Consider the following 72,089-nt stretch of genomic DNA (forward strand, 5'->3'; position numbering starts at 1 on the left):
AAAACATTCTGAGAAACAAGGACAAAGTATTGGAGTTAAAGCACTAACTTGTTTAGAGAATTAAAAGCCATCTGTGAATAGATTTTGTCATTTCATAAAATTCACATCGTTAAATGGAGCGTGTTAAAATAATTCTCGTTTGGTTTAAAGGCATGTTATAGCCATTTGTGATGTACTGAATCAAAGAGTTACTCTGTGATGCCTGGAGTATTTGATACATGGAGTATTGTATATGCATTGTTGTTCAGTATTATTCATTGCACAGAAGATAATTAAACCTTCCTGTTAGATGCTAAAGGAATCTCAACGTGTGTCTCATCTTTTCTATGTCGCAGCGTCAAACATTGAAAAACGAAATTTACACTTTAACCTGGTGGGTAACAAAGCTAAACCGTATGCTTCGAATTTCTAATTTGCAATCCATGACTTCTTTTATGCTTGGGATACAAAAATGCTTGTAAAGTACGACTGAGGGTCTGCTGTGCTTTGGGCATGTTTTTCTTCCAAAGGACCTTGAAACCTTGTTGAAATGGATTCTAACACTCAGGTAGATTCTGTCTGAAAACTAAAAGCTAGTAGTCATATTGATTTTTAATATGTTGTCAAATCTGTGCAGAAATGCTTCAAAAAGACACAAGATTAATCTTTTCTCATGGGAATTTCAGTTCCCAGAACTAAAGAAAGCTGAGTAGAGCTGAAGAAATCATGAGAAAGGACGCAAGGTTCTGAACAATCAAGAGATTCTCCAAAGAAGAATGTCAAAGGTTCTGTTTCCTACATGCTCCAACAATGTGGAAGGTTATGAGAGGACTGAGTGCTTCTACTGTCAGAAGGGTGTCAATAATTGTATCTACAGCGATTGTTTAAATACTATTATTACTTGTATGGATTTTTTTTCCTCATTGATTTAGTTCACTCAATTTAAAAATTAGATCATTCTACAATTTTCAGTGGAAGATTTACTACTGCAATACAGCCTTTATTTTTTATTTTTTTTTACCAGGGATGATACAAATGTAGTTGGCTCTGTACACATTCACCATGTGACAAGGTGTCAGAGGAAAATACTGCTTCAAATGAAAAACACAAAACCAAAAGTTGGTTGACTCACACATAAAAGGTGGTAACAACCTTGCATATTGTATATTTGCTGCGTTTTAAGCATGTTTCACCACAGAACTGATTTGCATGTATAATCTTCCATCAAAAGATTTTGTTCCCCATACAGATCTGGGTAAATCATAAACAGTCATTTATGAGCCCCAGTCTGATACTTCTTTAAATCATTCTCATATATGCTTGAAACCTCCGCAGCTTTAAAATGCAATGAAGCAACACACCGCATTTCATCAGTGTTGCATGCTCTGCATCATTATTGTGATTGTGTCCCATTTAGTTTACTCACCGCCACTGACGTCCCAGTTGCTGCAGTGTTTCTTGTCCATTTTTATTGACAGCTAGAGACATGTTGTCCCACTGGGAGTTTCTGCAGGACAGCTTTGATTTGCTGCTCCATTGCAAGACAGGTTACGTTCAGAAAGGTAAGATATTGTTCTTCTTACAACATCTTCTAAAATATGGATTGCTTCATCATTTGTTTCTAAAGATGAAACTACTCCAGAAGCTTCATGTTTACCTGCTTCATCCAGTTCAAAACAAGTTTTGATGTGTATTGCGTGATCCTGTTGGAACACCCAGTTGTGTCAAAATTTCAAACATCGATAATTAAACCCAAATTCATACTCCAGAATTTATCAATAAAGTCATAATTTCTTTCTCAAGATATATCTGATTCAACAGTCACAGTCTTCTGTAAATTCATATCTTGACTCTGCTGATGTTTTCATGGGCAGGTTGCTGACATGGTAGGTTAATGCTGGTATGTTTATGCTTTCTTTTAATATAGCTTGTTGATAATTTGGATCATGGCACATTTCAGTACTCTTTCAGTTAGCAATATGCAGACAGCTTGCAGCAAAGAATGTTCTACTTAATCAATTAGAGTTTTGCTTTGAGACACAAAATACAGTGACTGATCTTTCAGCTGGACACTATATAGTTATCCTTCGCCAAAAAAAACTGAGCAAACCATGTGTAACAGATCTCTCCTTTATAACTGTGAATATTATTGTAGAGCCAGATGCTGCAAGGCTTTCTTTGTTTGTTGGAAACAGTTTGTGTATATCAACACAATAGTGGGCATGGCTTTAATTCAGTCTTCTAAGGTGTTCATGTGAAAATAGATTGATTTATTTTTAATTGGTGTGCAAATTGTGACCACATAGCTTACTGTAGTTACAGTTTACATGAAGTCTAAGACAGTAGTAAGGGAACAAAGTGGAGTTGAGCTTCAAGGACTTTTATTCCAGTTCTTTAAAAATGTCTTAATTAGGATTCTAATTGGATACAGATCAGATTCTTATTTATAGTTCAATATGTTACTGCTGTGTTTAAGTGCATTAAATACAGCCCTGTAAGATTAGCATATTGTGTCACGAGTGCTACCCTACTCACTAAGCAAAAGAATGAGCAAATCCTGCGGTTCTTTGGATTTGCAACCAAAACATACTGAAGTTGGATGTACTGCCAATTAGACTTCCAATTTCTGAAGTAAATGGAGAACAGCACTAGCTACTGTGTGTTATAAGACTGTTGGGACTTCTGTGTCAGAGGGCAAACATGACATAGATGTTGTAAAACATGACATGATCAGCAAGAGTCAGACATAATTTGGAAAAGCATGAAAGTCCATTTATTGTCACTCACACTTTAATATAACATCAGCTTCATGAACTGTTAAATGCAGTGTGACAAAAAGAAAACGCCATGTCTCAGATTTTAAGTTGTAAAAGGACATCTATTAGCATTAAGTGTGGATTAATTAATGTATAAACATATTTTATTTTAATGATTTCAAATATATAAATCTGTGTCCTTCATGATGTAAATTTGTCTTAGGACAGGATTACTCCTATCTCACAGAGAGCTCACATAAGGTTAAAATAGCCGTGCCACGTCCCCCTCTGGTCCTTGGTATGTTATCTGTTTGTTGAAAGTCACAGCCTAACCCAGATAACCTGTATGAAATGGAGATAAGCAGGGAGTATTATCACTTTCTCTTGTTACCCTGTCCCTGGATTGAAGGGTACTTCAAAAGGCAGCTGGTCTGCCTGTAGCTCTGGAGGAAAAAGAGAGGATGACACAAGCCCAGCTTGTCTTTGAATAGCAGGTGTACCTTTTCCTTTTATTCTGGGCCTGAATGAGAAATGATGGTCAAAGCACAGAATCAAAGTCTGTTTTTTTCCTACTTGCAGCAGCAGCAGAGCAGAGGCTAACCGGAGAAACAAATTTTCATTTGAAATCAGTCAATACTTGTGGTGTATATGCACACATAGAAGTGTGTCTGTGAAGGCGTATGTGAGTAAGAGTTGGCGCTGATACGAGGAAACCAATAACAAATGCCTAATTTGAAATAAAAAATATTTCAGACTTTTCTTTAAGCATTCCCCCTTGTCCTCTTGCTGCCAGGAGAGATTAATAACCATGGCAGCAAATCTGAAATTCATATTGCCTTCTGTTGAAAAGGCATTGACCATGATTGGTCTATGAAAGGCCGCGAGTTCAAGGGTTGCAGGGATACTGGGGATAGTGGAGTGAGAGGGGATGTGTGGAAAGCTGGGGCATGTGAGAGGAGGGGAATGGGATGATGGGAAAACAAGATTGAGGGAAGCAGGGAAGTGATGGGGAAAGGAGTAAAGTGAAGAGGATGAGGAAGGGAAGGACAGCGTGGGGAAGAATGTTGGTGAAGAGAAGTGGATGTGCTAGAAGTTGAGGCTACATTGGGGTCCACAGAGAGAGCTGTGTGTTGTAAAATGATATGGTGAAGATTGGAGAGAGCAGGGGAAGGTGGAAGTGGATTGGGGTTCGGAACGCCCAGAGCCACAGGGTGTGTAAAGCTCTCCTGTGTGAGTGGGAGACTGACATGGAATGAGTGCTGAACTTGTCTTTGCAACAAATCTGGATGAATCAACTGAGGCTCCATCAGGCTGTGCAGGGGGACAGGTTTGTATTGTTCTTGTGAAATAAAACAACTCTCTGTCCGTGTGACATGTGTGTAGCTTGTCTGTGTGTGAATATCTGGACTTTCCTGTATCTTTTCCAGGACTTTCTGCATGTGCTCTCTTGCTTGCTCCTGGAGGACACGATATTTGTCCATCTCCTCTGCTGAAAAGCTGATTGGTGTAGTGGTCTCTACACCTGTCTGTTTGTCATCTGTCCTAATCTCCTGCAGACAGAGATTTTGGATACTGCTGGGATTTGACTCAGCAGTTTTCAGAGGACATATTGAACTGACACCCTCTGTTTCAAGGGCCTCGTGGATCTTAGCTTCCTCCTCTCTCTTCTTTTCCAGACTCCTCTCCAGCAGATCCTTTTTTTCCTTTGCCTTTCTTTGGATTGCAGGAAGTTTTCCAATGAGAGGTAAATTCAATGTCTTGAACCCTGCCTGTGGCAGAGTTTTACTAGGATGTAACTCTGGAGAAGCTGTGTCTGAGATGCTAGTTGCATCGGATGCAGAGGGTAAGTGGTCTAGCTGCGAACTTGTCTCCTTTAGCAGTAAGGGATTTCTGTCACAATTGAGGTTTGGCCCTTTTAGACGTGATATCTGGGGGAATGACTGGGAAACTGACAACATGGAGGGAGTGAATGTGGGGTTGCTGTGCTTCCTTGTCTCCAGGGAGGTATCTGCAAACATTGACAATGATTTGCATGAGCTGACAGACAACCTATCTACAGTGATTCCTGAGCAGGTACTGCTTTTGCTCCACTCACAGCTTAGCTCTGACAAGCTGGTACTGCTACAGGGGCTGCAGGAACGTGGGCTATGGCATCTACTGCCCTGTGCACCTATTGCAATCTGGCAGCTGGATGGATGTTGGCTTGCCCACCACTCAGGGCTTGAGAGGTGCCTTGAACTTGACCGCCTGGAGCCTGCACACCTCCATGTGCTACATGGGCTGTCTCTGTTGTCACAAATTGACTTGGTGCATGAAATGGACCTGCTTGTTTCCCTGTCTTCCCAGCTATCACTGTTGCCAAAAGTCCACCTGTCGGTGCTGCTCCTGTCCCAGTCTACATCCTCTGGCTTCTCATGTCTCTTGCTCCAGCAGCTAGGACTTGGGTTAAGCCTTCTCTCATTATCCCACTCAGCTGATTTATTTTTTGGGCTCCATCCAGTCCTTAACCTGCCCTCCTGACTGCCTCCAGCAGAAGCACCTCTTGTCCACTCCCTCTGTTGGGGGTCTGAAGTCAGACCTCTGTCTCTGCAGCCTGAGCGCCTCCCTGATTTCCTGCTCTCACCATGAATGAATTCTCTGTCCCTGTGGAAGAGTTTTCTCTTTTTCATCGGGCCGCTACCACAGCTGTTGTCAGGGTAACAGAAGTCAATGAAACTCCTGGGGTTGCCATGGTGACCCCTTTCCCAAAACGGTGTTGAGTTGCATCCCGGCGAGAAGGAACGAAAGGAGAAGTGGGACCGCCAGGGAAAAGCGGCTGTATCTCCTGCTCGCTCTCTCTCCCCTACTGTGTCTGTGAGCCTGTTGAAGACGCTGTATGGTTCTCTCTGCTCAGTGTCCAGCTCTGACTTGAATTTACCACAGCGGCTCCTATGAGACCTCCTCTTTCTGACAGAGACAGATACTGGCTCTGCCACACATCTCCCCAGGAGACAGTCGCTGCCTGCACCAGCCACCCTCCTCACCCTTTTCTTTCTTTGCTTCCTTTTCTTTGCCCATGTCTCTTCAGTGTCTACTGCTCTGCAAACTGCAGAGACAACACTCCTTACTTTGCACTTTGCTAATTGGTGGTTGTTTGATGACCTTTCTTTGTTATCCTTCTTCTTTTTCTTTACCAGTTTGTGTTTCTTTGTGTTGGTCTTCCTCTTTCTGGGTGACACTTTTGGGACACCCACATGCGACTCTGGTGCTCTGGCAGACTTGTGTATTGTCTCACTCCCACATTCACACCTGGACGGGCTGATGCACATCCCTTGTGTGCCAGGGTGGGTGACAGACTCTAATTTACAGCTCAGGGTTGTGATGGCTCTCTTCCTGATCCCTCCTGCACCCTCTAATCTGCCTCCCGGAGGATTCTGTGAGTTTGTGTCAGAGCTGTCACTCTGAGTAGGGTCAAATGGATGGGGGGCTACCCCCTCGCAATTTTCCTCACTTAGCATGCACCTTCCTTTGTCTGATTCTGTTTCAGGTGATGGAAGGTTTTTGTTTTCAAGGAGCAGATGTGCTTCTGTCTCTACATTGATATGTTGCTCATTTTTTCCCTGTCTATGTGTTCTAATCTCATGTCTTTCTTGTCCTTGCAAACAGGAATGTGCATCTGCTGTATGAACAGATGGCACAAATGGATTTAATTCACCTGAAAGAACACACAACAGTTTTTGTTGCGACTCTTGCAGATCTTCACTGAGTCTTTCTGCAGGTCGAAGATTTGTGCAGAGCGGCTTGCAGCTGTAGGAGATTTGTGGTTGAGTCTTGGTAAATTTAAGCAAACTGACAGGCCATCTCAGTCGGGTTGAACTGTCTTTGCCTTGCACGTATAGAAAATCACCTCCCTTCCTCTTTCTCAGTGTCTCTTGGTGTCTTTCTGCAACTCTGTCTTTCTGTTTGGTGTCCACGTGAGACACTGCCAGTGCAGTGCCACATACGGTCATTGAGGTCTGCGACTGTGAGTCTAATAAGTCCTGGCTGTGATTATCACTGGCTGCAGCAGAAATAGGAAAACATTCCATCTGTTCCTCTTTTCTGGCAAGCTCTCCGGGGATTGGCTGCGTGTCCCTTAGCAAGACACTGTCAGAGCTGGACTTGTCCTTTTCACTTTCAACTGCTTCCCCTAGTTCCCTGCCGATATCTTCCATTATAGCCTTTACTCTTTCCTTCATCTGATTTCTTTTCTCTCTTTCCTCCTCCTCCTGGTCGGAAAAGACGGAGGCAGAAGGCTCTAGTCTGGGCCCTCTCCGAGAGAAACAGAAGGACACTCCGAGCCTGCTTCCCACCTGCCCTGGTGTAGGGGAAGGCAGTTGGGGGCAAAAGCTGTGGCAAGATTGTGGATGCAATGCTGGAGAGTCTGTGTGAGATGGTGAATGGATCAGTGGAGACTCTCGTAGAGCTGTGGCTAAAGATATTTGTGAAAGAGATTGGCAAGAATCATCAGACTGATGGCTGAAAGTCCTGGAGTCTGTAGTAGTGATTTGCTGGAGTTGGTCACAGGCTTTAGATTTGTCCTCTGAGCTGCAACTTCTTTGGTCCACATCTTTTTCTTCCATCTCACTAACAGATTTAACTGCACGCCTTAACCCATAAGTCCTTCTTGGAACTCTGCAACAAGATAAAAAAAGAAAAATATTTTATTTACAGCTTCATTTTTATCAACATATATTGCTTAACAGTTGCTTAAAATCTAATCTAAGAGCCTCTTGAATGAAATTAAATACTACTTGATGTTCACGGTTCCTATTCCTGATTTCCTGATGCGCATTAAGTTAGAGGGACAGTATTATGCATTTTCCAGGCACATAGTGAACAAGCATAGGAATGCATATATTAGATGTTGTGAGCTTTTTTGTGAGGTACAAAAAGCTCACAACATTACGCAGATCCTCTTTTCAATTGTGATGTACGGTTGTGTTAAAAAGAAAAGATTTAATGCATTTAAAAAGGGAGAATTCCCAGCATGCAAATCCACGAGGAACACTGCAGTTTGTTCCAAAGGAAAAAATAGCAGTCTCTGCAGTTTTTCTCACATTCTCAAGCCATTAATGTATAAACTAAATATTCAGCTTTGTAAATTACTAAAGTAATATTTAGTTGTTTTTAATTATTCTTTTGTACTTGTGGTGAATGGGGTCAACCTGTGAAACGTCCAATGGCACGATATCGGCAATGATTTAGGTTATTTTATGATCTTTTGGATGAGTAATTGATGCTCTCTGCTCCTGGTAAGGCTAATCAAGGTTCAACATTTTCTCCATTTACAGACAATTGTTTTCACTGTGGTGTGGTGCAGTCCCATATCTTTAGAAATGCCTTTTAAAACTTTCTCCAAACTGATAGATGATAGTCTATTTTTCATGTGGTCTCAAATGTTTTTGTTTTAGATTTGTGCAGGATGTGTTGCTTTTGGCCTACTTCATGTTGTAAGACAGGTTGTTTTAAATGATTTGGGGAGTCTACAGGTTTGGCAGTTACGGTTGATAGTTTTTTTTGTGAGTAAATCTAAACCAAAAGTGCGGTTAATTACAGGTATTTCATGTTTTAACAAATCGTCAGCCTAATGGCATAATTGCCTAAGTCCCAATTTAAAAAATAAGACTTAGGCATTTATGCTATTAGGCTAATGAAATGCAGTTTGAAGCTATGAAAAATAAAGATGCAAATAAAAAAATGTAAATATGCTCTGAACCCAGACTAAATCTACCAGCCTTCACTAAAGGACTCATCAGATGATTCATGTTATGGAGAGAAATATAAAGGAAAACATTTTACTATTATTGTGCACATTGCATAGCTATGGTATGTACTATTACTGTAGCACAGATGCTGATACTGACGCAATCTCAAGGGATTAATCTGACATGAATAACAAAAACAAAAGTGAAAAAAAAAAGTTTTTCTTTCATAGCAATGTCATCCACGTATTTCATCTGCTTCTGAATCCCCCCCCCCAATTTAATAGCAAAGAAAATAAGCACAATCAAGATGATTATTAAGCAACGTACACTTTCAAACCCGCAGGCAAGTTTCATTTATACACTTTGTTCGCCAATATCATTAATTTTAAGTTGTTCCACTACTCTTTCTCCTCTAAAAAAAAAAAAAAAAACTGCATCTCTTTCACCTACAAATCATCCACTCTCCACGTGTCAGCAAGAATGTGTCTTTATGTTATATTTACTTCACCTGTGGCCTATCTAGGCCAGCTGAGTGCTCTCAAATCTTCGCTTGCATCCATCAAGTCTAAGAATCGTTGACTGGATGTGACGCACTCTAACCCCTCTGGACTCCTGCCACTGGTCTCATTACACACAGACTGCTGCAGTTGGACACACACACACACACACACACACACACACGCACATTCCTCCCGCTCACCGCTGGCTTTCTTGCTGCAGCTGTGCGAGTTGGTGAAGACGCCTGAGAGCCTTCTCCTGTTTGCGCTGGTCCTTCCATGATTTTGAGGCCACGTTGCGAACAAACTCTCTGTGCTGCAGTTCCTTTAACCTCTGCGGGAAGCGGACAAATAAAGGGGGTGGGTGATAGGGGAGGAATGAAGATGACACAGGGAAAGGCGTGAGAGAGAAAATAGTTTTGGAGGTTCTCTGCATGCAGCTGTCTTTCAAAGCTGTCGGCGAGCTCTGTTTGCAGATGTTCTCCCCCAAAGCTCATGGGCAATTAACTTCATTCAGCTTGGGGAAAAAAAATGTTTTTTTCCTTTAACACACAGCTTGAGCCCAAAACACTACCAAATGAAGAGCGATTGGTAGTGTGAAGAGTTCACAAGAAGGAATCACTTTTCTGGGCTTTTTGAACGACTTTCGTTTGTATTTTACTCGCTTTAAACCAACCGCACAACTTTACATGAAATAATCAGCCACTTTGCAGTTTAGTTTAAGAAAATTGCTCCACTGATTACTGCTTTGGAAACGACCACAAATATTTGTTAGTTGTTCTCAAAAATGCCTATCAAAAATTTAAATAAAATGACAATTGAAGAAGTCCACAACTGTAAAATAAAAATTGATGGCAAATGCAGAATAGAAAATATTTATGAAAAGCAGAACAAAAATGACTTTTAATTAAAGCTAACTCAGATGTAAAGTAATCCAGCAGGAGCACAGCAGAACAGCAGGGCTTTGTTCCCTTAAAGTCTTGACATGTTTTGGTATTTTATTTTCTAAGAAATTAATTTCTTTTCGTTTTGATGCAGAGCCAGTTACATACAGTCCATATTAAATCAGGTATAACACAATGTAATCAAATCTACTTTATTATGAAATCACAAATGGCAACAGACCAACTGTAGTTATGCTAAGATTAAATAACAAATAATACATAACATACTTCTAAAGTTAACTGGGTGCCCTAAATTGTATCAAAGTGAAAGTCTTAAATACTTGAAGCTTAATTAGATTTTTATTTGTAAAAACAACAACAAAAAAATAACAACAATAAAAGCATGTATCCTTTTTCTGCTTTTTGATTAGGACTACTTTGTGATGGTCTTTAAAATTGAATTCCAACAAAATACATTGAAGTTTCTGGCTATAACATGACAAATTATATAAAGAAAAAAGTTCCTTCCTTTCATTTTTCCCCTGAGGAGAGAACAGTATTCTCATTATATGATTAGCTTACCTAAAAATAAGAAAGTAAATGGTTTACCTTCACACGAGGACAGCCTACATCAGGCAGTGAAACTCTAAAAGGTCACTATGCTCCATAATGCATTTTAAAGCTATATCGGAGAATCAAAACTGTTTTTGGAGGGGAAGACATAATTTGTTCAGTGCTCTTAGAGGAGGGAAAAAAAAGACATGCTTGCTTAAAATGTTATGCCGTCAGGTTTTCAGGGTTTTTACGGATTCTGAAGGGCTTAAAATAGACGCCTTCATTATTCCTGCACATTGAATAAAAGTGCTAAAGGGGAACAAGTGACTTACAATGTTTTGCCAAAAGGGCTTTGACAAACATCTGTATGTGGGAGTGAGATGAGGCATCATCTCTGCTTGTTTGATAATGTCAAACACAGATACAACAAATGCAAGAGGCGTTTGGGGGTGAGGACATTGGAGAGGGTGGGGGGGCCAAAATTAAGTGTTTTTTTTTCTAATGTGGTAGGTCAATTAACTTGGTCATATCTATGTGGGTGATACTGTGTGTTACAAGATTGTGTGTTTATGCGAGGCTGTAGCAATGGCTGCACTGGTTCTTCCAGGGAAACAATGATTCATGCCCCTCACTCCGGTTTCCTTTTCTGACATGCTTTAATCCTTCTTTTATCCATGCTTGGCAGGTGTGTGTGTGTGCACAGACTTTTTGTCTCCGTGTACGTTTGAAGGGTAGGGATGCGACTCAGGAGTTTGGGAATAGATGCAACCTTCTGCACTGCTTTTTTCTCTTGCTTTCCAATATATTTTATTTTTTCTTCCCTGTGAACTCAGGGTTTGTTTACCTCATATATTTGTGAATTGAATGTTGAGGTGTAATTTCCAACAAGATTACGCCAGATGTACTTTTAGGTCGTGTTACACTTATTATCTGCCCATACAATACGTGTCGCACACATGCACTCATCAGATTAGCTCCTCACTCATCAGATTTATTTATATACTCACTAATTTTTTTGCAAGCTGGATCTAATGCAGGAGCTGACAGTTGTCAGGTTAATCTCAGCTGAGTCTTACACAAGCTGGTGTCTTTTTACATTATCGAGTGATGCTTAACCTCCCACTCTGCGCTCACTGAGGATAGCTCTATGCGTGTGCCACTAGGACTGCGGGTTTTAGATCTCTGATACATTTGGATGCCTGAGCGGTGCGGATGCTCATCATTTGTGTGGCTGTGAGCGGTTATGATGCCAAGCTTATTCTGTGGGTATTATTAATCATGCTAAATTAAAGAGGCGTATATGATGAACGACTGTGGTAAAAAAAAAACAAAAAAAAAAAAAAGCAAGAAAATAGAAAGAAAAGATCGGCGTTTCTGCACTAATACTATTTGTAGCAATCGGTAATAGAGCAGTCTATGAGAGAACAAATATATGAGGATGAATACCTAATGCTCTTCTCTTATAAAAACAAAGCAGGTGAACTAGTACTTTGCAAGCACAGAGTCCTTTAGTAATCAGTAGAATCCAATGAAGTCTATTGAGAACTAAAATAGACAAAGAAGAGAAAGAAAGTAAGGTGGTTAAAGAAAAAACTAAAAACCTACACCTGATGGACAATTTTAAAACCAACATCTGGTGTTTTCTTTAAAAAAAAAAGCATATAGATATTAAAAGCAACATTATTACAATTAGTCACAACTTATTTGCAATGCAACATCTGAGGATAAAGCCTACATTTCTATTTTTTCTTTTTCTTTTGGTTAATCTGTTTTTTGCAATGCTCTTCTGGAATTTTCCTCAACTTAAAAAAAAATGCACAAGATTTACAGGAAGTGGTAAGGACAAATGAGTACTTCTTTTGTTAAAGTCTGCATAATCATACACTTAATTACACAACCTTTTGTTCCTTAAAGCAGCGACTGATGGGGAACCCTTAGGAGTTTTTGTGAAGGTGGACCTCCTACATCTCCAACATCTTTAGTATCTCATTATTTATTTATTTATTTTTTTTATCACTCCTCAACTGTTAAAGTGGAAAAAAAATGTTAGTTTTGTAGTTGCTGTAACTCTAAAGGTTAACCTCGAGACTCTTTGCTCTCCAATAAAAATGTCTCATTACTTCTTTTAGCCATCTGGCTGAGGTATGTCACCTTTCTGACTTCTGAAATAATTTAATATGCACAGTGATAGAACTCAAAAGATTTGGCAAAAATTACACAATGGAACCATTTACATACATTACTGGTTTTTGTCTCTTAAAGAATTTGTTTGCATCATCAAACATCAAATTTGACATTCATTTCAAATACTTCTCCTGGTCCAGAATTTTAGATATGTACTAATGTTTTATGTTTATGTTAATTTGTATTTGTTTTGTGGTGTCAACACGTTTAAGAAATGCTCAACTATGGATGAGTGAAAGTTGGTTCCAATCCACTTGGAGAACATAAGGGGTGGTTTTGGAAGGCATTAGAGGAGACATGCTAATAGGCTGATAGCTTTTTTCCCCGCCAAAAATAAATGCGATGTATAAAAGATCAATGCATATAATCAGCAGTAGAGACCAATAAGGCCCTGCATTCAGACATATTTACCCTGGAATCGATGACTAGAAAAAGGAGACAAAGCAAACGCAATCAGCTTCCATTCACCAAAGCCAATACTCCTGCAGGGAAACTGTCTTCAGCTAGAATTTCATCTGTTGTCTGCTCTGCAGGCAGAGTGTACATGCATCCTCTTATTTCTGCTTGTGTGTGTGTGGAGGTGTGCGTGTCCGTGTGTGTGTTCACACAGCACCCCTAGCTGCTGTCAGCTCAGTGCCGCATGCAGCTCGTTTCATGTGCCTGCCGTCGGCTAAAACAAAGCATTAACATTGGCCTACAGTTGCCTCAATTCATTTCCAAAGAACAATGACAAAGGAGGAACGGCCCCTACTCAATGTTTATTTCATGATGCACAGTGTGGGCGTTCAGAAGTGGGAAGCGCTTTGGCTTGGTTGAGAGATCGCCTTGTGTTTGCGGACAAGTGTACAAGGGTAAGTGCATGTCTGAGCGCTTTAGCGTGCAAGTATGTGTCTTGGCATGACAACAGATAGCTTTAGGAGAATGGGCTATCAGCAGAACCTTCAGCTTGTTAGTCCAAACTGGAGGTGAAGTGGATGCAGAAGGAGGAGAGAGCCTTTGTCTAATGGCCCTCTGGCTTCAACTTGTCCAAATCAGAATAACAAAGCTATGCTTTAACCACGATTAACAACAACATGGTATATTTAACAATGATTATTTGTTTTTTTTTCAAGAAAGCATAAAGTGAGGGAAGAATAAATAAAAAGCATTCTCGTGTACTAGATGCATAGCAATTAGTTGTTTTAAAATTTGGGCTTGAAGGGCAGAAGGGAATATTCTTGTGTAATAGACTTGTGGCTTAAGAACTTTACATATAATTATATTTTTGTATTCCAGTTGTTCTGATAACTGTTTATTTGTCCATTGCTTGAACTATTTTTCATTCAACTTTAACAGTTTCCTCTTTGGTGCTCTTTTTTTTGTTCCAGCTCAAGCTCATCAGTAGAGAAGACTAAAGTTTTCTCTTTGTGTTCTGCAGAAAATAGGACAAACCAGCAGAGTGATTATGAAAGATGGTGAAGAGCTGGATCTCGGTTAAAGGGCCAGCTCATAAAATAAGACTGGGATTTATGCAAAAATTGTGCTAAAGTTGGAGTTGCCCTTCTTTGTAAGCAGCTATAGAACGGACGCCCTGTAAACAATTAAGAGACGCAAGGATGGATGGAAACTAAAGATTGTAGTGTGATGTGCTTTAGACCTAAAGGGGATTAATGTTTATATGAAGCAATAGCTTAATGGCTTTTTTTCCTGTTAAAGGGTTGAAAATTTGAGTTATCAAAAATATTTCAATAAAGTACAGTTATAAAGTATTTCTGATATGGCAAGATTAAGTCTTGTATGTTTTTGATGCATCTCAACAACTTTATACTTAATTGTTTTAGAGTTCTTTCATCGGAGCAAATCTTTTACATGATTAATACAAAACGAAGCAATCGGTGTATCAAAATATAAATCCAAAGAATACATTCTTTAACACTTTGTATAGCAGATGAGAGAGAAAGAAGCGCTACAGTTATCACACTCTTTCTGCTGGGAAACAACCAATTTGGCAGACTGTCATAGTAATAATAGCACAGCTTTCCATCAGCATGTAAAAGTACTATAGTAACATCCAAATTCTACTCTAGGAAATCAAAAAAAGATGCCCGTTTATTTGTCTATATGTTGCCAGATCGAGTGCAAGTGTTGTCAGGTGCATCTTTCTGTACCTGCTTGTGCGCATGGTCGTAGGAGTTGATGTGGTTGTCAAACTCCTGATGACGGAGGTACTGCTTGTCACACAGTTCGCAGTAGAAAAGCGATTTCAGATCCTCGACGGAGCAACCCAAAGCCCTCTCCGTGCACTCCTGCAGGGAGAAAGATAGAAACGTTCAAAATGAGAGCGTAAGGGGTTAGAGGGACATAGAGAGCGAGAAGTGGAGCGAATGGCAGACTGTTATCCATTTACAGCGAATCTGCATCCCAGAGACATCAGCAATAATAGTCTCTACATGAGCTCTGCATAAAACTGTTAAACGACATCCTATTAAAGAGAGTTGCCTTTACTGGCACTGCTGGAGGCTGAGCAAAGACGCCGAATCCCCATGCTTATGGCAGCTTGAGCCTGGGGGTAGACATTTAACACAGCCACAATAATATTAAACCTCCGTATGTACCGTGATGGCAAATACGGAGAGTCCGACTGTGGAGGAAATGGCATTGGATAGACAGGAAGCATAGCCATCTGAATGGTACAATTTAGACTTCTGTACAGCGGGAAAATCTTGGATATGAAGGAAAAAAAGTTTCAATGCACACAAACGGGTAGGCAGAATAGCACAAGGACAGAGACATACACACAGTCACACATGTGCTGTATAAATGGCATATGGACCCGAGGGGATAAATTGCCTGTCTGCATGCTTGCCTCAGCCAGCAGGTCTTCTTGGACCCAGAACCTTGCACGGTGCTGTCTGTGTACAATAGGTGTGTGCACTTGTTTGTGTACTGCTGTGTCTGAGTGTGTATGCATGTGTTGAGGTGTGTGTGTGTGCATTCATGCCATGCTCTGCTTCAGAATGTAATTTCCCTGAGGCTAGGGGCTGCCAATAAACACTATTGAATTCTGCTCTACACTGACATGATGGAAATTTAATTTGAGGTTGTCACTTCTTTCTCTCATTCTGCCCTTTTTTCCTTCCCTCTGTCCATTCTCTTCCTCCTCACATTCCCCAGTCTTTCTTTTTCTTTTTACGCTCCTCCTTTCAGTCAATTAATTTTTTTCTTTACTTCACCTCTCCCTTTTATTTGCTCTGTTTCCATGTTTCCTACTTCCTGGTGCTCTTCTTTTCTGTTTGTGAAGGCCTGGGTCATTCAGTGAGAGATTCTTTTGGCACCAATTGACTTCAGTAAACACCAGTTCAGACTCCAGAAATTGGGCACAGTTATGTACCAAAAAATATTTTGTACATGTGAAGCAATCCTTGTTACCTTGTAGAATAAAATGCCTGAGGAAGATGGGTTTGTGTATTTGAGTGTTCAAACAGCTTGTGTTTATGATGCAGACTTGTGTGAATCTCTGTCTTAAACTGATTAGATGCCTCAAGAGGATGAATCAAAACAGCTTATGTTGCATTTGTAGATGGGGCTGATCCAATTGGATATCAGTCTTGGACTCGATACTGAGGTCATTTTTAGATTGGATATCGGACTGAGGCCACCGATCTACCTGCGAATCCAGACTCCATTGTTTTATGCGACTGTTCAGGTTTCAACTGAGAATACTCTGGAAGTTTAGGCCATTAGTCAAAAAATAGTTGCACTTAAAATGTATATAATCTGATGTTTCAAAGACATAAATGGAAACGTATATATTAGTTATGGCAGCCTGCAGTGAGTTGACAATTTGCAGCTGCAGAATGTGTCTTGCAGACAAAACACAGGACAGATGTTCGTTATGTATTTTGTGCAAATAGAGTAGCGAAAGTTAGAAGACAGAAAGTGGCTTTATTTAGTATTTTTTTTTATTTTACTTTCATCTGCCACAAATGATAACAGATTTCGAAATATCAATACTACGGAAAACCTTTACCCAAGGTGGGGACATTTAAAATGTTCAAATTACATTTAGATTGCTGCAAGACATTGCGACCTTAATGGTTCTAACTATCCAATCTGGCGGGGAAGTGGATGCAGTTCAGAAAGACGGTGCTCTGCAGCTCTGCCTGGCTCACGGCTCAATCTAAGGGTTAGATTATCCTGAGCTATCTCTGCAGCTCTGCTGCTATAAGTTTAGGCTGCTGGCAGACCAACTTATCACTTTTCTTCACTCTGCTACTTCCTTCTACTCTTCAATTTGTATTATTTGCTGTTAATTCATATGTTGAACTTTGTTTTCTCAGTTTTTTTTTCGTCTCTAATGTAAGCTACACTGGTTTGGCATTCTGTTTTGGCTGTGGTCCTTTCCTGTTGGAGTATATCGGCTGAAATAAGGCTGCCAGTAACTAAACATTCTCTCTCCTATATAAACTTTTTACCTTTCATTAACTTAGAATTAACTTCTCCGTCTGTCAGTCTGTTGCTTTTTTGAATATTCTGCTCTGTATTCCTAAACCCTCAGTCAGTCATGGCAGATGGCTGCTTGTACAGAGCCAGTAACTCCTTCTGGAGGTTTCTTGCTTTTAACAGGGAGGTTTTCCTCTCCACTGTCGCTACATACATGCATGGTAGGAGGGTTTGCTACAGAGTTAGTGACATAATGCAAGCGATTTGCTGCTGTCTACTGCTGGGTTTCCTTAGACAGAAAACTTTTTAAGGTAATTTGAATAATGAACTGAACTTAAACACCGTTTGATAAGTAGAATTAATTGGAATGTACATGATTGAGCAGAATTACTTTTTTAATAAAGTACCTTGAGATGATGTGTTATGAATTGTTGCTGTATAAATAAACTGAATGAAGTTGAACAGAATTTTCTAAAACCTTAAATTCTCGGGTATTACATTTTGCAAAGCTACAAAGCTTAAGTACAAAATCCTTCTTTTTCTTTTGCCACAAACAAGAACGCCTACACACATTTTATCCATTTCTTTTTAACCGAACACACACACATCATGGTAAAGACAGCTTGATCCTTGGCAGGATCAAGTTGTCGGTTAGTTTCTTATACACATAATAGGTGAAAAGAAGGGGTGGACTGACAGGACTCTTTAAGACTGAAATCAACCCTGGTGGAACTGACACATATCGATCCTTTATCTCTTGAAGTGTGCATGTGTGTGCCACGATATTGATCTGACCTGAAGTCACTTCCAGGAAATGATCCAATCACAGAGAGCAGCCTTCACAGGAGACAGACGGCAGTGATGAGGTAGAAACAATGCATGTGTTTGTGCAGATGCATATGTGTGCTTCCTAGAAGTACGTGAATGTGATGTATTTTTGGTCTGGCCTTTCCTCGGGATATACTTTAACACTGTCCTCTCACTTTCCTGCATTCTGTCAGGATAATTACTTTTAACAATGAAATATAGAGAGGAGTGTACACACGCGTGGAAGAAAAAAAAAAAAAAAGAAAAGGTGCGAAGGCATCAAAACAGAAATGTGTGTATATGTGTGTGCACTCAAGAATAATTTGTTTGTGTCAGAGGCACCCCGGAAAACCATTTTTCTGGTGTACACTGGAATCAAACATGAGAACTTTAATTGGCTCTGAAGACGCAAATGTCTTGTGATTTCTAACCCTTACCCCGCACGCTGACGCGCTTAAACCCATTTATAGAACTACATCAGCAGTAGGAGCTTCCTAACACACACTGAAGCTTGTCCAATAATACACAGTCTGTCAACCTGAAATGCCAGAGCCAAATTAATCTTGACCTCAATTTTCCTCACTAGTGTAAATCTATTCTCATCTAAGCTACGTTGATATATTTGCAGGCTTGAGTGGACATCGAATGTGTCATGTTTTCTGATTATTTTTGCAGGCTTCTGAATGTTAATCTGCTTCAATATTACTTGTTTTTTTTTTTTTTCTTATCTGGAGTCTGTCAAGGAAATGACACTTTAATTTCTGAAAGTGACATGACTAAGAGTCATCACTGACCCTAAACAAAGTATCTGAAAAGATGCATGTCATTTAACATTTTCAGGTAATGTGTAAAAGAACGGCTCCTGCTTGCTTTACTGAGATAATCAGTCAGTCATTGCAAGCGTTGGCAGGAAACTAATGACACACAATATATTATTCAAAAGCTCACAGAGACAAAAATACGCTGATGTATTTCTGGGAATTTTCATAGCTGCACTATTAGCACTATTTAATTTAATTTAAACTAAATTAAGTACAATTTTATTTTAATTTTCAGGATTGATAATCTTTCAGTAATATGGGATGTGGTGGTGGATTCAGGATATAACTATTTAGCAGAAACTAACTAAAATATTTTTTCGTAAAAATGAGAAGTTAATTGTGCTGTTAGAGAGGTTAGGAAGATAATTCAGCAGCAGTAAAAAGTACAAAAACATCATAGTTGGTCATTAGCAAAGGTTTTGACAGTATTTAAAACATGCTAAGGACAAATTTCCACTTATTGTGCCTGATTTTGTTCAACTTAGTATTAGCACCTCGGTTACAGTTGCTTATTTGACGCCTATGTTGTCAGGGGATGTTGCTTTAACATTTGTGATTATTATCTACAATAATTATAAGTTACATCATTAAAGTTCACTGCATATATTCAAGATGTGCTGTCTTTGCATTCTTATTTTATAAAACAAATATCAGGCAAACGAGTCTAACTCCAGTCTGTAAGAGTCTGCATGCTTATTTTAAATGCTAATGCACCTGAATCAAATGAGTGGCTAATTATGTGGTCCCTGCAGATTTTGGTGACATACAGAGAAGGTAATTCAGCCCTTAACTCAGCTGTGTGGGAGAGGAGACTTATCTGAAACATGTAGGACACAGGCTTTTTATATGGCTACTTCACTGTTTGTGTGCATTGATAAATGTTTACATCCTTTTATAAGTGACATTACAGAGATCGTGTATTACAGAAACCACTGGGTCACTTGCCTCTCTACATACATGTGAACTTTATTTGACCTGCCATTTTTATTACAAAGGCTTTAATATGATGTCGGCCGAGAGACACATCTATTGGATTCCCAGATAGATTGCTGCTCTAGAGGCCAGTGGCAGTGTGCTTTACACCTCTGTCTGTCACTTTGCATTGCACTTGGAGATGTATGGCTTGGATGCAGTTGCTCGGCAATAGTAACGCACTCCATCAAGCTCTCTACACACTGTTCCTGAGATAATTTCTTTCCTGAGATACTGTAATTTCAAGGCCGCATGAAGTTGCTCCCACTTTGTTATAATACCACTAAAAGGTCATGGTGGGATGTTTACTTGCAATGAAACTTTATGACTGGGAATATTTTAAAGGTGGCATCCTACCATGGTATGCAAAAATTCATTGACCCCCCCGCCCCCAGAGAGCAAAGCCAGTCTCTTGCAAATATTTGCAGAAGCAGTCTGCGTGTCTGGCCATGGGAGTTATAGGAACATGTTAATTCAGTGATTTGGAAGGATGGCCTTTGGCAATGTCGTGTTTATCTGGACTAAAGTAGTGTGTTGGCAGTTTCAGTTTGAGTGTTTTAAAATTTGATCAAATGAGCTAAAGCTGGGAGCTCATACCTTCTACCACTCAGTATTAATTTACATTTTCCACAAATTAACGTTAATGAGACCCTTCTGCCTGAGGTCAGGGAACATTTATAGATTATAACTTTATAGCTTGATTTCAGTGTAATCTGAACTGTCATATTAAGCTGTGGCAGAAACAGTCAACAATCAAATAAAAACTATAAAGTATAAAAGTAACATTAAAAATAAAGTGAATAACATTTTTGTCCTTTGGGGGTTTGTTTTCTGCTTTTCAGGTGTTTAGTACTGGTGATATTTTAGGTCAAATATATATACCAGTAATTCCTTAAAGGTTTGCAAACTGTGAAGCGCCACTGTATGCTAAGCCCTTACAAGTAAAGATGAGGTGTAATCCCTATCCCTTTCCACCCCACGGACTTACAAAAAGAGGTTTGTGATAAGGATACACAGTATTATGTGTTCTGCCTTTCAAAGGGGTCCTTGGGGAAACCTCCAGGCAAAACCGAAGTCATTCATCTCATGAAGTACCGTCTTCTTTTATCTCAAAGCCCCAGCTCATATCAGAACCAGAAACCTTTGCTTCATTTGGGAGATAAATGCGCCTCCTTATCTCTGTAGGTTCATCGGGACCAGAGGCATCTTGAACATGGCTCTTTCACCATGTTAACACAAATGCGCTAATAATCAACATTTAGAGAGGATATGTGCTAAATGCCTGCAACATATCAGTTTGAACTCCAAAGGGCAGGTTTTCATTTCCACAAATGTCTCCTGAAGTATCCAGGAAGCTTGTCTCAGCATCAATCCAAAAGTTGACTAAATATATCTCTTTTTTTATATATGAGTATCTCTTAGGTCACATGCAGTTGTTAAAAAAAAAAGATTTAAAAGGTTGTTAAAAAAGAAATACTTGAGAGTTGTAATATCCATCTATCCATCCTTCCTATACTGATATAAAATTGCCTTAATAAAAGGGACACTTCCAGGCTCAGAATCACACATCAAATGCTTTGCAACATCCAATGTTTCAGAGAATCGTTTAGAAAAATAGTTTAAAGGTTGCCAGGCTGAAGTACCGTATCGTCAATTAAATTATCCTGATTATCTGAAAATAGACGGTCTCTGTACTCTGAGCACACAGAGCGATGATATGACCAAATCCATCAAAATATTTAATGGAAATTTATTGCAGCTGTTTGTAGATTCCCTCTCTGGTTCTGAATTCGGCATCTTTGTTCTTACACTGCTCAGATCCCCCATTGAGCAGAATCCTGTTTGGGCCCCACTGAGCAAAAACCGTGCTGTGGCAATCATCTGTTCTCTTCATACTAATGTCTTATCCTTCAGGACTGTTAGGACTTTCTGTGGCTCTGGCTTCGGCTGCGTCCTCTCCTTCAATGTTTCTAGCGCTGCGTTCCTCACCTGCTGAAAAAGATCTAATACATTTCCTTCTTTTCTCTCTTTTATTACAGTTTCCCAATGGTTGATCCTTTTACTTTTAACCAATTAGATTTTAAAATCTGATTATGTCATTCAATCTTAGCTACACTCTTCGACATCATTTTGACCTTTTAAGATTAGAGATCTTAAAAGCTTTGAAGAGTCTCTAGAGTTATCTAACTACTGCATTTTATCCTTGTTGGGAAACTCATCTTGTAGATATCTTATATTGGTGCTGACAGCAGACACTCAGTTTTGTTGGTGAAATTGTTCAATGAAATCCTAAAGAGAACTCAAAATCAAGACTGACAATGGAAAAATCAACAACTCAAAACGGATAAACACCTGGTTTAGAAGCTTGGTTGAATCTTAATGATTAATTCGCTGTATCTCTGGTTCCAAAAGTGGGTTTTGAGATCTCCCTCAGAAATTAATCAATAAAATAAAAAAGCATGTTGACATGATTCTCCACACAGTAAAGAAGAAAAAACCCAGCACAGTAATGCTGTTTGTGCTGTCATGACACCTCTACTCAACTGTATTTCTAACATTGCTTATTGAACAGAAAGCAAAGGTCACAACTTTTGAGATGCTGTTATTTTGTGGGTCGGGTTTGAAAATCACTGCAATTTCTCACAAATAAACAGTTTTTTGAACTGTAATGTCAACCATTTCTCTTATTGACCGATACGACTGTAGATGTCCGACTCCACCAATTTCCAAGTAACATTTGAACATTTTACAGGAATATAATAACAATAATACAGACTTAACTAAATGTAGCCTTTGGGAAGTCAGTTCACAGTTTTATTCACTGGGGAAAGTTTAGGAAAGCATTACGGACAGCTGAATAAGTGGTACACCTGTGTATTTGTGGTTAGGGGGATGTGTAAGCTCTATGAATTTGCTGGCTCTACCTCAGTCCCTTCTGCCTTAAGCATTCTGTATTATGAATAGAGAGATGATATTTACCTAACATGTCATCAATGCCACAACACACCACTTTTAAAAGTAAGAATGTAACTGCAGGCCTTACCTCCCGAATATAAAATATTACTAATAATTCTGTTCTGTCATGGTTGTTTTTCTTTAAACAATGAACCTGGTGAATGAGTGTTTTAATAAACAGACCTCAGCAGAGCACAGGAACAGATTTACATAAACAGAGTATCTGACACTGATTGACAAAACTGATGCAATTTAGATTGCAACCTTTTGGTTTTACTTCCTGTCTTTCTTGAAAACGTTGAAGATCTCTACACTTCATTTTTTGCTTTGATCCCTAAATAGCATGAGATTCCAATGGATCCAATCAGATCTTCTGTTTTTTTTTTTTTAATAGATCTAAAGAATATAAAATATAAAGGAGTTGTTCAAGCTCAAAAAACACGATTGGGAAGCTAAATCTAGCTTTGTAAAATGTTAGAAGCATTAAAACGCTATGCTATACCATGCTAGTTTTAAGGAAGATGAAGGTATGTGAAGATTTTGGAGCAAAGAAAGTATAAACATCCCCAATTTTTGTCCTTTCTTTCCTTTTTTGTATAATAAAGTTTAACTCCTGGCTTTATATTAAAACAAAAGCATTTAATATTCATCCTTTGAGTCAATATCAGTGAGGAAAAAAAGTGTTGAGTTACCTTTTCCTTTCCAGTCTACATGACTGAGTGAATAAATTGTTATGATTTAATCAATTAAGCCTAAATAAACAATTAACATCGCTCCCACCAGCCAACTACTCTTGAGTTAAATTGCTTCTCTCATCTCACTGGACACTCTCTTGTTGGCTGTAATTAAATATTGAACAGTATTTTTCATGGATTGCTGGACCGACCTTAGAAAAACTGTGAGGATTCGCTCTGGTGTCTGACATGACAGATAGTTACTGCGGCACAGTATTTTGAGAGCATTTTGCCTCCTTAATTTGATGATGTTTGGATGAGACACAGAATGGGGAAAGATCATTAAAACCGTTCCCTAACGCAAATTAGATGTGACTTGAGAAGAGCGAAGCCGTTTTATTTGATGAAGAGAGCAGGGAGGACAAATAGAAAACAACATTTACACCAATTACATGATAAGATATTTCTAGATAAACACAGAATCTCATTAGAGTGTCATTACAAGTAAAAAGACATCCAGAGAGAAATGGTGAGTACAACTATTTTTTTTTTTTTTAGAAGGATGTGGATTTGCACCTCTCCAGGCTTATTAAATATGCTGGCTTGGACATTCAGGGATGTAACTGATCAGATGGTATAATTGTTAACAGCACCCAAACAAGGGTTTTAATTGCATTCTTGGTTCAGTGTTAAATTCAAACCAGAGCAGAACTAGCGAAAAATAGGACAGAACAACACTCATGCATGCATAATAAATGCAGATCCAGAGTTTGGAAGAACACAGCCAATGGTTACAAATTCTCTCTGCTCAAATATAGAAACTTCCACTGAATAAAACTTCTAAAACAGGGGGTAGAAAAGAAAACAGATCTTTATGAACATTGCAACTTTTGAAGAAACTATTCTTAGAATAAGCTGCAGTTGCAATGTCTCTCTGTAAACCCTGAAGTGGATTTGGTATCAATCTAAGATTTAAATGTATCTTTTAAGTGTACTTTATATGCATGTATATATATGTTATTTTTTGTTTTGTTTTTTTTTTCTGTAAAAGCTTACCGCCAATGCCTTCAATAGTGCTCATTAACCTGGGAAATGGGAAACACCTAGGAGGGGCTTGCAGTTTGTTAGCCACACCGTTGTTCCAGAGAACAGGAATAAAACACAGCTTGTTGTTCCACAAGCCAGCATTAACATTGGAGCACAGCCAGCTAGGGCAGGAAGTTATAAAAGTAGAAGTTTGAAACTCTCATTAATTGTTGCTTCAAAGATTTTTTTTTAATGAATCTTTATTATTCTTTTTATGTCACATGGCCAGAATTGTGATGTAGAATTGTTAAAAATAAGAAGGGCCCCTAAGCAGATTAAAAAGTCCACTTACACCTTGGGCTGGACCTCGAAGCAGCTTCAGCTTCAAGCTTTATCCCTGTCTTCTCCTAAAATGCTGGCACCAGGTGATTGATGATACAGGCTTCCCTTAGATATAAAGATTCCCTTTCTATAAATCAAACATCCCTGTTGCTTTAGTTGTAGAATGCAATAAATCTGGCATCAAATTACGAGAACACGTTACGTCAGATTCACAATCTCCTTGTAATTCACAATGTCAGATTTAAATTCTGTCTGCCCATTTTTATTACCTATCCAAGTGCTGCAGAAATGCTAGGTGTTGCAAAGATGTATCTGTTCACGTTGGTATTTGCAGGAATTCTCCTAATAGATTGCAAAAAGACTTTAGATGAATTATTTGCTTATCTTAGTGGTGCACAATTAGCTGCCACTTGTTCAATTATAATTCAAGAACATAAGTCCCAAATGGTATGGATGCGTTTTTGGGAGGGGCATACACTAGTGTTGACATAGATGTAGAAGAAGATGTGCATTAAACATGCTTTAATGCACATCTACCAATTTAAATGTCAATTCACCAAAAGCAGTCATGAAAAGCTTGCTCCTCCCAAACCCTTTATTTTTGTGATATTAATGCTTTCAATGTTAATGTTGCCTTGGACACATTAACAATAATCTGTTGGTGGGATGTTAGTTTTCAAATGGGGGGGATGCAGTGACACCTAGCAGCTTTTTATTCAAATGCCTGCTGGAATATAAGCCGTTTACAGGGAGCTGTTGTAATAGTTGGCTGTTAAATAAATGGAATATATACTGACCCCATTTATTTGCTGCATAGGCTCTGGTTGCATACCTGCTCGTGTATCATTACCGTTCAAAAAAATTCAGTCCCAGAACCAGGCACTTTAGCAGGTGACATTTTCACTAACAGCACAACGTCACTTTGCTTTGGACAGAAACATCTGTCTGTCATTATCCTGTAAATCGACTGAGCTGAAAGGACCGGGGGAAAAATATGAGAAGAGTCTGACAGACACAACCTGTAAACAAGAGACATTTGTCAATTCACAGAACTTCTAATTACCACTACGCCTTCTGAGAACAATTCAATAAACTATTCACAACTGTTTATCAAGCTCAATTAAGTCTTTAATTATCTCCACCTTCAGCACTGTAATGAATAGAAACAACTCCATCTGAAGCGACGACAAAACCGTCTCCGAGCGCATTTGCCGTTTCACCCCCACCTGCCTCCAAAGCGTTCCTCTGATACTTTCTGTCAGACACATTTATTCACGCAAGTGGAGAGGCTGTGACAGCACAGGAGTCTGGCAGAGCAGCAAGGTTTTGTGCTATTCTTTTTGAAGTTAGTGACAGTTGACCCACAGGCCAAATTGCTCGTTACTGTAATAACCTGAAGATATCTGTGGCAGGCATACTCATGCACGCACTCAGACACGGAGTGCCAAGCAGGATAGCAGAGTGTTAATGAGCTGATATTTGCAGCCCTAATGCATCTCCCTCGGCTGCCTGTAATACGCCTCTGCGGTCTGCCCAACCCTTTCCTGATGAATCTGTATCCGTCTTCCTGCATCCTGAATGCGCATATGAAACTGGGGGGTTCGGCACCTCAAAAAAGGTTAAGAACCACTGCTCTAGTCAGTGTTCTGGTCTATTTGCAACTGTCTAGTCGGGTTTGTGTGTCTGTGTGGGTGTGATTGTTTACTAACTCAATTAAGAATTTGGTCAAAGTAAGTGCATTCAGTGACCATAACCAGAAGTTTGGTGAATATACTTGTTTTTGTTTTTAAAGAAAAGAGAGAAAAAAGAAAAAAGACATAGAGGCATGCAACATAATGTTGCTTTTAATGACTAAGATAAAAACAAAACAAAACACGATGCTACAATCTTAAAAAAAAAAAAAGATTCTAGCATCTAGATACAGGTCAAAAAGACTTCTTACTTATAGTATCTACAGCCTTATCTGTTGAACAATATCATTTCAAATACTTTAGTAATAATAGCACATAAAAAAATGGCTAAAATCACCAGCTAAGACAGGTTGCCACAGATTTTGTAGAGATACCAGAATGTTCTTCCAGTATGAACATAGTGCTAAATATGGCTTACAGAAAAGCTTTTGCTTAACAACAGACACAAGTAATATATATAAAACTGTTGCAGCAATGACCCAATGTTGCAACATGCTCAGCTATGCTATGCATGTGCTCTGTCTGCACTCCAAAAAGTTCAACTCACCTCCAGGTGATTTACTTTGACTAACTCTGATTAATTTAGCTAATACTCGATTTGGACACATGGGAACATGTATATTCTGTTTTTATTTTATTTTTTTTTTAATTTAACTTTTATCTCCAGATTCTGAAATATGGACAAAACTTTTCAGACTAACACTAAAGCAAAGATAACATACCATGTTCTGACATAAAACTATCAACTTCATCCCAATATATTTGTATTATACAAAATGGAGTCACTTTAAAAGGCACAAACATTAGACTTGAAAAGAGGCAGCACAACATGCTCTTTCTTTTCTCACAGCATAAGATGGATTTTAGCTACTCCAGCATAAATACTACAGTAAGGATCAGTGTGACAGTAGCTTAAATAAAACCATTATCAAACATCCAAAGCAAAGCTAAAATTTTTGTGACAGGCTCCCAGCGTGCTGCATGTATGAACACAAGTTCCAGGAATTCATTCTGGACATCTTGCAGTTAAATTGGATGGCGCACTACCAAGCGAGAAGCCTGGAATTTGAACAAGTAAGACTATGGGTGAATACAGCTGAAAATCCTCAGGAGGATTGAAGGAGTGAGTGTGCATGCTGATAGGAGCTGCCGCTTCACACTGTTTCCCCTGTTCTAATGTTGCCTTCCTCTAAGCTACTGATATTGTAAATTTGTCCAGATTTATGTGATGTTGATGGAGGCATAAGACAAAAAAAATCTTTGGGGAGCCTCAGCTGCCATTCTCAACAAATAGTAAACAAAACGCAACGGCTTCTTGTGAACTTATCCCAGATGCCACTCAGAAGAGTTGTGGGAATGCATCTCCAGCAGAGAATCTCGTTTTATTGACTGCATATGGAACTACCTACTGCAGAGAAGACATAGATTCTCTTTTTCTTCTGCATATACTCTGCAAGTTCCTGGTGTTCATGCCTGAAAACGGCTTGTGTGTGAGCGAGGAGAGATCTGCAGATGGAGAAACCAAAACTGTCAAATTATTAAATCCTCTGTCCCATCGCATCATTCTTAAGTGACAAAAAAAATGGGCGCCAGTGGAAATGTGCCATTTACATGTCATGTCACTTGATAGAAGACCACCATGCAGTGTACGCCTGTGTTTCCCACGGAAGCTGCAGGTGTCCTCATGTCTTTGGGGTGAGGAACTCGAGGATCATTCGCAAAAGCAAAAAGAGAAACGTTTCCAGGTCAAATGAGTTGAAAAGTCACAAAGTTGGAAAGAGCACAACAACAACAAAAAAACCCACCTTTCTTTGGAGATTTTTTATATTGTGAACATATTTTCTTGCTCTTCTCATTTACATTTCTTTGTTGCATCTCCAAGCAAGGATGTGAGAGGCAGATGTCTCTGTTTCTTCACTCTCCTGGGGCCTCCTCACTTTTCGTCTTTATGTCTTCATATGAGGCTCTTAAGGATTTTTGAGGACAGACGGTGATGGCAGTATAAACAGTTTTTAGGTCATTTGAGGAGGAAGCTACCTTCTCTGGCCAGCTACTGTGTTGCACAGAAACATCTGGAAAGTTGTTCATGGAAACATTTGGGAAAGGGGGTTGCACTTGATGAATGGCAAATGGTCTGTGGTTGTATAACTCTTCCAGAGGATCCCAAAGCACTTCAAAAAACTATCATACAAGTGAATGGATGAAGTGCTAATGTAAACAAACTTTATTGAGATAGATTAATGAACATTTAACAGTTTAAGTTGATAAACCACAGCTTTACAAAACCCAACCTGAAGAAAAGTAACACAGCTTTTAAATATTTTACCTTTTGTCAGTATTTGTACTTTTCCATCTACAAAATAAGCTCTTTAGACCTCGCCGTTAACCAATCATTGTCCCTCTCAGAAACAGAGTGAGATGGACACCGGCACTAACATTTGTGTTTTCTGTGATTGATGATTATCTCTCACACTAGTTTCTGAAGTGCCACTGCCCTGCAACTTTAGGATGCCTCCCGACTCTAATAAAGCTGAATCAAGAGGCTAAAACTGCCTACTTGGTATATTGTCAAGTTTTACAAAGGCCTGGTCTTGAACTATTAATTTGATTCAGGAGTGTTGGAGAAGATACACATCCAAAAGTTGCAGGACACTGGCACCCGGGGACTGGAATCGCTGGCCCCTGTCTTAGACAGTCATCATTGTTGGCTTTTTTTCAAAATCAGAACATTCCTGCCATTGAGGACCATTAATCAGACAACTGCCCAGTAAGCATGTTGTGATTGTTGTTCTAGTGAGAATCCAGCTGCCTCCAAAGGAAAGCTGAATAAAGCGGAAGTCTGCAAGATAAAAACCACTGTTTGTGTGTCTCCAGTGTTTTCCTGCTCCCTTTGTGTCTTTTTATTTCATTTGAATTGCCTTTTCTGCATTGCTCAGCTTCACCTGTGTCTCATCAGCTGGCTGATGAGACACAGCCAGCTGATGAGACACATCAGCTGGCGTGTAAATATAGACTAGCGTGTAAATATAGACTAGTTGCTCCGCCTGCTCTTTGTTTCACATCTTTATGGGGTCCTGGTTTCAGATTAAGCCTTGTTTTTTGTTTTAACAACTGTACAGCAGTGCAGTTGTCGAAGCTTTCCTGACTGGAGGCTACCTGGGAGAATATTTCGTGCAGTTTAAGCCATTGCTAATTTCTGAAATGAGCATGTTATTTCATAAAAGTTAGTATTTCAGAAAGTAGTTTTTATATTTCCAGATACATTTTTATCTATAGCTTGCACTTGAGCTTCTCTGTCAAGAGCACAAATAAAAAACTATACAGATTAAAGGTAGAGCTAATTGAAGGGGGGATACTTGCAGGTTGGAGAGGATATCTTAAGTGGTAATGCTTTATCAGCAAATTAATACTATTTATCATTATTTTATAGTGAAATACCTATTTCTAACTTCACTTTCTCAAAGCTTTATTTATCTCAAAGCTGCTTTTATGATTCCAGCAACACTGGATGTGACAAAGTGTAACGTTAACATTTGAACGGCCATGCGCCAGAAACATCTTGTTTTATTTATAGATGCAAAATGTAAAGATGTTGCTAAGTAGTCAGATGCATTACAGTTTTCAGAATTTCAAACTTTCTTTCTAAACATTGGCCACTGAGATACATTTTTCAAGCTGTTTGCCATGATTCTTGCAAAGTCAGGCAATTTTTTTTCAGCTCCAGTGTAGATATAGTAATGATAATCTCAAGGGTAAATAATGTACACTGTTGCTTTGAACCCAAATGTAATAAACAATAAGCTAGGGATTGAAAAACATTTGGGACACCCTGATTAAAATAGTCTAGGACTGTGGTTAAAAATGTGACATTGGCATCCTTCATCCCAGTAAACAAAATCGTTGCGCGATACAGTCAAAACATGCTTCAAAAATGTGGCAGGGCCGGATGGTTCACAAAAGTATCCTTTTATTTCCTCCATTTTAGATCCATGTATACAGCATTTTTAGTTATTCCAACATAAATGACAAGAAACGGTGTGACAGCAGCTTTACACACTGCATGCGAAGTGTTGCATTCATTTTTAATTAAACAGAGTTATGTGGGGTTATAAATCAAATCTGAATGCATTTAATACATTGCATAGTTTCAATTAAGAATAAAAAAAGCAGCACAGCACTATTTAATCTGCAGCATATTGCATTCAAATACAAAAGAAAATGAGAATAACTATCGAATACTCGTCAAAAATAACGAGACTGCTTTTGTTTGGAGGCGACAACAGAAAGCCAGGAGCATCGACAAACTGCGCCGCTTTCTAGCCGAAGTCGTAAATCTAGGATTTGTCGCAAGGCCTGACCAAACGATCACTCAGCAGGCAATCAAAATTTAATTCCCCGTCCATCACGCTTGCAAGGCCGTAGGAGCCACGGTGCTGACCTCACCACCCATCGCTGCCTTCATCCCCCTCTCTCTTTCTCCTCTCAACTCAATAGGGCTAACTTGTTTTCTCGGAGTTAATCATGCACTGGACAACCAAACTACCCTGTGACACATTTAAAATATGCCCACCACTCGACATACATGCCCTGCTCTCTCCTGTCCCCATGTTCCTGCCATACTGAACACAGTTTGAGCTGACTGTTTGGCCTGAGTAGGACAAGTTATGTTATTTTAATGGGAATACCTTGAAGAAAAACAAAGATACCTGAAGACATTTTAATTTACTGGGAGAAATGTGCTGGATAGATTTACGAAAGAAAGAATGTGTTTGCGCAAATCCCACGGCGACTCGACTGTGACCTTGCTCTGGCTGCGGCCTCTGTTTTCTCTTTAAAGTTTAAGTTCCTACCACTTATTCGCTGAAGTATGGTGAGACTAATGTAAGTTGGGTTGAACTCTGTGCTTTTCACTGCATTTTCTGAAGCTTGCAGCAAGGAGTCCACCTTTTGCCCTGACTTAACACACATTCTCTAAAGGGCTGGATGCGTAAGAAGAATCTTCGATGAACAGATTAGTAGTATTTGATCATCTATTATCCTTTCACTTTTTGTCTTTCCCATCACAAAACCTCCCATTCCCTCAGGTGTTTTTTTTTTTCATTTTCTACCACTTTTACCTTTTTATTATGTTGCGGATTCCTCCCATTCTCTGATTCGTATCCACTTTTCTCTTTAGAGCTCTAAAAGTACTTGTCAGTTATGTGTCCTTCCATCTGAGTGCCTATCGAGCCGCTCTTCGTTCATGGTAAATGTCACCTCAAGTATAAAACGTTTTCTCCCCCAGCGGGGAGAAAAAAAAAAAAGAGGTATATGGAGCATTCACTCTTGACATTTAAATTACATACACAATTGAAAACCCCTGCGAACAAACAGTAACAGGGATTTACAGCATTGTTGAGTTACCTCATTCTCCCGTCTGTCCAGAAAAGCCGCTCAAAGACAGCTTCAATAAGTGATCACAGTGTAGTCTGACAAATTGCATTGAAAAAGACTGCAGTGCTAGTTTGCAAACTTTTCAGGAAACATTAAGCACTTGAAGAGCTGTAAGATGACTCTGACTTTAATTCATTTCATTTCCCAATTTTACAAAAATGCCAACTGCTGCTCCATGTTTTGTTGAAGTGTGTTTCGCTGTGTTTTACTGGGGTTACTGGAGTAACACAAAGGAACTCTGTATTGTTTCAAAAAATTTGACACATATATAAAAGTATTCCTTTACCCTGACCCCCCTAATAAAATCTAATGTAGCCATCTGCCTTCTGTGAATGCCTTGGAGATTTGCTGGGAAACATTAGTGGACACACAGCATCATGAAGTCCAAGGTTGACAGATCAGTGATGACGTTAAGAACCACTTCAAACTTCACCAACTGCAAATATGCCAAGACTTGTTTGTTAAACTGTCTGGCTTTATTAGAAGAGCATTTAGCAGAGGCACAGACTAAATGTCCATGGGAAATCTGGAAGGGTTTCAGAGATCCACAGCTTAGATGATATTATTAGTTGGATGCTCTATAAATCCAAACTTTATGGGAGAAAGACAAGAAAGTACGTTTAAAAATGTCACAAGCAACTGTATGGAAGAAGGCGCTCTAAACTGACCAGAAGGAAATGAAACATTTTAGTCACATGCAAAAAAGCCCATGTAGTTTAAAACTTCCTGGAAATCAACCAGTAAACACTTTCCTCACTTAAAAAACTGTTTATTGGTGGAAATATAGACAAGCTGGTCATAGTTGGTGGTGTAGATGGAAGTTGCATAATTATGTAACAATTTAAAGATATGAGCTATAAAATACACTGATGTTTAAGATGCAACACAATATCTAAAAAAAAAAAGTTAATATCTGCTTCTTCTTCTACCCAAAATAACAGAACCTAAATTTGAAATGACTTGGATCAAAAAGTCGATATCCGTTTCCCCCCTTTTTGCTGAGCAGGGGCTGCTTTTGAAGTGACTAGCACTTTTGTTCAGCTCACTGTTACCCACTTCAGTTTACATTAGAGCTTTCCCAATATTCTCGAGTCCATTTCTCTTTTAAATGTTTCCATTAGGAGCTGAGAGATTATAACTAGCTCAAACCAATTATCTCTTTCACTGCGGTCCCTCTCAGCACTGGAACTTAAATCTTACAATGACATCAAACCTTCCATCAAACCAGTTCAACTTTGTTCCAGATGCGGTTCAGAAAATCATTAGTTTTTGATAATCATTTTGCTCAGTGACAAGGCTACCTGTGAAGAGCAAAACAAGCCCATCACAACGCATTTCTCAGAACTTTGAGTTGTCCACAAATAGACGTTGCAGTCACTTATTTTACGAAGAAAAAAACGGTTAGAAGTGTGGTTACATCTGATTTCTCTATGTAAAAACAAAGCTACTGAAAATGAAGTAAGTGAAAATGTACCCACAGCAGTTCTGGTCATATTTTAATTTGTTTGTTCAACTGGTATCTAGTAAATGCACACCTAAAAACTGTAGTTTGTGCCAATTAGTACTAATGCTATAATTATTGCCATTAGTTTTAGCAGTAGAAACATTTTTAATTACTTTCTTCTCACTAACAGATACGGGATGCGTTTCTCTATTGCATTATTGGACAGGATTCTGGTAGCTATTTTAGTGTCCTTTTGACAATATGGTATTAAAAATATAGTCACAGATCTTGTCACATCTAACTGGATCAGGTAAAATGCCTTGTGTTATTATTTTGGATGCTTTCCCCAGTATAGATCGACCTTCAGGTTCAATGCTGACAGCACAATCTGGTAAGAGAGTGAATGCTGCAGACATTCAACAAAAAGTTAATTAATTTAGCATTAGCTGTTAGGCAGCTACAGCGGGTGTTGGAAGCAAACAACTACTGAATGTAGTGAGAACGCCTTTAAGTGGCTTTGCTTATGCAGTAATGTTTCCAGAATACAGCTATATTTTCTATGATTTAAATATATCCACCTTAGTTTCTCCAGCAGTGAGCTCTCTTTGTTCAAGTCTAAAAACATCTGAGTTTTCATTTCTTTTTAGAATCTCTATTAAGATAATAATGCAGACTAAATATTAAACAAAAAATATTGATTACTTCCTCCCCACAATTACAAAGTTAGTTTCTGAAGCAGAACGAAAGTGAGCAAAGTAAACACAGCGCAGTTTGAGCTTTATGAGATTAGAGGAAAAGACAGGTTAAGAAGTAAAGGTAATCACTTTGTGGCAGCCACAGCTTTCAAGAGCAGACCTAACACAAACGAAGATTACACACGGTTCTGTTACAGCCCATATAAGTCCCAGTAACTAGGAAACTAACAGGCGAGGGGCGAGGACGGATGAGAGCGAGCGATGGGTTGCTGATGCCGCTGAATTGAGGAATGATTGCTCCCTTTCAAGCTTTTATGATTGCAGATTCTTTTGAAGCCTTCGGGTGCGTTGCGGGTGAGCATTTGTGCCTGTGTGCTTGTTCTCTTTGTGTGGTTCATTTGTGCTCTATCAGGGGGATAACACAAGTGTGTCCAATAAAGGTGAGTGATCTTGTTCCAGGCAGATTGCACAAGTGCATGGATGACTAATAACACCTCTGAAGAGGAAATTAACTGTTTGCAGGCACACATACGCAGACTGTATGAATTTTTGTCCCAACTTCGTAGGGCCCTTTTTTTTTTTTTTTTTCTTTTGCTTTCCTGCTGTTCTGCTACTCGGTGGTGGATGGGATCTTGTGCTGTGTGCAGATTTTCTCAGATCTAAATCTTCCTCTGTTCCCTGCCAGCCTTTCTTTTCCTGGATCCTTCACCATCGTTCTAACTTCTCGCCAACCGTCGGCATGGCAGCATTAGTATGTATGGCAGCGTAGCTCAGGGTTTAGAGGTTTATATCTCCTAATAGACAGAGATTTGTCCTGTCGCACTAACAGCCACATATAGCTTACAGCTCGACACGGGGGAGGAATGACTCTTTCCAGTCTGTGGGAGAAGAAGAGGCCATGAACATTTGTGTGTCTTTCTTATCTCGAAGGAGAAAGGTTCCTTCTTCGTTTAGACCAAACGCATTTGATGTTCTCCTTACCCACTTTCGCTGCTCTCTTTCTGTCTCACGTTTAATAAGATTGGATTAAGGTTGAAGAAACAGGGTAAGGAGATGAGGAAGGGATGAGAGCCTATTAAGCATGTGAGAGGTGAGATGACATTAGGCTGCACAGGCAGAGATTGAGGAGGAAGGCGTGTGTGTGCGACCAGATGTGCAGGCGTGCAACGGCGTGCGTGTGCAGCACATCTCCTGTATTTATCCCCATGGAAAGAAGGTAAGAATAGGGAGGAAGTGAGGCATTTAGCGGTGGAGCGCTTTAATCAAGGGGCGAGCAATCCTGCATGACCCACTCTGTCATCCATTATTGATGCCTGCCTCAGCCTGGGCTGATGAATCATTAAGTCACTCATCAGGCCTGGGAATTCTGCCTCCTCCTCCTTTCTCGGCCGGTGACACTCATTTACATAAATCACACGCTGCTGTTTTTCACATGCCGCTGCATAAACGCAAACACTCACCCACATTCAGCTATGCATGCAAAGCTCGTAGATTTTTCTTTCATCGTTCTGTAAAAGGAGTAACTTCCACTTTTTCAAAAACGTACACACTGGCTGTCCTGCCTCGAAGTTAATATGATACCTCTGAAAAGTCATTGAAAGTGTGCACAGAGCCAAAATATTCAGCAACTAGTTCCAGACAAATAGAGCCACATGCTGAAACCACCATGTTCCTGTTTTAGTCTGGATGTAGGTTTAGGAAAGGTTTAGTCTTCTGGCACACAAAGAAGACCGGTCTACCATCTGACATAAAAACTTTGTCGAGTAAAGATTTACAACAGTATAAACCAAAACTAGTCAGGGTTTAAAACCAGCTGGATCATATGTGACAAAAGTACCCACTCTTATCAATACAAGTTAATAATTTCTTTATATTCTGTATAATCAAATGGATTAGCAACGTGTTCAGAAAAGGGCACTGCACTGCTGTATGTGTGTGAGTGTGTGTATGAAAGATTTATGGACATACCAGTCATATTTTGTTGTGGTTATCTCTAACTCTTAAAGGTGAGGCGTCCATATAAAATTTTGAGGTCAGGTTCCAACATCTTCCACTTTTCCCCTTCATCATTTTTACCTTGACAATTTTTAGCTTCTGATTAAGAACAAAATTCACTTCATATTTTAATCAATCAAATTATGCCAGTAGATTTGAAACATTTTTTTTTTCCTCTTTCAAAATTCAGCTTTACTGCTATTTTAATATCTGTCCCATTTGTGCAGTAGTGGAAAACTACCAAGGGTGTTTTTGTTATAAAAAGAGGCCATGTTCACTAATGTAATCTCACTAAATCTTTAATATTTTTTGCAAATAAGAATAGACAGACATTAATGTTTTTCTTTCACATTTATAGCTTTCAGATGCTATAATTACACTGATAAACCAACAGTATATTCACTCTGATGAATGTTCTAAAAAGTGTTGACTCAGGGGAGCTGAATGCAAAGATTGTGGTTATATGACAACAAATTGCATAAAAACTAAAGAAGGGTTTTTGGCACTTTTACATGAAAAGCACTTAGGTGCTACAACATAATACACGAAGGTCAAAATGCTACAATATATATTTGTTTCCTGTTTCTCTTTAGATGGGAGAAGTGTTGCATATGTAGAATTATATCATTTGCTAAACGAAAAGAGGCAGACAAAAGCAGAATCTTACAGACTTTGTGTTTATACTCCATGCCTCTGGGTTTTTGCAGAAGTGGAAAAGTAGGGAATCTCGGGTAAACTGATGAGTACCCATGCCATGCATATGCTTTTGCTCACAATCCACCCACACATTGCTTCTCATCTTTGTGCTATTTCTCTCCCTTTTCCCCCCCTCTTCCCTCCTGCCGATTCTATGTCTTCCCATTCTCTGTTATGACTAATCCTGTACCACAGGGTTAAGAATATACCTCACAGCAAGGGTAAGAAGGCCACCAAGCAGACTTGAGCAAAAAAAAAAAAAATCGCTGAAATGCAATCACTGCAAACATACATACACAAACAGACAGCAGAGTCAGGCACCCTGCCCATACAAAAAGAGTTTGCCAAGGACTGGTGGCTGGTAGCTGGAGGCTGCTTGCAGACCGCTGTGATCCTGCCATCCTGGCAGCATGCAGCCAGGACATTTCTGCACAGCGCTAACCTAAGCTGAGCTCTTGGCATCTTCAATCTGCTAAACATAGGAGCACTGCATCTCATGGTAATTGCAGCAGGTTTTTTTTTTTTTTTTTTTTTTTCCATGGCGGGTAATATGAAGACTGGTAGAAGCAAACAGCATGAATTATTAGTGTTATGTTGGCTCTCGAGGCTGGTGGAGGTAAAAAATTGTATAATTTGATTTATTTCTACTGAGGCATGACCAGCCCTTTGCCATCAGAATGTCCTAGTAGGTCCTATCTGCTTTGATACATGAAAATGAGCGCATGCTAGACCGAGTGTACGTGGTAACACATGCAATATCATAACGCAACATGTAATTCTGTTCTGCTTGTGTTATTTCCTTTTTCCTCTTCAGTTTTAAATTAAGTAAATAATATCGACTTAGATGCAAAGAGATTTCAAACTGTAACCGTTATGCCCATTTTATCGCTCTGAATCCTTGAACCTCACTTTGACTTTCGCAGCACCTATTTTTACTCAGGGAAGTTGGTCAGAGGTCAGAAGGGAATATGGAGCATCCCGAGTACAAGAAAACGGCTGAAGCAGCAGAAACATAAAAGCTTCACTTCATGATTCAGCAAAATCCCCTGGAATAAATAAATGCATAAATTCGAAAGAACCTCTTATTCAGGAGGATTTCATGTGTTTATCTCATTATTTAACTTCTTAATGCATCAAGTATTTAACATGACCTCAGACTAGTTTATAAAACTGTCCTCAAACTTAAACGATTATGTTGTGATTTTTTTGAAATGAGATTTTATAAAGCTATTTTCAATTTATTAAAACGCTACCTCATGGTTTCTTGCGTTGCCAGGAATTTTGGTTCACCATAATGTGGAAAAATGAAAAGCATTTTGTGAAACATCAAATCCTATGTCATAAATTAAATATGTGTGTTGATGCCTCCCTGTGTGGAGAGAGACACAGAGAGAGAAAGAATTAGCTAAATTGATAAGAAAGTAGATATTCCCTACATTAAGGGACACCATGGTGACTAAATCTTCATCAGTGCAGACTGAGCGTCTATACAGCTTAACAGTACATTGCGTAAATGTGTATTTTCTTATTGATATGACATTTTTGTTGAGGGTAAGTACATTTTACTGCGGTGGAGCATAGTTGAACGCTTCTTATTTACATAATTTTAGCATTGCAGAGCAACTTAAACTGAAAATATGCAGCATTCAATGGCATTCAATGGTTTAGCAGTGGATATGCGAGTTTCCACATTTAGTAAATAAGTAATTTCCATTTATTTGGATTGACTTAATGCTACCTATGTGCGAGTTTTCCTGCATCCAGTAATACTTGCCACAACGGCCTCTTCTATCCAAGGCAAAGCAATGCAGAACATAAAAGCCTTGATGTTATGTCAACGAACTCGGTCTCAGAGAAGTAAAACTTGTTCATATGCATTAAAATTCCTTCACCGCTTTGATCTATAAATGCAGTGCCTGCTCAACTTCTCTCAGACACATTCATTTTTATAAATAATCCTCATGCACATCCAAAGTGGAAGAAAAATGTGATGTGAAGATTGAGCCGGGAAAGAAATCCAAGCTGCTTTATTCAGAAGGAGCCCCCCTCGGTCTCTGATAGGCTGGGAGTATTTCCTGTGCTCCTGCTCTGCCAGAAGGCACTGTGAGTCATCTCTCCTCCAGAGAAGAGATAATTAATTTGTCTGAGCTGCTCTTAACCCTGGCCTGGGTGTCAGCGGTGGTGGAGATATGCGGGCAGTGGAACCACACAGGTGCAAATATGCGCAACGCACACACCTGGGCGTGCATGAAGGCACATCAAAATATGCAAGCTGTGGTTAATGGAGCTATAAATGCAATCTCCACAACCGTTGCCATGTGAAGGCGTGAATCCAGATGGACTGAAAAGAGGAAGAAGGAGCAGAATGGAGATGTGAAAATTGAGGTTATTGAAGAGCGGGAAAAACTGACCATCAAATAAAGCACACCCTGGCTTCCCTTTCATTCCTTCAAGGACTTTTCTGCAATATTGCTACTTCAATATTAGTCTCCTCACCCACACCCAAACAGCCATACTGTACACGCACACACACGCACACACACACACACACACACACACACATACACATCCGCACAGACGATTCAAAGGCCTAAACAGCTGCACCTTTGACCTGCTAAAAAATGAATGGGCTTCAGAGATGAGATGAAAAGCGAAAGGAGAGAGCGGTGAGAGGTGTCAGAAGAAAGACGTGAGAGCAAAGGTTCTGGCTAGAGAAATGGAAGTGGAAAATTATAGATGATAACTGCAAATGATAGTTTGATAGAAAAGCAACAAAAAACGAAACATTTACACAGTTCAGGGTACTGGGACGAGAGGCTTCAAGAAAATAAAAGAACACAAACGCTCTTCAGAATTTTTTTATTACTTAATTTCAGTTGATTACTTAATTTTACGATATTCTTGATGCCATCAGATATTTTGGGACTGTGATTTTCTTTTGAGCAAGTCAGTTAATCTCTGCCTTAGTTTATGTTCCAGATGGTTCATCGAGCATCCCGTAATTATCAGACACTCACTAATTGTGTGCGAGTGTGTGTGTGTGTGTGTGTTTATGTGCTAGCGTGTCTCCAGGTGATTATCTGATGCTGTGATCACTAATGACCACACAGACAAACATCTGTCCTGAGGTGATGTGCAAAACGAGAGGTTGGCCATCTGCTGCGCCTGCCGCCAGCGTGCATGAGCAAGTCTTTTGTCAGCTCGTGTGTCGCTCAACGCACAGATCTAACACTGGAATGCACGCTTTGTAAAGTTTGGGTTGGATTATTTTGAAGAGGTTGACTGAAGCACTCCTCTATAATCAGTACCGATGGTGGTTGGCATGCCCCCCCGTCTGGAGGAAGAGGCGTTGCTGCAGGCTGAAAGCCGAGCGATGTTCTGTCAAGGATGTCAGCAGAAAAATAAAACGCACTCATCTAAAATACATACGTTTTTAATTTGAAATTAAAATAAATTAATATGTAGGTAGAAGTTGTTTTTTGACCTTCCATCACTTACAGTGTCTACACTTATTATGACTATATTTATGATTGAGGTGTTACAGGTTTTTAAAGAGAGCCTGCACTCCCACCAGAAAGTCTCGTGTTTTGGAGGCAAGTTGAGAAGGAAAGGACCAAAATGGAAGCAGGATGTTTTCAGACGCACGGCGGGGAGTTGAATGCAGGATTTAAAGTTCGAAACTTACCGAGACTAAAGGAAAATCAGCATGGGACCCAGGACCAGAGCAACAGTAGAACCCAGCAGTGAGACAAAGAACCAAGAAGCTGAAATAATGTGAAGATCTAATGAGTAACATGGACACCAGGTGAGTACAGGCAACAGAAGGCAGAGCAGCAGGAAACTGTGGGAAGGATGAGTGACTAATTACAGGAAAATTTGAATGGAAGCACAGAGGATGTAACTAAGCAAACGCTAAAGGCTGACATTGTGAAAATGAACTAAAACACTCAGAAAAGATAGAAGAAAAACCAAAGAAACTCAACAAAAAGAGCCAAAAAAATAACGATCTACATGTAAACATGAGGGAGAGCTTAAACACAACTGTGAATCATGACAGAAAGGGCTTCAAAACATGGAGTGATAATAACCTGGATGTAGATTTTAATTTTGGCTCGTGTTTGAATTGCTTAAATGGATTATTTTCACCTTTCTTGTCGATACATGTGCGGTTTTTAGCTGCCATGACTGCACTGACTTGGTGCTGTCAGTAATCAACTGTCCCACAAAGTTTATCCACAAAGCTCTGACATGTACTTCATGCAACTTCTAAAACTTTGAAGATGTTTGGACCTTTCATGATGAAATATTTAAATCAGCTGAGGCTGTCTTCACGTTTTCATGTCGAAAAATCCAGCCAACTCTCAGTCCTTCCAAACAAGTTTGCACGAACAAACTCTGTACCAATGCAAGTCAGTTTAACCCGTCATGAATATTTGTGGCCATTATGCAGCACCCTCCACTCACATTGAACCACTTGGGAGAGAGATATAAAAAATCTCAAAACAGACTGGATAAAAAGAAAATCTGCCAATAAACCATCATAATGTCAAAAAAAAGTTTAAAAAAAAAGTCATAAATGTTTTATATTTGAGTACATTTGTTCAGGAGGAGAGGACATGCTTTTTTTGTTTAGCAAAGCAGAGAAAAAAAAATTAATAACTTCTTGACACAAATTTATCTTGGCACCATGCACACTGAGGAGCAAAAGATAAATAATAAGCAAAGAAAAAGAAAAAAAAATCTTGTGAAGTCTAAGGTCACAAAAGTCTCACTAAGGATCAGATGCTGTCTACATGGCAACTGGTTGCTAAGGAGTTATTCCATAATTAAAGTCTTTCCTGCTTAACCATCACCGGCATAAACATAAACATGACATTTTCTGGACTCCACTGGGACTTTGACTGGATATGTTTGCTTTGCAGGCGAGGCTAAGATTGAACTCTTTGGTAATAGACATTCCAGAGGGGTCTGGCGTGAACATTTGATGAACGTGGAACAGCACCTTTTGATTACTGCAAAGTATGGTGGGGGATCTGTGTTGCTGTGGGCCTGCTTTGCTCCCATAGATCCTGAGAATCTTTTCAGAGTGCATGTCATCATAAGCTCTTTTAAATAGAGTGTATCCCCGACTATTTGCAGTTCAATGTTCTTTGACTCCAAATTATTTGAAGAAGCGATTTCTATTTTACTTGACACTGATTGGTTGTGTCCCCTAAAAGAAGAAATAAGGAAGCTCGTACATGTCAGCTGAGTTGGTTTCCGCTTAATGCATATTAAATTATATTGGGAGTTTGAACTATAAAAATTGACAGCTATGTATGTTATAAGCATTTTTAGAAGGGGTAAATTGATAAATTAGCTATAACGTTAGCGACTGTGAATATGTAATGTTTGCAGGATACCAGAGTAGCAACTACTGCAAGTTTATTTTTTCCCCCAGAGTGATCAATAAAGCGAGTGCTTCCCTGGGAATATGCTGTGCACATGCAAAAATAAAACAGGTGACCACTATTTTGTATTCATAAAGCCACATTTCTCATCTTGAGAAAGAAACTCCCTAGTAATGCATTGCATATTACAACCTCAATCTGCAAAAGGATAAATAAATTAAGAATATTCAGCTTGAACAGTGTGCACTGTTCAAACTGCAGTGGGTAAGAAAGTCATACAAGAAATACTCTGTGCTTTGACAGATAACAAATGAAGTGGATGATCATAGCTGGATATACACAGATGTATATCAGCCTAAATAGGTAACTTTGTTTTACTATAGTAGATGTCTCTGATATAAAACACACAACACAAGTGATGTAGAAAAAAACATAATAAAATGCATCAAGATAACATGAAAGACGCGAGACTGTAGAGAAGACATTAAGAAAATCAATTGTATAAAAGCTCTGTATATCTGATTAAAAAGGTGTGCTTCTTCTTTGTAAAGAAATAAGGACTGAGAGTGTTAAAAAGAGAGGGAAATTAACTCCACTGTTGGAGAAAGGCTCCTTTGACAGTACAAATCCCCCTGGTCTGAGGAACTCCTTGTATTCTCTGGTTAGATGACCACAGACCCATAGAAGTGTGAATTTCCAACAAGTCAGAAAGATACTGGGGCGCTTGATCTCAGAAGGTTAACAATAACTTTAAAGCGATCGCCTAAAATGCACTGGTAACCTTGGAAAAAAATGAAGAGAGATACGTTTTAATTTCTCCAATTAGGGGGTTTGCCACAGATTGCCATCTGCTATGTGTTTACTATTTGCAACTGGGGGGGGTATGACAGAGGTGGTTTGTCTGCTTGTGTTGTCGTAGTTTAAAATAATCAATTCAAAGTTGAAAAGGTAATTTTTTTAAACATAATTAAAAGTCCTTTATAAACTCAGCTTTTTATAATTATTAACATTTTTATGTTGTAAGAACAAGTTCTGGCACGAATATTGCAATAACGACTAAAATATCTTCATCTATGCTACAATTTCTGAACATTTCAAAAAACGTAGTAGTCAGAGTAGCTTTATATGAAGATCTTCCCAACTACGCTCATCTCCTGATACCCGATGCAAATTATTTGGGAGGGCCAAACAGAGTAAATATGAATCACAACACGAGTTTGACAACATTCTCAACAAAGCACTTTTAGAAAATATGGGATTAATTTAAAGCTACGTCAAATTAAGACTTTGGGCCTGCACACAATCCACAAGAACAAGAGTTCTCTGATTTTGCTTTAAGTTGCAGGACAGACAACAGTGAACGTACTTATCAAGATGTGTTATACCTTAGAAGAACTAAAGTGCATCGTATTGCTGAATTTGTCAGCAATACAAAAATAGACCAGGGAGCCAGCAGGGTCAGTTGTCCAGGGCCCACAGGAGAGGGTGGGACTCAGAACTGGGCTCTCCAACTATCAAATTAAATCAAGATTACTTTAATGATTCCTGGAGGGATTTTTTTTTGTCAAAATAACAAAAACTATAGAAAAAGTACAAATAAGAGTAAAAAAAAAAAGGGAAAGTAAAAGTAAGTACCAGAAAGTAACACATATGCATTATACCACAGACAGTACAACACAATCAGCCAGATTTAATATCTCCCATCATTATGGGCCAGATTTGTTTTCCTCCAAAATAGGCCTGTTTGGGAATAAAAATGTAACCTAATATTAATGCTACATCAACCTTTTTATTATTATTATTTTACGCATAATTGCCCTTGCAATTAGTAAGCATACCCTTGTGTGTGTGTGTGTCCCCCAAGTTGTATCAGCTACACTGTGACTGACGCAACATTTGACTCTGTGTTCATAAAGCTGCTCCATAAAAAGCTTGGTGTGCTGCTGGCAGAGAGGGGAAAACATCCAGCCTAAATCTGTCGCTCCATTCTGGGTCAGGCAGCCCCTCCATCACTTTGATATAAGTAAACGGTATCAGGTCTGTTACCAGAGGAACACACCTCAAGCCGCAGGTGCAGCCGATCCAGTTCCACCTGCAGACAGACCTCCCTCAACTCTGTCCTCTGCTGATAAATCCAGCGGTTGTCTTCCAGTTGTGAATTTTTGCTGCATTTAGACCAGATTTGACAGGAAAGGTTTGGAGGATGGTACTTTTTTTGGTAATTTTCTGTAGATTGACGTTTCTAGGTGCGTCCTCACCTCTGCAGATCCAAAATGTTGAATGTACCAATGAGCACTGTTTATAAGTATGACATAAATGCTGACTTTTTATGAACAAGGAGAAGAGTAGTCATTTCTCTTTTGTCTCTAAAAGAGAAACAAGCTCAGACTGATTTGCTAAGAACAGTACAAAACAGAATATCAACATAGACAAATTATACTTTTCCCTTTCAGTATATCAGTATGCTTAGAGGTGAGCATTGTTTTACAAAAATAAATATGGATTTGTTTATCAGTAAACCTTATACAGATCAACCACCATCTTTAAAACAATCTCGATTCAAAAATACAACTATATATGGATGATGTTTAGGATGTTTGTACACCTAGCATCTGCCTCAGGGCACGCTGTGTTGTTGCTGAGAGACTTGCAGGTTACATCACCTCAAACAGCAACTTTATTTTCAAAAGTTATATAACGAAGCACAAACAAACGGTTAGAAAACTTTGTAACCAGAGTGAAAATGTACTAAAATAGAAAGCAAAGCGAAAACAAAAAAAGCTGACAAGAAGTAAGCAAAGGGAAAACAATTGGAGCAACAGCATCTCTCTGGGGGAACCAGTTCACTTGTCAAACAGAGGTTATTATGCTATCAGGCACTAATTAATTCATTAGTTAAATGAAATGCCAATAAAAGCTTGAGAGGGTTTTAATACCGATGCCAACTGTCGTTTCCCCCCCTCCTTGCCCTTTCCCCTCCTCTCTCTCATCATCCCCTCTCACCCATCTGTCCAAATTATCCACCTTTCTCCCCAACACACACACTTGCTTACATGCCATATCTCCAAAGCGCTGAGTGTGTGCGGTGATGGAGGACATCAGCAGGAGCACTTTGCAGCGGTCAGCAGGAACGGCGCAGTCACACAGGACTTTAGCATTCAGTAGCACTTACCTGCGCTCTCTCAATCTGTTCCTCCATGGCCCTCTGGCCAAGTTGGTGAGCATGTAAGTGCATTGCCATTAGCCTTTATAAATGTGAGGTGGTGCGGCATTACAGGTGTTGACTGTGAAACAGTAACTACTCATTATTTAGCAGCTGTCTCTGGGCTTTTATGGTTTAAACATTTTCTACCTTTTAAGTCAAGACTTTTTCACTTTGTCGCTAAGAGGAGGAAGACTTAATGAATGTCCAGGTTTTCTGCTGAGAGCGTTTTTTTTTTGATACTAATCCTCAATCACTCATAATTATGATTTTAATTAAAAGTGGCAATTAGATGCTCAGACTGCCATGCCAAATGGCCCTCTAGTTGGCTCTGCTTGTTTCCGCTCCTCCATAAGTGGCCTGATATTTGTAGCTTACAACATGACTCACTCTGAACATTGTAGTCTCTTTTGCTGCTGAATAGTTTTTTTTTCAAGGTAATTGTTTAGGGCATATGTTCAAATGAAGCCTTATTTACATAAACATTGCTTAGCTCCCTCTGGAGCCAATAAGAACACAACGGAGAAATGCAGAGGGGGAGACACACACAAACACACGCGTACACACACAAGCCCCATTTCCACTCGCTTTGACACTGTATGACATTCTGAATTGAAATCCTCCTCTTCAAGCAGTTGTAGTAAAATGTACATCAAACAGGTCTGGGGTGGCAGGGTGGACACAAGGCATGCTAATAGGGAGTCTGGTCTTCATTTGACTGAAAAAAATGACGTGGTTTGTTAGGGTTTCGTGTGCAGAAAAGCATCCATAAAACTATGTGGTTATTATTTGACCAGACAGCTCTCAAAGAAATACACCAATTCAGTCTTTTGACTGCAAAATGCCTAGTGGGAGCACATAGTGTGTTTAAAATAAGAATATGACTGTAAGCATGTAAAAGCTGCGATCACTTTGTTCATGTCTGCGCTTATTGTCGAAATGACAAGCCGTAGTCCAGGTGGAAGTGTCACGCCAACCTAAACGTCTCATTTAAGTTTCTGGAGAAAAACTTTAAACTACTTTAAGACACTTTGGTGATTACAAACAGTTACTTCTAAAAGATCTGTTGATTCATAAATCATGTTAATCTCTAGCAAAAGCATTATTTAAATGCCCTTCTATTGGCATTGTTTTCGGTTACACCAAATTTAAAAATTAGACCTCGATGGCTAGATTTGATTACTGATTTCTGCCGTTAAACGGAAACTAATTCAAAATAAAACTGTCTAATTACCCATTGGCTTTGGCTACACTGAAAACAGACACAATTTTCCCTCCCACTTTCTAAACTTAAATCAGACTTTTCCTGCTTTAGGTCAGATAGAAAAATGACTTATTTGCGTAATGCCACAAAAAAAGAGACGGGGAAATTGAAGAGACCTTTAAATAAAAGTGCTTAGTATTTTGTATTATTGCCTTATATAAGTGTTGTTTTGGGTGTCCTTCCACACAGTTTCTAATAGTTTGCTGGTATTTTGACCCATTCCCTCTAACAGAACTATTTCATATGGGACAACTACTATTTTTCCAGAGGGACTCCTGGTCATTCCCAAGTCAATCTTGAGTCGTAATCTTTAGTTAAGTCCTTGAAGCCTTGTCTGTGTGTGACATTTCAGAAACACCTCTGCCTGGAGATGTCGCAAAAAACATCCTTATGAGGTGCCTAAACCACTTTGATTGGGTTAAATAAATACATCTCTTTTCTGAGCGCCACCATAATAGCTCTCCTTGAGGCAGCGAGCTCTCAACTTGGATATGGCAGAAAATCTTCACATCACAGACTTAGAGGCATCGATTCATCTTTAGGACAGAAAGGTGTGCTTATCCTTGATGGCCCACTTCATCAAATCTAATCAGTGATAATATCTAAGGTCATGCGGACAACACTTTTCAGAGTCGACGCTTTAACTGAGTGAAGAATACTTCAAAGTTAGACCTTTTCAGCTGTCAGGTGTTTAAAAATGAAGTCAGAGAAAAACAGAAAGGTGAATGGGAAAAATCATCATGGTATTTGCACGCCTTTCAACACTTCTAATACACACTGGAACACACACACCTGTGGATTTTAGCCAAATTCATTTCTCCATTTATGCCACCAAAGGGCATCATAGCCTAATATAGGAAAAAAAAATAAAATGCTCATTACATTCAAATTAATTAAATATTCAGTGAATTGCTGGCTATTTAAATCTTCTAAACAAATTCAAAATATTAGCTTAGAATTCAATTCCTCCACCATATTTGATCTGTTATGAAACATAGAGCACCTTTGTCCATTTTGGTGGCTAAGACCTTCTGTGCTGCTTTAGCTCCACAATTCTTGATGTAAACATGACTGGTGACTTACGACAACAAAACATTGAAAGTTATGAGTTCAACTGACAACAGCATATCATCTGTGAAGAAACAATTGACTTAGTTTCCATCTACACTGACTTGAGCTGAATGTGATAATTATGTGTGGCAATTGCAGAGAGCCTTGATGTCTGAAGAAATGTTCAATATTCTAAACCATTTGCTGCTGGTAATTGTTCCCATTTTTAAGCGAGAAAAAGTGGGTTTTGTCTCGGAAGAAAGGGTCCAAAGAGAGAATGGTGACAAAAAATGGCTGGCTGCATATCAGGTTGGATCTGTCTGAAATTAGCAATCCATTGGACCTGAAACAATTCCCTCTTCCAACACCTTTTTCTCTACTCTCGCCTCCTGTCGTCCATTAATGCCGACGCCAATAACAAAGAAATCCTTTAAAGTGTTAATGAGAGTTTGAAGAATGACTCGCTAGTGATGATTAGGTGATAATACACATACAGAATCCAAAATTTAGACACGTCGCACAAACCTAGAATAATTACTAATTAGTGGTGATAAAGCAGTCATGAGCAAAAAAAAAACAAAAAAAAAACTTGCCCTTGACACAAAAGAGCACACTCCAGGGGGCTAACTAAATAATATAACAGATCACTTTTAACATACACAAGAGAATATGTCCTGGAGTTGGAAAATGGCTGATGTTCAGCACTTATTAGTGTCCAGTATTGGTTTAGTTTTTTTTTGTTGTTGTTTTTTTTTCATTCTGCAATATCTTATCAAAAACACATGAAGTTATCCTTGACAAATCCCAGTTGTGAGATGTTTTGTACTTCAACAAATCAGAGAGCAACTGTCTGTTGTAGCATTTTCCAGAATTGGAGCCATGGCGGCAAAAAAGACGCTACTCAGCACGTTTAGCCGCCGTGAAAAGATGCATTAAAATCACTCCTCCTCGCTTCACCTAAAACAAGGGGTCACTTTTCGACTGCTCGACCACAAGCAGAGACTGTTCATCATGTTGACAGGTTCATATATCGCACCTTGTCTACGCTAACACAGATAAATCTGAAAGCATCTTTTTCTCTTCTACCTTTTGACCTTCCATACCTACCGATCCGGCATTTTACAAATAGGGATACTTCCCATATTGACATTTTTGCTTCATTAGCTCTGACAGGTCTTTTGATGTTTCCTAAAACAAATAACACCTGGAAAACACAGCTTGGAGTGAGCAATTTGTATGAGACGTGGCTTAAATTTGTATTTTCATTCAAAGGTCAAATACAGTTGAGCCTGCAATACCCTTGAAGGATGTCAGCATTTTTGTCGAGCAAAGCAAAGCAAGGTCAGGCCTTGAACAGAGAATCTTTAGATCCACAGCTCCTTTAAGTATCACGTCAGTGGTTTTGCTTGATCTCCACTTTTACGTTTTGTGTTTTCTGTCTAACAATTTGCACTCTTCCACATTGAAAATATTTTGCACACGAGTTAAAAACAATCAAAGGTTGTCAATATGAAATCTCCTTTTGCCAGCCTTTGCTAAGATTTTGTTTTCTTAGCTAATTTTTGGGACATTTTAAAAATTTGTTCTTGAAAAGTCAGAGATTTGGAATAACTCTCATTGCTCTTTGAATAATTAATGGCCACTTTGGTTTTTAAATTGTGTATAAGAAAAAAAAAAGCAATAAAGATATTTCTCTGGGTTAGCTGAGAGAGTTTCCTGTAAGTTTTGCAAATGTTGTCATGTTAGAACTATCAACTTTAATTTATTTCAGTAGCAACTGAAAGCAAGAGCAGGAAATCCAGTCAGAGATCATGGGGAAATGGATGAAGCTAAATACTGGGCAAACATTGCGAAAGACCTTAAGGCTTAACACAAACAAACTTTCATCTTCCAGCAGGAAAACAACTCTAAACATACAGTGCAGTACAGTCAAAGCAAATTTTAGAATGGTTTCATCAAAGAACTATTTTGTGTTAGAATGGTCTAGTCAAAGAACCTGTGGCAAAACTTGATATCTGATGTTTACAACCCTTTCCGACAAACATGGCTGAGTTTTAGCATCATAATCCCCTCGAAAGAGGAAGGCTTTGTTAACTGATTGATGTAAATACAATGTTTAATGTCTACTCTGTATACAGTGTTGGACATAATAATATAGTGACACTTTCAGAAATTGAATGCCATAGGCCTTGTAAATGTAAACCTTCCTGTTTTGCTGCAACTGAGCACAGATTTGACAAAAACTGTGGCACATTTTAAGGGAATCCTCATCTCAGAGATGCACCGAGAAGCTTCAAACAACTTTTCCATAAACTTGGGAATTAGCAAACTGTTTGAAAACTTTGCATCCTCCTCTAAATTTAGATGTGCCACTGAGCCACAAGTGTTTAGAAATTTGACTTTCTCTGATAAATTAGGCAAAGAGGAGGCACTGTTGCAGGAGCAGCCAAAAAAAAAAAAAGAGAAGCTTTTGATGTTTTTCCAGTAGATGAAGGAGCCCTGAGACAGGTGATAGGAATGATGAAATTCAAACACGGGCCCTAATTTGCAGAAAGTGAGATATGCACTGTGCAGTGTGCATCTAAAGACTTGATATGCACCGATAGTCTAACTAGATATCGTTTTCTCGCTTTTACGTGCGCATGTGTGTGTTTGAGAGAGTGTGTTAAAGTTTGCCGGGATGGTTGTGAATGTGACTTATTGGCATGTCTCTCCGTCAGTCTGACTGCGTCTGCACCGCTTGCCTCATTCCCATCACACAGTCAATGCGGGCAGAACATGACAGACTGGTAATAACTCGAGTGTTCACGCACATACTCGTGCACACGCGCAGTTACACACATACCAGCTGCTTCTTTCCTCCTTTCTCATCAAACTTGTCATCAGCTGTGCCAGTTTGTCTCATCTCACATTAAGAGCTCATGAATAATATGTGATTACCCAGGACCTTCCGAGAAGCTCCTGGATCTACTTGTGACGTACCCAGATACATTCACGCAAACACGCAACTCACCTAAATATACACGGTTCAAAATATCTTGCTATTTGTTTTTTTTTGGGGGGGAGGGGTGGAGGTTTCCTTCTTTTGGGCTTTACTCCTCCAGATTTACACCACAGACCACAGATTTGCACGCTGGGCACAGTCAAGTTTGGTGGCTAATATTTCCCGTCGACACAAAAAAAGAGTTTCTTTCTTGCACACACTCGACAAACAATGCAGACCAAAACAATAGACTAGAGGTAATTAGGCCTATTTTTGTCTTCTCAACTCATTTCCTCCTCACAGAAGTAATGTGATTTGACTCATTTAATTCCCAAAGGAGAGGAAAAGGACTGTAGCGGACAATGGCTTCATGCTTGACTAAACGATTTTTCCTCTTTTTGAAATAAAAAATATTCCAGTCTTCTGCCTTCCACCCAAAGGACGGGTGGAGGGGGGGAAAAAAGAGGAAAAAAGGCTATTTTATTGCTCGGGAAAAGAAATTATCACTGTGCACAAAAAAATATTCTCATTTACCCTGCAGCTGTATTAGAGTGTTACTGGGTCTGATGAGCTTTTTATTCTTATTTTTATCTCTCCTACCTTCAGGTAACTTTAGGAGTTTCTTGTGAGGACACACTGGTGGGGTTCCTACAACTTTTTTTTTTTTTTTTTTTTACATCAAAATTGCATACTTTTTCCTCATCTTTTTTCTTTGTTTCTTAGCAGACTTTGCATTATGAAGTCTGTTTTTTTTACAGCAGTCTCTGTAAATCCCCATTATTGTTCATATTTAAGAACAATACGAGTGTCAAAAAGTAACCTGAACTGACTTAATAAATTTGACTTAACTTGTAGAATAACTAGGTAAAAAATAAGTTACGCTAATGGTTTTCAATCCATAATTTCTGTGCTACAATGCGTAAGCTACGTAACTTCAATGCTTTCTCATAGTATATCTCAAAAAGGTTACTGGGTTTCAGCTAACTATCAAAATCCAACTATTCAGGCAAAACTTGGATAATCAGTTTTGTTTATAACAAAGAAACTTTGGGTTGAATTCTAAAATAATAATAATAATAATAATATTACATATTTCTTTTTGAATGACCAGCCCAATTTTAAAAGTAGGAAAGTGCTTATGAAAATAAAAATAGATGGAAGAAGCAATGAAGAAACAAAAGTGCAAACTTAATATGTAACTAAATGTAATTGAAGTACTACTATGGTCTGAGTTCTGGATATATTTTTAAATGGAGGCGAAATTGTATTGAATTGAACTTGCAAGATGTGAAATACAGAACTTGTAAGGACGTATAGGCAGCACCTTTAGATAACGGGGCAGGGCACAAAGTCAGAAGAACAATTACCTTTACATTTTTTCCCCCCTCAATGCATTTCAATCCATGAAACTTCCATCTCTCAGCCCTCCAATTAAAGAAAAGTCAGAAGATGGCCTCACTTACTTATTTCAGAGTACTTTACATGCCCAAGTAGTGAAAAAAAAAAGAGTTTCCCCTCAAACAAGACAATAAAACATGCACATTCCCCTCCACTCAGCATGCTCTCCTACCGGTGAGTCACTGCTTCCAGTTGGGCAGAGTGGTCCTCTGAAGACACCCTTGACTCGCCGAAAGTGTCCATTGCTCAGGTGAGTGGAGCTGATAACCAGGTAGTAACACGCACTACACGCCATCCCGGGGGAATCTCGAGGCTTGGGGCCCATTAAACGAGTGGGAGTCGGTTCCTCCTCCACCGATCTGAGATGCGGACGATGCCCGGTCCTGCCCGGGGGTGCTGCAGGTGTGAACGTCTCACTCCAGTTTTCTGATGAGAAGTGAAAAACGTGGGGCATGATAGCTTTCTGTGGGATAGCTGCCTCTACTCCTCGAATAAGAGGGGCATAAACGGAATAGATTAAGAAAAAAAATAAAATCAACTAGGATGTCTTTACTTACCAAACTCTTCCGCTGGAGTCTGCGTTTGGCATGCTGTCCGTCGGTCAGGCTGGAATAAATGGGTGAGCGCCTGTGGAGTGCCAGAGGAAAGAGATGGATTCATCCAGGCACACAAACACACACACACACACACACACTCTCTCTCTCCTCTTCAACCCTCCTCTTGCCTCCTCATGCCCACTCCACTGTCCAGTCCAGTAAAGTGTAGCCTATAGCTGCGACAGCTCGCAAGTCGGACTTCTCAGTGAGGAGAGAAAACAAGGGAAGCAGAGACTCTCCGCAGGTGCGCATTCTTAAATTCTACGCACATCGAAAAGCGAAAAACGCTGGGAAAAAAAAAAAAAAAAAATCTCATAGCCTACTTGTCTAATTCCCCTCTGTATTGATTGGCTTCACAATCAGGTGTCTTGTGAACGAAAATCTGCGGTGCGCGGCGGGAGGGACGGTAAATCCATCCAGAGGAACAGCCTGGTAGTTATTATCGGGCTGCCGCGCAGGCAGGTTGAAGTGGTTCATTCTTTCTCCAAAACACACACGCACACACTCCTTCTCACCATCTCTCTCTTTCTCTCTCTCTCTCCCATTTCTCTCTCCAGCCAGTGTGTGTGTGTGTGTGTGTGTGTGTGTGTGTGTGTGTGTGCTGCTCTGGACCTGATTCCTTTCTGCTGTATAATATACAGCCTCAGTTGAAGCGTGGGTCTGGGATAGAGGGGGATCACTCGGCTCCACGTTGTGCTTGAGTAACTCTCAAACACACCTCCTTGCACACGCCAATTTCTTCCACCAGTATGTTTTCATCCCCCCCCCACCCCCACCATTGCTTACCATTGCTGGCGCACAAAGAAACTTTTCTCGCCGACATCATCTTAGTGTGTGGCATCCCCCCGCCCCCTTATCGGAGTTTGATGCCCTCAATCAAAGCAAACGCGTCACACTGTTTGGGCTACATCCCCGGACTGAGGAGAGGGTGGAGACAGGGTTCGCTTTGCTGCAGCCTTAGTGATGATAAAAGGGTCTTTTTTTTTCGAGCGGGTTGTGTCAAAGAGCAGCTCGGAACCAGCTGCAGCTGAGTCTGGCAAGCTGTCTCGGAGACGGAGATGCATGGCGCTGTTCACCCCAACGTGGTTCTGAAACCGTTCTGCGTGTCACACCCTGCAATTTCAGCCCAGGACTGAAGTTCATTTTGTGCTCACTCTAACGGACAGCTCCGTGTTCCAGCAGTAAAGTAGGTAAAAAAAAAAAAAAAAAAGTCCATCGCTTTTCTTTTCTCCCTCTCTTCCTTTTCTCTTTTCACTAACAGGCTGACGCTGTAACCACCCTGGACAAAATCCAGGGACCTTAAAGAAGTATAAGCACTTCATTGTTTTTTTTTTTTTCATTTTGCATACACAAACATGAAGTTCAGTGAAAACAGTGGTTGTCCCATTTTTGTTTTTACAAAAGCTGATAGATTGTGCTAGTAATATACACCTAATATGGTTCGCCCACACGCCTTTGGAAGTCCCATATTTAGCAAACAGAATCCACTTACTGTAATTTATTTTCAGTATAGATAAATCCATCATCTGAAAACAAAAAGAAGATGGAGCAACTACGAGCCTTCAAAGTTAAGGGATCTGTGGAGGATCTGCAGAGATCCACGGCTCAGGTGGGAAAAATTGATGGGACTGCTGTTATTTATGAACTCCAAACATTTGTTGCTCTTTACTAGGAGACAAATTTCCTTTGTTGACACCGATAGCAATTCTAGTTTGTTATTTGCCAGTGGGGAATCCAGCAAACAGGTGGAAGAAAGTGCTCTGGTTGGGTGAAAAAAAAAAAAAAATAGAACTGTTTAATCTAGAAGAAAACCAGTAGATGTGGAGAAAAAAAGCAATACTGGATTATCCCGAACAAAGATATTCTCATGGTTACATATGGAGATTAGTGGATAATGATGGGGTAATGCTTTTCTTGAGCATTAGTGACAAAACATTTTAGATTTGTATCTGTAGAGACAATTGAAAGCCAAGTTTTTCTTTTGTTTTATTATTATACTCTGCTTAATGTTGATCTGGCATATGAAGTTCCAATAAAATACATTGAAGTTTACGGTTCTAACATAACAAAATATGAAAAACATCAAGTCGTATGGATACGTCTGCGTGTCACTGTGTACTTCTGGTTGGCATCACTCGTAATTTATTATCAGATCCAGGAAGTTATTTAAGGTTGAGCCACTTGTCACTTGCTGGGGAGATGCAATACATCTTAACAAAAATGTCAGACTCTGAGAGGCTACTCATCCTCCAACTTTCAACAGATTTAGCACAGCTATCAATTCAGTCTGAGAGTTTGTGAAAATGGGCCACCCGGAGGGAGAGCAAAAACAGAAAAGTTCTGGCGTTCTTCCGCAGCCAAAACTCAACTTTCCTAATTATTCTTTTAATCTGTTTTACTGTTTTGCATCTGATACACTTTAAAACAGCGACAAATCCTTATAGCTCTGTGGCAAACTTCTTATTTTCAGTAATGTTCCTCTCTCGGTCAAACCGATGCTTTCTCTTTACCTTATCTAGCCGCTTGCTCAGCTGTCTTTCAAGTCTTTGACAAATTATTATCTGGTCCTTTAGGCCCCAGATTCTGCCACCTCTCACCAGCCCGGATTGTGGGCTGTATCATTACATAAATAAGCCTCAGAGCAACAGCATTCAAAGCTGCCTTGCATCTTTGTTTTGATCTGCTATGATGAGAAAGCATGTGGCCGTGCTGTTTTTAATCTGGATGTCCTCCTACATGAGAGGTTTGTTCCTTGTGGGATTTACACTTCTTAATGCAGTGCAGAAACTGAGTCATGAACGCATCAGTCCACCGTATTCACCATGCACAGGACTGTTGCAAGTGTCGTGTCTCCCTCTTACAGATCGGCAGAGATGTTTGTACAGTGTAGGGGGGAATGTGGACATATGTTGTTGAGTGATTAGCACGCGTCTACTGAAACATTCAGGAAGGAATTGCAGATGTTTTCATAGTCCTATTTTAACGAAAGCAGGCTCTGTGAAGAATTGACACCTGCAGCTTTGAAAATTTGACACATTTCATGCATTGTCATGAGTTTGTTGGATGCTGATGTTGACACAAAAGATGAAAAAATATATATTTTGTGTTTTTCCTGACAAGTAGAAATCATTTAATTCATTACTCTCCTCCCTCCCTCTTTGTTAATACCAAACACGTGTAATGTTTTTGCATCTGAAAGTGAGTGCCCATGTAGGCAGACTCAAATCAGCTGCAAAGGGCCCAGATCAATCCAGGACTGGAGGGATCATTTCTTCCAGCTGGCCTGAGCACAGCTGGGGATCTTCTAGGAAAGGTCAGAGGGGGGGAAATGCTGGTGAAAAAGTTTCCTAGACTTCTTGGCTCGCAAGAGCTCTCAGAAAATTGTTTTGCCAAAATAGCTTTTAAACCTCAGGGGATTTACTTTAATGTCTTTTTAAATGGATTTGAATGGTGAATTACAGTTCTGAATATGAATGTCTTCTAAAATGTTAGAGTAAAATATTTTTTAAGCTGCTCAGTGGCATTGTGCAGTTAGAACATTTAACGTCTTTGAGACTGAGAGGATAACTATGTAGCAGACATAATAATAAAAAAAATATCAGCAGGAAAAAAAACAGAAACAAGACGAGAAAATAGCCAGTAGTAACTTCACTGGTTACGTGAACATCAGAAATGACCAAGAAACAAAGGAAGGAGGTGATCTGACCAGATTAATCACTTTTTATTTAACATGCAATCATAAGGTTCTTGCAACTGTTGACTCTCCATATGCTTGATAGTTTTCTATATTGGTTTATTTAAATATTAAGTATTTAAAGTATTTCTATTGAAGTCTCTAGTGTCAATACTGTACAATCAGTTTTTGCTGTAATTACAGATGCCGGTCTTTTGGGGTGGGTCTCTATCAGCTTTTAAACAGCCAGATCATTGTCTCTTTGCAAAAGCAGGTTAAAATTTTCAGGTTTGATTTTGCCACAGATTTTCTGGACTTTGACTGTGACATCTACACATTTATACTTTCATCTGAAACTGAAAGCCTTACTGAAAGGTGAACCTTTGCCACTGTCTCACTATTTCTGCAGGATTGTCCTCTGTTCAGCTCAATCTATGTTCAGAGATAAACCTGTGATCTTTCAGCTTTTCATCTTTCCCAGCTGAAGAGAAACAATACCATTGCCAGTCGAGAAACATAGTTCCTCCAGAGTGTCCTGGGTCTTCCTCTGAGTCTCCTCCTGATTGGACATGGCTGGAACACGAGGGAGGCGTCCAGGAGCCATCCTGACCAGCCTGAGCCATTTCAACTGGCTCCTCTGGATGTGGGGAAGCAGCGGCTCTACTTTGAGTCCCTCCGAGATGACCAAACCTCCCACCCTATCTATAAAAAAGAGCCTCGACACCCTGTGGAGGAAACCTATTTCACCTGCTTGTATCCAAAATCTCATTATTTCGGTCACTACCCAAAATTTGTGACCATAGATGAGGGTAGGAACATAGATCGACCGATAAATCGCCTTTTGCCTCAGCTCTCGTTTTACCACGACATACCAGGACAAACTCTTTATTGTTGCACACGGGGGAATTAAAAACAATACTGTGCAGTTGTCAAAAATAGAAATATCAAACTCACAACATATCATCTATACCTACGCATTGCCGCCTGCCCAAAAAGTACAAACTCTCTTTAGAGTATTGAAGATGGTGAAATGATGTACAACATGTTATAGCTCCATATTTTGCGAAGCACTCCAAGAGTGATGCATTCAGTTGGCCCTCTATCTCACAGCACTGGTGGTTATCGTGCTAAAGCTAAAGAAAAACGATTCCATACTTAGGTTAGCTTTGAATTATTCAAAAGCAGAAAACTCCCTACTGATCGTTTAGCGTGTCTTTCAGAACATGCCAGTGTTTATTTTAACAGCCTTCCTTAAATTCAGGCCTGAACAGCGTCTTCATTCAACTAAGCCAAGAATTTGTACTATTTACATTGTATAAAGTGATCGGTTTCACGACGCCCTGCTGTTCTGTAGTTCTAAACTCTCCAACATCATGCTGTTGCTGTAATTTACTCCTGCAGCCATGGACTCACCCCCTTCACAGATGAAAGCAAAAGAGCACCTTAATGTGAATGCCTGCAGATACGTTTTCACTGTGTCTGTTGGATGGAAAACAAACTTCTTCTTTTTTTTCCCCTTCTCATCAGGTTCTTTAGAAAACAGGAAAAGAAGAAGAAGAAAAAAAAAACATTTCCCCCTCAGAAGAAAAAGGAAACCAGTTTCACACAGGAAATTACCAACTAACTGTTTTCCGACAGATGTTTTATTTAATGTCTAATACATTTAAGGACTGCAAGATAATGTACTTTCTATTTTTTCCAGCGTGCCTGTGAGGACAGAAATTGTGTCCTGAGCAATCTGGTGATGCAAAAAGACAACTCCAAAGATTCCTTGATGGTGATTGAAAAAATGAGCTCCTTTGATAATGATGCTGTTAAACTGTCAGGGATTTGAGAACACACAGTATGAAGCCGTGTTACGTGCTGGTTTAACACCTGCTGGGTATCCTGCCTGTGTGTGTGTGTGTGTGTGTGTGTGTTTCCAAGAGGAAAAGGTGTGACGGGGCTTATTTGCACTGATCATCCACTTGAGGAAAACCGTTGTGTGTATTTTAAACACTCTAATTCCCTAAAGTACTGCCCCCCTCCCTTTGCTCCCTCCTTGCTCCTCATGCACTCATTACTGTTAGAAATGATGCAGTGATACAGAGAGGAGAAGAGGAAAGTGGGAGTCAGGGAAAAACAGAGAGAAAAAGTGAAAGGAAAGGGAAAAATCTTGGTGGTATCTGTTTTCCCCAGTCATTGCCTCTGGGTCTCCTTTCTCTCATAATTCTTTGAAATATTATACTTTTGGTGTTTGGCTCATATAGCTGTCTTTATGCACAGTGAAAGAGGTTGGCTCTGAATGCATTCCTCTATTTTACGAAATGGTAAGCTGGTGGGGAACCCTAGAAGTTAGTTTCTCTTCCAAATCCACTGCGCCGTCATGGTGAAAACGCTACCTGAGGAGTATCACACTCCCTGTGTGGTCAACGATGACTGCAAGTTTTAAATATATATATATATATATATATATATATATATATATATATATATATATATATATATATATATATATATATATATATATATATATATATATACACATAGCAAAAAAGACCTTCTTTGTTGATAACTTCAAAATGTCTCCTGTGTTTAAAAACTAGATGATCAGCTGGGATTTTGACCCATTCTTGCAAGTAAGCCATCTTAACATTTTTATGGTTCTTATTTATGGTTCTTAGAGTCATTTTTTTTATGCACTTTCCCATGCACCCTTACGCCGTGATGTTCCTAACTTCAAACCAATCTATTGTGTTATTTGGGTGATGTATGTGTAGATTTCTCCTACAAGTTTCGGATGCATCCCTACTCCAACACACCTGAATTGCTTCCTTGGCATTTTGGAATCAGTGGTCAGTGACAATTCACTTGATTCAGGTGCATTGGAGCAGGGATCCATCCAAACATTGCTGGACTGTGAGACGTCTGCTGACCCCTGATTTAGACATTAATTAGCCCACATCGACAATTAGTAATTAGTCAGTTAGCCAGACTTTTATTTTTGCGGGCCCACTTCCTGTTTTGCCCTAAACTGGCCAACTTATTTAAAGCCCCGCCTCCAGCGCAGTAAAAGAACATCACCTGTTCCACTGTGATTGTGGCTGGCTGTTTGGCGTCTTGCTGTTTTGCATCCTGACAATTTATCCAAAATCCCTGAAACTACTGATTTTGATCTATTGGTGAGTTTTTGTTTGTAACATTGCACTATTGTTTCAGTATGAAACTTCTGCTCGATTGCTCATTGGAGCGTTGTTTTATTAGAATTGTTGGCGGTGGTTACCTGGGCCGTCACCGTGATTATCACAGCTGATCGCAGTCTAATACGGCACTCTCTGCTCAAAGGTAACATGATCGTTGGATTTGTACAAGATTTCTTTTCCAATTTCATTACTTTTGTAATGAAATTTATTTAAAATGGGATGTAGCTACATTTATGTTGATATTGCGCAGTATATTTAATTTATTTTCTTTTCCTCATTTTGCTTGAGTATTTGAGTTAATTTATTTTATTTTTCTTGATTGATATTTTGAAAGTTAACTTTGATTTCAACTTTAACCTTAAATTGATTAGTTTGAAATATGATCGATATTCTTTTTTGTTTTACTTTATTTAAATTATGGTTAATTTAACCTGATTGTTTAAGAATTTAATAATTGCATTTAATGTTTATTGCATTTGTATGTTTGTACATTGTTAAAACACTTAATGGGTTTTCTGGCCTTTTAGGTCGTTTTTTTTTTTATTTTTTTATTTTTTTATGATGGATCAGATCCTCTTCTGAACCCAAGGATGGCGAGCTAGGAAACAAGGAAAAGAACTCTATGATCTTTGAATTTACTTAACCTGTCTCTCACTGTGTATTTGTAATTGTTTGTTGTTGTTTGTTTCCCCCAAATCACTAATATATATACCTCAAAACTGAAACCATTGCTTCGTGTCTGCATTCACACCTCAGGCTCCTTAACGAACCATCTTCTGATGCTGCCTATGTAGCCGCAGTTAGCTGCCTAGCCCATAACTGTTACACTTTCAACACTTTTTTTGTTCAAAACATAATTATTTGTGTTCTTTTTATATCTTGGATAATTTAGAAAATAAAAAAAAGATAAAAAAACAACAACTGAAAAACACTTTTTACTGGTTCTCTTTACTATGAATAAACATTTCCTGAAAAACATGTTGATGTATTCAGTAGTTATTTTCCAATTTCTAACAAATGTCATTTCGTAGGCACTTACAAAAAAATCCTTTCAATTCAATCATACATGGATTCCAATTGATCCTAGTTGTGAGAAAGTATGGTTTGCCCAGTTTATTATTCAAATTGGTTTCAAAAGTTTCTAAGGAAGCCCAGCAGATTGCATCGAATCATTGACTTTCAGCGTTCTAATGCCAAGCATTACATTCAGTTTGTAGATACAACACATGTGACGCCATGATCCCATCATTTACGAGTTTATCTGACACTTTTCTGCACACAGAGAAGCATGCGAGCGTTTCATTTTTGATTATTACATGTGCATTGTGCATCTAGACGCTCATGAGCGTTTAGATGCACAGCTCAGCTGGTGCATTTGTCTCTGTTGGCAGGAGAGTGTGCCATTTACGTCTAACTTATCTTCATGAGAGTGCTCTCTCATGTACTTTATGTTCATTTATATTTGAGGGCATCCTGGAGCTGGCTTTCATATCTGCGGCTGTGCGTACACGGACTGGCAAGAGTATAAAAATGCCACAGACTGTTGTGTCTACACATGGGCATGGCCATGCACAGCGCGGACTGGTACCGCAGATTGATGGGAGTGAAATATTCTTTAATCTAAATGTAAATGGAAGTGAAATTTACCGGTGGGTTCTATGTAATTACTAGTGCACGATTTATTAGAGCTATGTTTATGTAAGGTGGAGAGCAAAAAAAAAAGGGGGGGGGGGGAAATATGACAGACAGAAAATAAGGCAAAGTGAGTTTTGGGGAGGAGGGGGAGAGTGGGGTCTATATGAAGAGAACAAATGAGAAAGGGTGGTAGACATAACGGAGTGAAAGCGTAAAAAGAATGGATGATTTATATTTAGTTATGGTTACACGGTGAAGCTGTGTGGGTGCCGTCTGCAAAGCGAGAGGGAAAGAGGAAATGAGAAGACAAAATTGACAAGAAGAGGAGAGGAGCTCTGTACGTGATTCTTCCAAGATGGAGCAGACAGGAGACATGGGGGAGCCAGAGTGGGCTTAAGGACCAGTCTCTCAAAGCCAGAAACTTAGCTTCTGAAGTGGACCCATAACCCTGTGAGCAGTGGTCAATTTGTCACTCTTTTCTATAGTCTGCCCTGATTTGAATCTCACAAGCCCCGGAACTGCAACAAAACGGTATCGTGAAAGGGATCATCGAGTCGCACCACTGTGCCGATGCCATGAATAGGACTGCAACTCACACTCATGCAAATGAGGGGAACGTGTGTATCTTTTATGTGTGTCAATTTCTCTTTGAGTCGGACTGGATTTGCATGCATTTGCTCAAACTCCCCGTGCCACATTCCAGTGGGGGTTTGATTCATATGGAAGTTTTATTGCACTTTGACAGAAGTTCATTTCATATATCTCAAAACCCTCTGCCCACCCTCACCTTGTTCTTTCACTCCCACACCTCTCCACTGCCCCTCTACCTCCCTCAGGCTTCCTCCCTGCAGGCTAATTAGCATTTTGGACCTACAGTTTTAGAAAGACTCAAACTTTAGAAGCACATTCTGTTCCCAAGATTTCTTCCATAATATTTAGTGTTCTTCTCACGCAATTGGTTGTAAAGTTTATTATTGTATGTGATTTTGTTTAATTATCATTATTATATTTTTATGTTTCTGCTTTAATTTGGAAATCAATGTATTATTTGATATCACCAAGTCACAACAGCTGTAAAGGCACAACAAAACAAATATTATCAACTGTCTTAAAAGTATACAGCAAATCAAACCAATGCTGTCCAATATACGGACGTTTGTGTTCAGTTACACACATACCAACTTGACTTATAATTGCCATACCACCTCGGTAGTTTAGACTCTAAATTAAATCCCTTAGTCTGAACAAGCATGTGGCAACCTTTGAGAAAAACAAACCCTTTTAACAGGAAGAGACATTCAGCAGAACCAGTCAGTATTGCTTTTCATCTGTGAGCCACTTAGGATCAAAAGAACAGAGCAGAGAAACAGAAAACGTAAAAAGGCAACAACACTGGTCTAAAAGTACTTTTTCTAAGATGAGGAAAACGAGGGAACTGAGTGACTATATTTTTATGTCACTTTCCTGTTGAGGATGTTTTGGTTGAACGTATATTCCCTGGGCAAAAGCGGACAGATGTTGGTCTGAAAATAACACATTGTCTCTATCTGGTTTCATATGTTTGTTGTCATTAAATGAAGACATTGAGCATATTCCCACCAGTGAAATGAGACTGAATCAAACTCAGGAGTTTTCACATCTGTACACAAAAGTCCAGATTTTGTCTGGTGGCTTTATTTTCATTCCTATATTATTGACTGACTTTTTTTTTGTTGTTGTTTTTTTTTTTTTACACATCCAGGTTAAACTCATTTCTTTGTTGACCTTGGAGACGTCCTGTCAGTGCTGCATCATCTCTGTTATGAGGGCAACTTGGTGAATTAAACACTCACTAGTGGTTCAGAGGTTTTGCTGCTGTAAGAGACTCGTGCTGAATGACTTATTTATCTTCCATGAAGACACATTCAATTTAGTTTCCGTAAACCAGAGAGTTCACAGCTTGTATGTAGTTCACATTGTGTTAAATTACTTTAATGGGCTTTACTTTACAATCTGCTCAAGGTTGCAGTCATTCTCGTGTCTTGTGCATACTTTGGCCTTTCATTTTCATTCAACTTTTCATTAATATGTCTATGAACAGCTAGTTTCGTTTGCATTGACCTAGCGGCTTGTGTCTATTACTGTCTCCTGGAAAATTGTCAGCTTTTCCCTTGTTTGTTAAAACAATAATACAGCTATATTAATAGCTAATATTAATAGTAAAAAAAATACATATTCTGACTCTTTATGGACTTACTGGAATAAATGTTAGCGTTTCATTATTAAAAGCTTTTGACGCCCGTGTTTTTCATACTGACTGAAATGATGTCTTTTAGTTGCGGCTTATGCTTTCTGACATTTCTGCATGATTTATGACTTTTGTGTTTCTTATAAATTTTTAACTGTTTATGAAGAACATATGAATGAACTTCTAGGTATTAAACTGCTGTGTTTAAATGTGGGCCAAATTGTGGCGCGCACCATAAATTATGAAAGTTTAATTTAGGGCTAGAATAGAGAATCTGCCTCAGCGTTCTAATTAGGTCCTTTTTCGGTCTGTATCACACTCCGCAGATTTTAGATTGACATCACATCCAGCTCCTAGATGGACCAAGAATAATGTTTTGTTTAAATGTCAAGTATTGCCCAAAGTCATGTTTTGTTTTTATGCGCTCAATATTCTCATCGGTTCTTTTCATTCTTTTTTGTACCATGTTTGTTACTGCATGTTGGCTAAGTAGATCCCTCACTTGTTCAGCACTGTAAAGTATATTTTTAGAATATATTTTTTTTCTTTTTGTGGCAATAATATTAAACTTTTTAGACTGCATATTTGAGTTTCAGTGCCGCTCGGTAACCAACAGATATTACCCGTTGCTGCACCCTCTGATTGAGTCAGAAGGGTTCTGGGAAACACATTCGGATAATTTTTAGTCAAACGTGTGAGCACGCTCGAGAGTCCTTACATCTACACTTATTGTACTTCAAAGAAATGGCAGAAAGGATTAAATTTGGTGTTAGAAGGAAGCACAAAAGCTTTTTGCAGCTCTACATCAGTGGTTGTGGAGGAGGAAAGGAGAAGAGAGCAGAACTGATAGAAAGGGAGGAGAGCTATCATTGTGCTCCGAGCTGATTTGAAGGAGTCCTTCTCTGGCCTGGCTTCGTGCCCTTGTTCTGTTGGCTGCCAGCCACGGCAAAGCAGCGCCTACCGGGGTCAGAGGAGGTTAGGTCATGTGTATCGCAGAAGCAGTTAAAGATCCACTTGGCAGCAAATGGCAAACTCGGCAGTGAAGGTCACATATGCGGAGCACGACGGGCAGCATGTGGAAAGAAAGAGAAAGGAGCCTGACGAGGATGTGGGCGGGGTGGGAAGGAGATAAACATCTTCCATCTTTCAATTTATTGCTCTCTTTAACTACAGAGGGAGAAGTGCAAGTGATGCAGCAAAGTGGGATATAGGGGCTGACTTTGCTTGCAGTAACATATAGCCCACACAGGAGCTTTATAGTGTTGTTCTGGTGCTGGAAGGCAGAGACACCAAGCAGACAAACAGCAGCTGCTTCTCTATTCATTCAATCCTCTCTTCCATCCAGCTGCTCACAAATATCTCTTAATCTCTGAAAAGGAACATAATTCCCTGAGAATTAAGCACAGCGACGTACGGGATCGGCGGCTCAGCCACGGTGCATGTCGCGCTGGTGGTGAGAGCTTTGGAGCCAGAGGGCCGGCACCGTGACCCATCTCGGCTTGCTTTAATCTAATCAGTCTCCTCAACTTCCGAATAGGCTGATTTTCCCAACAGTACGCTCCTCTGGGACAGCTTCTGCTTTTATCTGTTGCACGGCTGTTTACTGATCAGAGGTCAGCAAATGGCCTCGACTTCTGTGGAAGAAAACCAAAGCTACATCACAGCACATTACATCCAGAGTCACAGTGATTAATGTGCAGCTTGGGTATACAATTTTGTGTTTATTTCAGTGCCCGAGTGTGTGTGTGTGTGCGTGTGTGTGTATGCGTGCTACAATGTGCTCGGCTCGCTCTGTCAACTAGACTTTAATCTAATCTGGTAGCCAGGCCGACCATGGTGACCTGTAATGATTTAAAGCTGACCTCAGCTCTCTAACTCAATACACTCTTTTCTGCTCAGCTGCAGGGTGCATATATGTGTGTTTGTAATTGGGCATATATAGTGCTTCCTGAAAGTATTTCCATCACATCAACATTTTCACACTTTGTCACATAGCAATTATAAATCTTGATGTACTTTGGGAGGACTGGCCTCCTCATAGTGGGCATCTGCTCTGTCCTTGAACGCCATGGTTCTTCTGGTATTTCCGTTTCTTTTTGTCTTGTTCTAGCACATAAAATATAACGGCTGAGGTTTGTGGTTGTGATGTGACAAAATGTGTAAAGATTAGATTGTGCCTGGGGATGTGTTTGCACGGCACTGCAGGAGCACATTTTTAACTTCAAAACCATAAAAATTAAGGTAAAGATGTGGAGATTGTGAGGGTGACTTATAATACCACCTTCACACTGACTCTGTGCCCCCCCCCTCCCTTTTGTCCCCCACTTAGTCACATAAATATGTTCATGCAGAAGCAAATGTCAGGTTGGCTGACTCTCATCCTCCAGCTGTCTGTTTCTTCACTCTTCTTTTTGACCTTCATTTTGAGTTCATGGGAGTAACCTCCAATCCTATAAACACGGCTCTGTCTAGCCGCCCCTCTCACCAACACCGCAACCATTTTGGAACACACACAAACCTGACCAAACACACACGTCCGTGGCACACACACACACGCACACACAATGGTTATTGGATTCATAACTGGGAGAGTCCTATCCTCCAGCTCACTGTGCAAGATGAGAGGTGCTGAAATGAAATTCTCCCTCAGAAAATCTCTGCTCTTACCTGGGATTTAGAAAAGCTCTTGTAGGGCTTTCTCTCATTCTCTTTCCCTCCCTCACGCGCTCACGTACGCACGCACACACATCATGCCTGTAAGAGAGTGCACGCCCAAAGAGAGAGTGAAAAATAAGTAGAGGGAGCAAATGAGAGCCAGGGAGATAGAGAGGGATTACAATGGGGTACATCTGGGATGGCAGTGGGACGACAGGAAGGGGAAGAGGAGCTATGAAGGCACTTAAAAAGACATGGTGAGAAGTGAGTTTCTGAGCATATTGATCTGTCTGTCTCGGAGGCTGTGGAGAAAGAGACAAGGGGGACCAGAGATGGTCAATGGGTTTTGAGAAACACACACACACACACACACACAAAAACAGAAATAGAAAACTTATCTGTTCCCATGGCAGCACTGATGTAGTTGTTTCTTTATCTCCATCAGTAAATGAGTAACTGGAATATTATCTTCTCTGTGCTTCTTCCAAAAAACCCATTTGATTCTGATGTTCTAACTCACACATGTTTTATGGTCAAACATTAAATCAAGAGAGGTCGTTCAGGTCAAATTATTTTTATTGCTTGATTGGTAAAGCCATCGCAGTGACAAAGTGTATCAAGCTGCTGTTCTAGAGACTTTGGACGTGTTACATGAATCTCATCAGCACGGAAAGCTTATCTGGGAATTTTAATTGCTTTCACAATCTTTAAGGTTCACCACTGACCTTGGTGAAACGGCAACGGACGATATGAACTCACTGGTATACAACCCCTATTTACATTAGATATAAACTCCAACCAAAGCTCGGTTTATTCCAGCCTGGGTTTGGCTGGTGATAAAACAGAAACCAGAACAAACCGTATCAAGCTGCATCTGATGCACATGATGTCATGTCTCTGTTTGCTCTTGGCTGCAACACAGAGCAGGAAATGTTTTTTCCAAACTGTATTTTCCATCTTCTACTATTTATACATTTTAACGATGTAATTATATGTATCTGAATTTTACCCCATCCACCATCTGTCAGCACCATCTGATTGTAATTATATTAAAATGTGGGAAGCAGTTGGTGACACCTTTTACACGCTCTTTTGCTATTTCTTCTGGTTTTGCTTGTTATCACTAACATTAAGCAAAGATAAACAGAATAGCTGCAAATAGTATATTTTTTAAGTGATGATTTCATGTATTAGTAGAGATAAATTATCCAAACCAAATTAGCTCTGTGCAAAACCATATTTCTGATGTCCGAGCCAACAGGAAGCACACTTTCCAAAACCTCCACTTGCGGCTTATCATTTCAGGTGATAATTTCTTCAAACTCTTGGGGATTAGCAATATATTTTTGTGAATGTCTGATACATCTGTGTAGATTTTATTCAGCAGAGGTTTTATCCTTGGGACTCTCTGACGGATGCAATTCGGTCCCTGTCTCTTTCTTTGAATACTGAACACTTGGATCAGGTCTTATAGGTGTTGTTGGTTCTTTTGTGACCTTCAGGACGGGTTGTCTATCTACTTGTAGATCCACCACAGCTAGAATCCTAATGGCCCGGTGACGACGTTGTGTGTATCCCTTCCAGATTGACAGACCTCGTCTCTTTTTGAATTTTACTGTGTTTCACAAAACTTTCACATATGATCAGAATCATTTGTGTAGCTTTCTTTCCTCTCAATAAATTAATATTGGTAACACTTTATTTGAAGGGGGTTGAATAAGACTGACATAACACCTGTCATGAACATGACATAACACCTGTCATGAACATGAATAAGCCTTCATGAATATTTATGACTGTTGTCATAAAGCGTCATTCGGCAAATTATGACCCTTTTAATACAAAGTTGACATTATTCAAAATGTCTTTGTTATGGCAACTTGACATTAATCTAGAAATCATTACTGATATAAATTTGTTATAAAAGTATTACTGATTGCACTTTAAAAATTACGTAACTTTATGTTATTAAAGGTAAAGTTTAAACGGTAATGATTTCTTGGTTAATTATTCATGAAGGCTTATTCATGTTCATGACATGTGTTATGTCATGTTTATGAAAGTGTCATGACAGTCTTATTCACCCCCCCTTCAAATAAAGTGTTACCTTAATATTATATGAAAACTGCTTTTGTTGTATTCATTCAGGCCATGTCAAGGCTCTGGGAGATAAAGATCTAAGACACCTCCAGAGACATGGTCACCTACTGGAGTATTTAAGTTGATTCATATAAGCATTAGTTGCCATTCTTGTTTGGGTTTTCACAGCAGTACGTAATTAAAAGATGCACAAATATCACATTTTCTCCAAAACATGTAGTCTGTTAGATTTTATTTATAAGTAGCCAAACTGTAACCTTGACAATTGTTCATCGCCACTGTCTTCAAGCTTTTTTTTTTTTTTTTTACTGTTTTTCTAGTGCTATGCTTTCTTTCACTCTGTCCTTCCTCACTTATTCATGCCTCTTTATCAGTTTGAAGTTCCTGATAGTGCTCACAAGAAACAATTTTATGCCTTCCTTTTTTTTTTTTTTTTACTAACACAAATTACAACACTTTCTTCTTTGCCAGAAACTGATTACCTTCTCATAGCACCAACTCTATAACCTGAAAGCAAATTTCTTCTTTTTATTATGAGCCTAAAGTAACATGACTTGAGAGGGGCAAAATGATACAATGACAGAACAATTTGTTGCTTGACCTGCTTGAGTTGTTTGGGAGGAATCACATTGTTTCTTCTTCTTAAGGTTTTGATATTCTCATTGAATTTTATCATGATTTCGATGCTTTTTGGTTTTAGTTTTCAAAATGAAGAATATTTCCTCCCACCCACATGTATCTGGCCTGTGGGTCTGCAATTAGATTCCTGTCATACTGATGCTTCACTAATCATATACACATATATAAAAATTAATTAAGTTTTTAGTATCAGACTTTCGCTGTGATACTCAATTTTTATATATGTGAGTTTACTGAGTTCAACTTTTCCTTCGTTTCTTGCAGATTCTCTTGCTGGTGAATAATAAACAGCAGTATAATTTGAAATTGAAAATAATTCTCAGTGAGACCATGGTCCATGAGTGGTAAGAGTACTCGGCTCACCCCAAATGTTCCCCCGATTTACACTGCTTGCGTCTCTGCTTCGCCACAGAGCGGACGCCGCAGTAAATATGTCCCCATCATAGTCAACAAGAGCATTTACACAGCCTATATTCTGTATTCTTTAATTTCTTTTTATTAAATCAGTCTTGTTTCTTTCTCTCTCTCTTCTCAACCAGCTGTTTGCTCTCTCCCCTCACACCTGCAGCCTGCTAGTCAATTAGCCCGGTCTATTGTTCCAGGATTCACATTCCCAGTATTTAACCACCTCTTTCTCATTCCTGCTCGTTGGTTTCTCCTTTGTTCTCCTGCTGTATCCCATTAGATCCTGTTCAGCAGTCATGCTCCTTGTGGTTTTGTTGGTTCTTGATGTTTTTGTTGTCCCCTGGCTCCCTGTGCTCCCATGGTTTTTCGTAAGTCTTTGTTCATATTTTTCCATTAAATCTTCAAATCAACTCACTGCCTCAGCTTACCTGAATTTGGGTCAATGCGAGGTTAGGCATCTCTGTCGGAAGATGGAAGTGCAATAAAGAGATTCAGTCAAACCCCACGTGCCTTCAGGTCTTCTCTGAAAAATTGGCTCATGAAGAATCATCATTACATTGTCCTCAGAACTTCTTTGAAGTAGTTGCATTTGCCAGTGCCCTGCATGCAAAGAAGTGTTAATGTTGCAAAGCAATTCTTTAAACAGAAAAGACACAAAGACAAAGAAGGTTCTTTCCTCACTGAAATAATACAATGGGTAAAAAGGGTTTCTCCTCAAACAAAAGAAAAGAAGAATCATTTGGAAAAGAGAGAATAAAACATATCCTGAAAGCTTAAAACGTGATTCATGTAAACATGAAATGAACTTAGAACATTGTTTGATTTTTGTTTTCACATGACAACCCAAAATGACTCTGTTAATACAGTGATATGGGTTAAAACAAATAACTACCTACTGGGGAGTTTCCTTTGATTAAATTGATAAAACAATAAAACAACAAATCTTTCAATTAGATGCCTTAAGCAGTTGCCCCGATAGTTGCCCTGATTGTGCTGGAAAATATTCTGTTTTAAACCACTTATCTTTCCTGGGATTTTTAACAGTCATCACATCGCTGCTAAATTTTCTTGGATGGCATAAGCAAGGTCTACGAAAAAAAAAAAAAAAGAATGAATGAATCATGTGAATGATTTCATAAAGCCCCCATATTAATTATGTCAGAGCAGGAAGAACAGAAGATGAGGCCCCAGTGGCCTTCTCTGCTATCGCTCTATCTTTTAATTATCTGCCACTCCTGTATGGAAAGCAGAGGTTGGTGTGGAGAGGCAGAGATAGGACGGAGCTTATATTCCCTCATCAGCTGCCTGATAGAAGTGTATGCTGATACCACACTTTTTTTTTTTAATCTTTCCTTGCCTAATTATGGAGGGGGGAAATCATCTTTCTTTACTGTTTTACACATTCTTTATAAAACAATCTCTCCTCTGTTTCCTTCGAGCAACTGTGGAGTCACTGTGTGTTTGCAGTGGACATTTGCTGGGGAATAACATAACTTGAAATCCTGACATTCTTGCTTTGCCCTCAACGACGAGCTACTAGACAAGCGTGAGGAAAAAGGCATCACTGTGGCGCAAACTCCACAGGGATGCCTGAAAAATGCTTATAATCTACAATCAAGTGATTCTCTCTTCTACAAGGATACATGGAAGGGAAGCCTTTTAAAATAAGTCTTCAAGGTGTGAATGACTTGATATTTACCTCGACTGTTGAGCCGCAGTCAGCAGAAATAGATCGCTGTGCTGTTTCTCTTCATTAACAGTAGGTGCTTACATCCATGCAGTTCTGCTCTGTTTCTTCTATGTTTACTTGTTGAAATTGCTTGAATCGAGATTTTTTTAAATTTCATTTGGATGATAGATTGAACTTGCCGTGTGACCCGTCTAACTGTCAAGCCAATATACGTTTGTATCAGCCACTTCAATGTCGGTGTCATTTATATGCAAATTAATTTATCAGATTCAGCAATGCAGTATCAGACATAAATTAAAAAATAGTGCTGAATTAGTGTTCCCTGTGATGGATTGGAGTGTGGCGAGCGTCTGCCAATTGTCTGAACTGAAACCACTACCTTGTTTGAGTTGCGCTTAAAGGGGTAGTTCTGTTTTTCAAAAATAGATTTTTCAAAATAATTTTCAGTAATACTTCCTTTACCTTTAAATGGCACATCACAGTCATCTTATAGAAAAATGAAAGAACTCCTCAGAGTGGTCAACTAACAGCTAGTCAGACTGATTTTTAGCAGATTTTAACTATTTGAAACAACTGAAATGGGATTTATTTATATCTATTGGATAAAACATTATAAAACATAACAAGATAGTAAACATCGACTCTTTTATAAGAAACTATTGTTGAGTCAGTTGCTTTTTCCTTTGTTAAACACTGTTGATATTGCTATGCAAAGTCACATGGTGGCCAGGTGGATCCACCATCAGTCAGCCGCTGTTTCAATTCAAAGTCCTTCAAAGACTAAAGAAACTTTTAAATGTGCTACAAAATGTGGATTGACTTCATATTTGACAGCTAAATTCTGCATCATGTACAGTAGCGGCTCAATACAGAACTGGTTTTGCTCTAAATTTATTACACACAGGCTGAGAGATTTGCTGTGATCAAAGGAGCTGATTGATAAGTACTCATTTTAGCCAATCGGATAAAGGTTAGCACTTGAAATCATGCTCATGCTTGAAGGTGCTGATTGCTACGAATAGTCGTTTGCTCCTTTGCTGCAGTCTATTCCTGTATTCATTGATCATGTTGTAGAAAAGGAAAGGCAATGATACTGTGATTGAGTTTTGAAAACTGGCTTGTTTAGCTGCTGAGCATAAACGGCAAACACCGCATGCTTGTTGATATTCAGTTGAAAACAGCATGGCAGCCAGTCACAACTTTTGAATTGAAAACAATTGAAAGGACAATTTGAGGTTTTTGAAAATCTATATTATCAGCTGGCACTCAATTCAGAATCACACAGATGTGGATTTTTGTTTGGATTTTCTTCTAAATGGACACACTGAAATAACCTCACACTTTCGAGTTAAAACATTTTTAACATGTTTGCATTACATGTTTGCGACCAGCAGAGAAGTACGCTCTGGTATCGCTCAGCTTGGCACAAAGCAGTCCCATCTGGTA

At 39.3% G+C, this 72,089-nt stretch overlaps 1 protein-coding gene across 1 annotated transcript; it reads right to left on the minus strand.

Moving 5' to 3' along the window:
• Nucleotides 1-2,727: 2,727 nt before the first annotated feature.
• On the minus strand, nt 2,728-52,776 carry LOC106938460 (G patch domain-containing protein 8-like). The gene is made up of 6 exons (XM_015020518.1): nt 52,761-52,776; nt 52,399-52,468; nt 52,014-52,267; nt 14,729-14,866; nt 9,162-9,292; nt 2,728-7,388 (listed from the first exon to the last, which is right to left on the minus strand). The coding sequence occupies exons 3-6, from the start codon at nt 52,164-52,166 to the stop codon at nt 3,563-3,565; spliced, it is 4,248 nt and encodes a 1,415-aa protein (XP_014876004.1). The 5' UTR covers nt 52,167-52,267; nt 52,399-52,468; nt 52,761-52,776; the 3' UTR covers nt 2,728-3,562.
• Between the last annotated feature and the right edge of the window lie 19,313 nt (nt 52,777-72,089).

The sequence above is a fragment of the Poecilia latipinna genome, unplaced genomic scaffold (assembly GCF_001443285.1).
Source record: "Poecilia latipinna isolate Pla-1442-1.1 unplaced genomic scaffold, P_latipinna-1.0 Scaffold2599, whole genome shotgun sequence".
NCBI lineage: Eukaryota > Metazoa > Chordata > Actinopteri > Cyprinodontiformes > Poeciliidae > Poecilia > Poecilia latipinna.

Bases quoted from the DNA above. Each gene is read 5' to 3' on its own strand.
- LOC106938460 (XM_015020518.1), bottom strand. From the start codon at position 52,166: ATGGGCCCCAAGCCTCGAGATTCCCCCGGGATGGCGTGTAGTGCGTGT. The intron at 14,867-52,013 runs GTAGGAGAGCAT...TTCTCCCTGCAG, and splicing joins CTGGAAGCAGTGACTCACCG to GAGTGCACGGAGAGGGCTTT. The intron at 7,389-9,161 runs GTGAGCGGGAGG...ATCTTGTTGCAG, and splicing joins CTGCAGCAAGAAAGCCAGCG to AGTTCCAAGAAGGACTTATG.